Raw genomic sequence first — 67369 nt, forward strand, 5'->3', positions numbered from 1 at the left:
GTGACATGACCCAGCCATGCTATTATTTTGTGGACTGTAGCAACTTTAACCCTTCTTTGTGTGTGTGTGTGTGTGTGTGTGTGTGTGTGTGTGTGTGTGTGTGTGTTTACATTTGAGGAAATATAGTGATGGGTCAAATCAATAGCTTTAAAATTGTGAGCCTTGGAGCCCTTGCAGTCCTTGGAAACCTCAGATCTCAACACTGCTACAGATTTGGCAGACAAGTAGGGCACGTGAGGACTCTGCTCCCTGTACCCCTTTCACTTAGAATTCTTTCACATTTTGAGTTTGGTTTATGACTCTGTACAACTTATGCATTTAACTTCTTGGGAAGCCAGGGTATTATATGGCTTTAAATTTTCCCATTAGCTTTACTGTCCTTGCTGGCCCAGGTTCAGAATTTGTTCATTCTCAGAAGAAACAAAGTCCAGCATTATGAGTATCACATTAGGCTGTAGGGATAAAGGAACGAAAAGATATGATCCCATCCCTCAAGGATATTATGGTCAAATGAAGAGAAGGACAGGCAAATTCATGATTGTGCTACACCAAAGCTATTGACTAAATGGAGGTTGATGCCAAGAAGAGAGAGAACATTGTGGGTAGCTTGCTCAAGTCTGAGAGAGTAAGAGGAAGCTTCAAAGAGGAGACCTCTGAGCTGTGACTTGACAGATAAAGAGAAGTTGTACAAGCAGGTGTGTAGGATTTAAAAGTATAATTCAGATATGTCAGACCTCTGCTTGAAATTCTCCAAGTGCTTTCCATTGGATTGTAAAATCCAAACTCTTTAGTATGGCGTTAAGGCTGTTATGATATGGTCTTCTGTCTTCCTTAGACACCTACTCCTGTTCTCCTCCATGCTCATTATTCTTTCATTTCCATTCCCTAGCACTCCATGCTCATTTTCACCTGTGGCTTTTAACTCAGCTGTTCCCTCTTCATGAAATGATTTTCCTTCAGATTCCTCAGTAGTTACTTCCTCATCACTCTCATGTCAGTATAAATGCAGCAGCCACTTGTGAATGTTTCCAGTTTTCCTCCTTCTGGTTCCAAGGGATTGACCATAACTTAGTGTCCTCTTGAGGTTAGGAAACACTAAGTGACTCTTGGTGAATGTATTGCAAGTGGAAATGCATTCCAGGCTGAAGCATTTACTTTCTAGTGTGAAACTCTGGAGTGCTGCCTTCTGCCATCAGGACGCTGGAAATCTGTGCTGATATGGAGGAACAGTGCTGAGCCATTACATATTGGACAAGTTGCCACACAGTTTTCAAGACGCATAGGAGACTCTACTTACCTGAGAAATAAATGTCTATTGATTTTTTTGCCATTGACATTATAGGTTTTTTTTTTTTTGTTTTTTGTTTTTTGTTTTTTTATCACAGTATAAGCTAGCCCATTCTGACTGATACAGATCCTTTGTAACTACTGGTCTTTAAGTTGCCACTTCCCCTTGACTACAGATTACTTTCTATGTGTATTTGTATTTTGTATTGCACCTATCTGAAAAACTATGCTGCTTGTACATTTGTTTGCTATCTTTCTGTCTCTATGAAAATATAAACCTCATAAGAACAGGTGTCTTATCTGTCTTGTTCTAGATCTCCAGTCATTAGACAAGTTCCCGGTATAAAGAACTCAAGAGTTTTTGGACAAATGGAGAACACAAAGTCTATCAGTGTCACATGGGATGGTGTGGCTAGCCTCTGGAGAAAGGCAGCATATTTAGAAAGGCATGTGTGAGAAAGCTTGAATCAATGCCTCCCCCAACCAAAGAAACTAAGAAAACACGTATAAGGGATATAAGTTATTTATATAGTATTTCTCAATCTGAGTTTTTTAGGTCTTAGACTCCAGATGTAACAATGATGAAAGAAGGTGGGATTTACCCTAAAATATTAATTATTTATTGATAAAGAAGATATAAATTTTGTGCCTCGTTTACAACGTAGAATTCCAATGTTATAGTGAGCTTAGTGCTTTTTGTTGTTTGTTTGGAAAATAAGCCTTATTAAAGTTTACTACTCTGGTGCAGCAGAAAGACTATGATGGCGCCAGGGTCTTATATGATCTTTCTTTAAGAACTGAGAATTGGAAACTGAGTCTTCATTTGTTTCATTCATGTTGAGATTGTTTACCTCTAGTACATTACTTGAAAAATAAATCACATATAAGAACACAAAAATAGAACAGTTGAGAAGTTCAGTTGGGTAAGATAGTGATTATAAATAATTTCAAAACTGAGTAACTTGTAGCAAAAACTTATTTTAAGAAGAGGCATTGAATTGTCTGTATGACAAAGGGATTAAAATTACTTTGAAATAAAGTATTCCATTGCAGTGGAATTGAATTGCTAACCTTTCTGAAATTACTGTGGCACTTTGAAGCCTGTGGTGTCTGTTATGATCATTAGAACTTCTAATGCAACACAGAGTGGTTTCCAGAAGAAAGCTCTAGCTTATTTCTCAGTAGTAATGAGATGAAAGATCTTAAGGGTGAAGACCTTAAGGATGACTTTTCGGAAGGTGTACTCGAATTATTGGCTTTGCACTTACCTAGCTTTATAAGCTGAACTCTTTTTAGAGTTAGATCATCGTCCATTTGGGAGCTTAAGGTACTGTCCATTTCCACCTGTATTAAAAAATTTTAGGATGATTAAAACCTTATGGAATCAGTGAAATTAAATCATTTGCATCATTGCCCAGAAAATCTCAGTATTACCAAGATAATTCTCTTAAGAAATCCGGAGTCAAAAAATGATATTATCATACTTTTCATAATTGCAAACACTACCAAGTGGATTCCTTTGTTCCAATACAAACTTTGGGCATCTTTGATATGTCTTTCCCTCATATCATCATTCCAATTTGTCAACAAGGAGCTATACAACATGGTAATATTAGCCAGACCTGCTTTTGCTTGTACCCATAACAGAGATAAACTATGGAAGCCATCTCCACTTTGCTTATCTGATCTTTTGCACTAGTGAGAATTTCAGTCTTTCTTTTCATCAAATGTATAAACTGCTGAAAGGAGTAAAATTATCCTCAGGCAGTATGAAATATGCAAGGGCATGGGGAAGGTCTTTGTGCATATTGGACAGGGATAGACTCAGGGTTTGCTCAGAGCCAGCAGTCTGTTATTATTTTTTCTTTTATAGGATTCTTTATGTGAAGGTGCTGTTTTCTTTTAAGATAATCCTTGCAGTGAAATGGTAGAGAAGAGAAATCCTGCCCAAGGGAACTCACAATATGAGAGATTCACAAGAGAGTACGTAGCCATGCATATGGGTAATTACACTGGCTGTGCAGAGCGTAGGCAGATCATTTCATGAGAATATTGCCTTGTTTGTGAAGGCAGGAATGGATGTTCACTGTGGTAACCTGGCAACCAAAGAGATAAAGTGGGGACAAAACATGGGCTAGTCATGGTGGCAGAGGCTATGTATTCTTAGACATATTTGGAAGTTTTCCTGGGCTTTGTCACCTTCTTTGGAGGTGCCCCAAAGCTGCTCCTGAAGGGAAAGGCCTATGTGGACATGTTCACACCAGATGGCCTTGCTCCAATGGTTAAACTAACATTAATTGGACTAAAAAGGACCTGTGATCCAAGCTGACCAATCATATTCAAATTTGAACTAAGATACACAATACCTAAAAGCAGTAAATATTAGATGCTGTCATGTGCCATCCAAAACCATGGGACCTTACCACTGTAGAGTAGTGTGACTGTATATCCCAAAGCTTGAGAGTTTTTTCTGAGTCAAAGGTGACTTTACCCGTGATCATACCAGGCCAGAAGCACCAGATAATTGATACTCCCTAGGAGGTGCTCTTCAGAAAAGACTTACAGGAGTCGATGCATAAACACCCAGCTTTTTTCTCCTTGGATGGGGCAACCCTGAGGTACATATTTTACACTGATCCCCAGAGTTTCCAGCAAGATTCAGTTCTAGTTACCCACAGTGGTAACTAGCTTGATAATACACATTTAATTGGTTGGCTTCTCTTTCCTGTGTCACTTTCCCACACCTTTATTGATATTTTCTGGGGTCCCCTCTCAAGTAAAATCTTACACCGTGTCAGAGTACACTTCTCAGGAAACCTAAATTAAGACAGAAGCAATAAAGTCAGGGAGATTGAGGTGAGTGTTCAGTTAGAGCAACGCAAAATCACAGATGTTCAAGTTGAAGTCCTGGGGGAAGTAAAATTAAAAAACCCCCAGGGGCGCCTGGGTGGCGCAGTCGGTTAAGCGTCCGACTTCAGCCAGGTCAGGATCTCGCGGTCCGTGAGTTCGAGCCCCGCGTCGAGCTCTGGGCTGATGGCTCAGATCCTGGAGCCTGTTTCCGATTCTGTGTCTCCCTCTCTCTCTACCCCTCGCCCGTTCATGCTCTGTCTCTCTCTGTCCCAAAAATAAATAAACGTTGAAAAAAAAAATTAAAAAAAAACCCCTTAAACTGGTTTGATAGCAGAGAGAATGGCAAAAGGAGCAGAGGGTGGAGATGAGAGACCATACAATACAGGAACCAACCTGTAAGTCAGATAGACTGCCTGATAACCTTCTAGCATTTGGGTTCTGTGACAAGCCTCCTTTTCTTGAGATAGCATGAAACATATGTATTTATTGCTTTTTAAATATCCCTAACTGAGACCAAGGTCAACAGCCAACTATGGGGGAAGATTTAGGATCAAGAAAAAGTGTTTATAAGGAAATGCTAACATGTTGTCCCTATGTTGAATGCAAAGAATATACAAAATACCAGCACCGAGAGCTTAATAGGGAGGAGCGAAGGATCTGAAGGAATTGGTGCAGGAGGTGAGAAAATTAAGTTGAGGTAGGAAATAGGATGACACATATAAAACTTGGAATATAGTAATGGAGAAAATGGCTAAAAGAGCTTTGAGCGTTTGTTGAAAGTGGATGGAAAATGTAGGTGAAAACCTTCATGTCACATGGAGTGTTGTGTTGGGTGTCTTTATAGTTCTTGCTTTTCAGGTTCTACAGGGATGGGATTGTGCAGAGTTCTGAGTTTTGTGTTTTTATTTTTTTTATTAAAATGTTTTTTAATGTTTATTTTTTTTGAGAGAGAGAGAGACAGAGTACCAGTGAGGGGCAGAGAGAGAGGGAGACAAAGAATGCAAAGCAGGCTCCAGGCTCTGAGCTGTCAGCACAGAGACCAATGCAGGGCTGGAACTCATGAACCACGAGATCATGACCTGAGCCAAAGTCAGCTGTTCAACTGACTGAGCCACCCAGGTGCTCCTATTCTTGTTTTTGAAACAGATGCTCACACTGTCAGTTTCAGGAACAGAGAATATTAGGAAGATGGAGTTGGACGATAGGCTTGAGAAGGGCATGCCAATGTTCAGCCAGCACAGGGCTGGAGCACTTCTGAGGGCTAAATGGAAGTTATCAGAGCAATGAGTTTTAAGAATGATGAAGAAGTGATGGGAGTCACTAGATTATGGCTTTTTCAAGATCAGCTATAGGAGGAGAATTTGGAACAAACTTGTCACTACCAGGAGATTCTCCTGAAGCTAACCAGTCTTGAATTAAAGAAGTAAAAATCAAAGGACACCTGGGAAAAGGAAAGGAAAAGGACAGGGATGTGAAAATAGCAAAGAAAAATCAAAGATGGAGATCCTCTATGGTAAAATTCTCTTAATAGATCATTCCTAAACCGGCTGATCATGACAGATTTTTCTCCTTGTCAACTCTTTTATTTCCCTTGTGTTTTTGCTTACTCACACCCCACCCCAACTGTCTTTATTAGAATTTATTAGAATTTAATTTTTTTTCAAAATTTATCCACGGGCAACAACTTTATGAATTATTTCCATTAGAATACACAAATGGATTAAAAACCCCTTCAAAGGGAATTTAAGGGGGTTCTGGTAGATAGTCCTATTGGTTTGTTACTGTAGGAGGGTTAGAAAGAGGAAAAAGAGAGTATCAAGAAATGGTTTGAGCCCCAATATACCTTCTTTATGTATCTAAGAATTGTGATGTAATAAGGAGTTAAAAAGGAAACGTATATCGAGTATTGAATTCATTCAAATTCCAGTGTTTTACTAAAGTGAGGAGTGTCTAGAATTAACTGAATATGCCAGATTGAAAAGTAAATGACTAAAAATAACAATAATGTTGATGAAAACTAGCAATACCTTTTGGAGTGTCTCTTGTAAAAAACATGATTATATGTGAAAAAATAATTCTGCACTATTTGCATTTGTCAGGGATGTATAATTCAGTTTCATTTGTAGTTATCACTGCTGTATTTGGACTAACTTCTTAAACTTCTGATTGGTAGGTTTTCCCCTTACCTCAAATTTTTCTTTTTGTTATTTCCTGATTTGAATCTGGATAACCAAGATTTCTTTATTTTTCTATTAATTCGTTTTATTTTTTCTTCCTTTAATGTGGATATTATACATTATTTTTTGGTTAATTTTGCTGTGGTTACCCTTGTGTTTTGAACATGTTGTTTTGCTCAAGTGACAAATCTAGAGTTAACCAATATTGCAATCCTCCTCCAAAACAATACGAGGAACTAAAGGCGCACATCAACTCACCATCATCCTCCTTGCTTTTGTTTAGTTTTTTCTTGATTTCAAATGCACTTAAATGACTAAGTGCACAATTGTTGTTGTTTGTATTGGTATATGTTCACCAATCTGTATATAATCCTGCTTTTTATCTGAGTCAATTTTCCTTTTTTATCTGTAGAGTTTCCTTTTAATGCTTCTTAAACTCTATTTGTGCTATATTCATATAATCTCTTTTTTCATTATATTTTTATTTCTATATGTAGTTCTTTAACACTTCAAAAAATTTATTTTGTAGACAATTAGATTGCTTTATAATTTCTCCTTTTCACAATGCTGATTGTTCTGTTTGGTACTTCCAGTGACCCCCAGTTAATGGTGAGTGTTTTTCTTATCATTTATAATTTTTTGTGAGCTCACCTTTGAGAGAGACCATGGACCGTGGATGTGTCTCTGTGTCAGCCAGGGGCCCAGCAGCTTCATGGTTTGGACCAATATTATGGATTAGGATTCTACCAATTTGCCTTGGATATAAATCAAAATTTGATACTTACACATGTCCTATATTTGTGGTTTTGATATCATGTTGAGACTTGATTTCCACCAAGAGCCCAAGACAAGCCAAAAGCTTTTATTACCACTTTTCTAGGCTATCAGACAGTATTTTTCTAGTATTCTCTTCATTTAAAAAATTACTAATGAATATCACTTGTTATGGTGTGCTTAAGAGGAAAATAAGTGATAAATATTAATATATTTATACAAAATTTATTTAGTAATCTGTTAGCTCTCCAAGATCAGAGATAAAATCTTATTTTCTTTATGTATCAATAATTATCAACAACTGAGAAAATAATTTGTTGCAGATATTGTTCTGGGTTCATTAAATATATCGATGCTTACCTTTATACCGTATACTCAGTGTGGTTGTTATTCTCCCCATTTAACAGATTAAAAAATTAAAACTCAGAAGGATATGTATGATGTCTGTGTTCACATTCTTTGCTAACTTCTCACAGAAGAGGAACTGAGCGGGTTAAGGGAAACAACATACCACAGAATTTTAAGTAACAACTTGTCATACATTATTTTACTTCAGTATTATTCAATGGGATTTCTACAGAATAGGGAATTCTGTAAAATGCTGTATCAAAAAAATAAAAAGATTACCTGTTCAAAAAAGTGCAGGAAGGCTGGAGCTACCATTATTTGAGCTGTATCTCCATCCCTTCTTTTTAGATTTTTAACATACTGCAGGTGGGTGAACAGACCCATAATTTCCTATTTTTTGTTAAACATAACACCTGTACTGGTGCCTGGGTGGTTCAGTCAGTTAAGTGTCCGACTTCGGCTTACGACATGGTCTCATAGTTTGTGGGTTCGAGCCCCACATCGGGCTCTGTGCTAACAGCTCAGAGCCTGGAGCCTGCTTCAGATTCAGTCTCCCTGTCTCTGTCCTTCCCCTGCTCGTGCTCTGTCTCTCTCCCTCAAAAATAAATAAACATTTAAGAAATTAAAAAAAATAAAAAATAAACATAATACCTGTAAACATCACTGAAGCTAGCATTTTGAAGAATTAATTTTTGGAAATGCTATGTTTCCCCTATTCTTCCACTCTCAAACTCTCCTGTGATATTGAAAGGACAAGTTGATATTTGGCAGACATTATAAAACTGAGGGTGAAAGATGCAAGATTATATAATGATTGTTCTCAAATGAAAATTCAGAACTCCATACAGCCAACTCAGTACTACTTCAGCTACCTAATGGTTATCAACAGTATTAAGTGATATCTGACATAAATTATCAGCTTATTTAAAAATGTGCAACTGTATTTTTTATATATATTGTGAAGATTTAGGATAGTGGTAGGGAATTGCAGAGTCTACAGAGATGTGGGCTGATTGTATTTCCAAATATGGCCAGTATATCTCTTGTTCTATGTACTATTCTTAAAATGTAACTTACTTACTCTTCCTGTTGAGCTCTGGGGGTCTTTTTCCTCCCCTTGAATCTGTGAGCATGTGACTATGGCAAAAGTGATAATCCGTGATTTGTAAGTCCATATCATAAAAGGAGATAGAACTTTCTCCTGGTTGCAGTGGGATTCTTGCTCTTGAATTCCAGCTTCCATGCTGTGAGGATGCCCAAGAGACATGGAGAGGCCATGTGTAGATTTCTGGCCAATAACTTCCAGTTAATAGCCAGCATCAACTGCCAGACATGTGAGTGAGGGATCCTTGGAGATAAGTCCACCAGCCGCTATCTAACTGCAACAGCATGAGAAACCATGAATAAGAACTTCTTGCTGAAAATGGCCAACCCTCAGAACTGGGGAAAGATAACAAATTGATCTTTGTTGTTTTCTGCTATTGGGTTTAGGTTTGTTATGCAGTAAGATAACTAATACAGAGTTTAAATCTTCAATATAGATATTTGCCTAGATCAACTGAGAGGCTATTCTAATAAGACCCTCATACCATTTAAGATCTTAGAAATAGGGAGCATGTAAGTAGATTCTAGAAAAGAGACATTTTGAATTTAATTGATTTTAAAATGGTACATATTTAGTAGACATGAAAAATTCAGGAATGTACACAAAGGAATTTTTAAAAACTTAAATTTGGACAGTATTACAGATATCAGTTTATATTGTGATTTTCTCTATTATTATTTCTGTGGTCTTCAGTAATGTAAAATATCATATTTAATGGCTATTCATGTTTATGTAGTTCCTATAATGGCAATACCATGTTTAATGCTCTTGTTTTGTAGATTTATTCTTCCAGTAAACATTTTCTGAGCCCTTTTTAAAATATTTTTGAAAAATTTTTTCAACGTTTATTTATTTTTGAGACACAGAGACAGAGCACCAACAGGGGAGGGGCAGAGAGAAAGGGAGACGCAGAATCCAAAGCAGGCTTCAGGCTCTGAGCTATCAGCACAGAGCCCGATGCAGGGCTTGAACCCATGAACTGTAAGATCATGACCTGAGCTGAAGTCAGACACTTAATCAACTGAGCCACCAGGCATCCCTTCTGAGCCTTTTGTATGGGACAGATGATAGTGTGGACATAAGACATATTCTAGTGGATGTGGCCCTGGCCATCATGGAGGTGTCAGCTATTAGGTAGAATTGGTCAATAGACACTCAAACAAAAGCATAGATGTGCACTTAGAATGAGCAAAAATATTGTGAAGTGAGCGTACTTAACACTGGGTTGGATAATTAATGGGGAAGAAGTAAGAAAGCACGAACCTGAGACTGGAAAGATGAGAAGGAATGGCTACACAGTTATGGGACAGAACATTTGAGGAAGAGGTACTTGGGAGTCCTGAAGCTCCTTAAGGGGACCAGTTAAGTGGATGGAGGTTACTGTGAAGAGAGTAGCTAGCATGAGGGAGGAGGAGTCAGCACAGGCTTATAGCATAGTTCTGTTAACCCTGCTAGTTAGATATCCACGTTGTTTCTAGTTATCACCATTACAAGCAATGCCACAGGAAAGATTATTATCCATAATGTGTGTCTATGTTTTCTACATATTCCTCTTTCTATAGAATAAGTTACTGGAAGTGAAACTGATGAGCCAAAGATTTTGTTTTTTGTATGGCTTTGATACACAGGATCCTTCAGAGCTTTTATTCAAATTTAACTTTAGCTTTATCCCCTCTCTTCCTCCTTCTCTTCCTTCCTTTATTCCTTCCTATCTCTTTCTTCCTCCTCCTTTTCTTTCTTCTCATCTTCATCTCTACTTAGTCTTCATTAGAAGAAATATTAAGATTAAATTTAATAATAAATTTAATGGGAAGAAATGAGCTTTGATTTTTCTGTTATGGCAATATTGACATCATTTAACTCTCCTTTAAAATACCAACCATAGGGGTGCCTGAGTGGCTCAGTGGGTTAAGTGTCTGACTTCGGCTCAGGTCATGATCTCATGGTTTGTGAGTTCGAGCTCTGTGTCAGGCTCTGTGCTGACAGCTCAGAGCCTGGAGCCTGCTTCAGCTTCTGTGTCTCCCTCTCTCTCTGTTCCTCCCCCACTTGCACTCTATCTGTCTGTTTCTCTTTCAAAAATAAATAAAGATTAAAATAAAAGAAAGAAAAGAAAAGAAAACACCAACCATAGGGGCACCTGGGTGGCTTAGTTGGTTGAGCATCCAACTTTGTCCCAGGTCACCATCTCACAGGTCATGAGTTTGAACCCTGTGTTGTGCTCTGTGCAGACAGCTCATAGCCTGGAGTCTGCTTGGGATTCTGTGTCTCCCTCTCTCTCTGTCCCCTCCTCCACTTGTGCTCTGTCTCTTTCTCTCAAAAATAAATAAACATTAATTTTTTAAAAATACCAACCCTATATTTAACATATATGAAACTTACCTACCAATGTCGTGGCCCTTTTTTCTTTTGATCAAGACTTTTTTGGCCTTTGTGTTAATTTTTCTTTCTCCTGATTTATGTCTATGTCCTTTTGACAGTGAAGGGCAGGTGCCTCTCAATACAGAGATCTTGGGGATTTTGGTAGGTTCTCAATGCGACATACATGGACTTTGGTTGATTCCTAGAGGGTAGTGATTTTTTAGGCCATACACACACATTTTTGGAAAAGCACTGGACAATCCTGCTTGTGCACAAGATGTATAAATGCATTTTAGAAACCTCACAAGAATATTTGCTAAAACCCCAGACAGAAACATTTCAGGGAGATGGGCATAAAGAAAGGGAGACTTTTGAGTCACAATTGATCTGTGGGCATGTTTACAAAATTGTCTGCTATCTAGCTAAGCTTCCTCTCAAACAAATAATTGCTTTTCCACAATGAATGGGATAAACATTTTCACATTGGAAATGTTTGCAAGTAAAACAAACCGTTCTTGGAAGGGAATAGACAAACTTAGGGACTGTTTGCTGAAATGTTTTGGAAGCATTTGCCATTGTAGGCAAATTCATTGTCTGACCTGTATTGTTGATTCTTGTGAGCAAACAGGGGAGGAGCAGAGATTTTTGTACTAAGTCAAAGAAACAAAAGGGGAGATATGTAATCTGTTGAGCATTGGACACATGCAATTAATTCCTTCAAAATTAATTATTCTGATGTAAAGTGTTTTTTGTTTTTGTTTTTATTTTTTAAATAAATGTAGGTGTTGTATGTCAGTGTGAAAATTCCTGATGTTTCCTATGATCATATACAGGGATTTATTAATAAATATGTAGTGTTTTCATTTGACCAAAATATGGACCTAATTCTTAAAGAGTGAAAAATCTTAAACTGCATTATGGTCTATTCTTTGCTTAAAATTCAGTCCAGTGAGAAATCAGCCCTGCCCTGGGGCAAATGCATGAATTAGAGATTGGGGCCCTTTTCTCAGGACGCTGTACTGCCATCTGCCAGAAAATCATCATACTAATAAGAATACAAACCAATGATTGTGCCACGGATGGCGCCCACTATGGTTGTACAGTGCGTAACTTGCACGATCATATACAGTGGGCCTGTAGGGCATAAAATGGGCTTCATTAAATCATCTGGTAGAGTTTGACATTTATGAAATAGTCAGTGATGGTAATACGAATTTTGAACTGAGAGGGTTGGATTTCCCCACTGATCCAGGCTGTAGGTAACATTATTCCATTTTGTGGGGTGCTAATGATTTGAGGTGAATTGCTCACAATTTTTCCATATTTAATTATTGACCTATATGAAAACTACTGTGGGAAACAGAGAAGGATTTTCGGGGGTCAGGGAAGGGTCATCTTTGTCAACACCCCTGCAGAAGCCTTGGGTCGTGTTGGCCAGTATCTGTGCTAATAGTATATAAACTGTAGTGTTGGCAGCAGGAGGGGGAGTCTCCAGGAAGACAACTTCTGCTAACCATTTTTTTTTTCCTTTACCAAATGCTAGACTGTAGGTAAATGTATAGATCTGAAAATGGAGCCTGGTTAAATTAGGCAGAACTTTCAGGAAACCAAGTAGCAAATGACAACTTAATTAAATATAATTAAAACATTTTAGACCTTTTTGAGGCCTCTTTTAGCAGGCGATGACTGCAGCATGGGGAAAGACCATGAGGAAAAGAGAGGCAAGGTGCTTTCATTTTCCTCTTTTCTTACTTTTTGGTTTCAGCTCTTTTTTTCTCTTCACTATTAGAAATGCAGCTGGATCCTATTTATAATCCATTTTCACATTTGTTTGAATTAAAATCCCAGATTGTTGTGCTTTCAAGGTTGAATGTGCACGGCAGCCAACGTTTATCCAGCCATTTCTAGAGTTACTGGGTAACTGGGCTCCAGGAAGGGAAACTACGCCACGCGTTTGAGCCACAGGGAGGAGAGAGAGAAAACAGACCCAAACCAAAAACCTCTGACATCACTGTTGTTTGGAGAGAGATTGTTCTGCTCAGAACATGTGCTGCCTACTTAAGACTCTAATTATTCTAAATTACTTAAATTGGCTCTAATACCTAGGTTTTATTATTTGATATTAAAGAACAAACCCTTTTAAAAAGAAATTCATAATGCAATCAAAATATTGGCAACAGATTCTCTCAGTAGTAAGCTTGGGCTTGGAAATACCTATGCTCTGTACTCTACCACCTGAATTCTAATCTGAGGGCTGCCGTGTGCTCTCCCTAAGTCTTTTCCAGTATCCTGTTTATGTCTAAATCCAATAGTCCAGCCATGCCAGCTTGTTACCACATGGAAAACTCCATTGCTCAGAGAAAGTTATGAATCCCTATATTCTTTATGCTTTAAGATCCACCATGACATCGCAAAGTAATTGCCAGGTAAACCTACCAGATGGTTTTTGGGGGACGAGAAATAGACTAATAATTTCCATTAGCATAATATTGTTATTATAAAGATTTAACGACATCAGCGATGTGGTGTCCTGTCCTGGGGGAAAGTTTATGAGCCAGAAATAAAATAATACTTATGGGTACCCCTGAGGCCATTTGAAAGAAGTGCTAGAGAGGTTAATGAGATCTCATGTCTCTTCTGTTCCTAACAGAAATGTTCTTATTTGAGCTAAGTGATCTGGGATGGGACATGGTGGCTACAAGGTGACTAAACAGAGGTAAAGAGCAGTTCATTTCCAATCCCAGCTCTACTGCTGCAGTTCAGGTTACAACTGGGGCTCTGATCCAGTTTCAGACCGTACGGGGTTTCAGTTCTGGCTCCATTCTTCACCAGGCTGGAGTACATTGGGCATGTTGCTTAAGCTTTCTGTGCTCCAGTTTTGTTTTGTTTTTTTATGGATATAATAACACTACCTCAATTAATTAATGGTTGCCATGGGGGATGAGGTAATCTTGACAAAAGTGGTAATAACACTACCAGTAATATAGTAAACACATAGCAAATATTATTATTTTTATTATTAGGATTATAGGGTTTTAAGCAAGTCCTCTAACTGTGCTGGACTTCAGTTTCTTTAACAGTCAAATGAGAGAAGTTGGTATAACTTTGAAATTTTGTGACTCTATGACCTAGAATTCTGATATAATTAAAACCCACTCTGTTTTGAAATTAGAGTGTGGATTTTGTTGAGACCTATCACCACACATTTTAGAAACCAGGTGTGCTACACAGTAGGTGTTAACTGTTGGAACAAGAGTTCAGAAGAAGGATCATTGAGAGGAAGAGACTGCTATGTAGGGGGCAGAAGAGATGGTGGGTATCTGCCTTGTACTCACCTGCTTGGGAGGTTGTTGCCTGGGGGGGTCATGGAGAGGAGAAGAAGTGATTAGTTTTCACAGGGGCCTAAAAATGAATTGTTTAGGTTGGTCATGTTTAGTCAGCAGATATAAGCACACATCATTTTTCTCTAACATGGAAGCAGCATCCTCTGTTTTGCTATTTTGTCTACAGAAAAGGAGAAGACCTTTTGGAAATAAGGGAAATTAATCAAGTGGCTGCTATTCCTGGGCTTGATAACTCTGTCTTTTGAGTTCTGCCAGTTGTTTGTGTCTTATAGTACAAGTAACATATGCCCCTTGTTTTTACAAGGATTATTTTGGTTTCTAGTTGTCTGACCATAATCAATCTATGTAGTTGATTATACTCTGGGGATACAATTGAACAATCCATTAAGCCATTGACTCCTCTGCCTTCTACCCACAGAGCAATTGTTCTTTTTCCCATGAGGAAGAGAAAGTGCCCTTTGCCTCCCATGTGGCTTCAATATGCAAGTTCTCTGTCCTGTTATCTGTAGCTATCCTGGTGAAGAACATAAGTGTTTTTGTCTTTGGATTAGCGTATTCATCTTAAGGAGGACTGAGCTTCGAACCTCTGCACTGGTGGGATAGATGGAACCACACTCCTTTGGCAAAATAGTCTCTCTTGTTTTGGGGCAAAAACACAAGTTGGTATCTATTTTCTCTGTCAAAAATACCCTTCTCTTGCCCTATGGCCTGAGTCTGTGGGGATGTGCATGTACACAGCAAACACAGAATTTCTCTCCAAAACCCAAATTTCCCGGAAAGCCACACATTAATAAATGAATGCAAGGGTCATTAAAATTTCTCTAAATCACACTGCCTGATTTCCTTAAGAAGCAGTGCTAATTTTTTTTATTATTTTATTTATAAGCTACGTGTAATTCATGTGGATAACTTACATACCTTTAAACCAGCTGATTTGGAATAAATAGTACCAAGTCTTTAGCTATAAGAGTAGGACTCAAGAATCTCCTCTTTTAAGTCAACATCAGCATTTCAGCATTTGCAGTTTAGTCTGTGTGGTTCTGTTCAAGTTAAACACTCAGCCCCATGAAATTGGAGCAGTTCACTTCCTATTCAAACAAGCTAAATATGAGAGATACAAGAGACAGAATAATGATAAATTCCTCAGTAGACCAAGCAGGATAAACTGGTTGGTAAGGGGAAAGATAATTAGTCTCAAGCCAGTTCTGATTCTTTCAGGTTTTATCTTTGTGGCTCTTCGGTTCTTCAAGATGGACCTTCTATCTCTAAAGTTGCGTGATTTCTGTCTTTCTCTCACACCTGGGGCATTTCAGTAACAAGGTCATTGGTAGCTGTAAATTCCCCCCAATAATCTCTTCATTGTGTGCATGTCCTGGGTATATTAGGAGTCAGGAAGAGGTGTAGAAGGGATGGCCTTAGAGGGAAGCAGGGTGAGGGTTCTTTTTGTGAGAAAACACTAACAACATGAAGAATTTCTTACTGAAGTGCTTACTGGGAAACAATTAAAACTAGTGCCTCTAGTATGCTTCATATGAGGGGATTGGTATGTAGGTTTGGAAGAATACTAGTAAATCAGCCCCTCTTTTTCAGATGTATAAATGTAAATCAAAAACCAATGTGAAGTTTTTATATTTACTTCTGTTCTCCTGAGTGGCCTGTTCCACTTATCTCCCATGTTTTTTACTCTATTCTCTTTTCTCATCTCACATACTATTCTCATCCTATCTGACTGATAAAGACCAGCAAGGACTACTCTGGTCTACAGGCATTCCTGAAAGGTCAACTGACACCTTGTTAAGCAAACTGCAGACCTACAGCATTGACATCACCTTCTGGGAGCTTGTTAGAAATGCAGAATCTCTGGACCTCTTGAATCAGAATCCTCTTTCTTTCTTTCTTTCTTTCTTTCTTTCTTTCTTTCTTTCTTTCTATTCTACAGGATCTCTGCATGATCTGTAGGCAGACTGAATTTTCATTATCCTTGCATCATCATTGGTTGATGGTTGCAGTATTTGACATTTGATAGACCTCAGATCCTTAATGTCAGATTCTGGCATTTAAAGAAATAGTGGACTATAATAAGTAGATAAGTTAACAGAAATATATGGAATGTAGATTTAGGGAAAAGTAATTTCTTTTCCCCTCTCTGCCTCCAATCAGCTGGGTGGCCTTGAGAAAGTCACTTCTCTCTAGATCTTAGGATATTGGTAGATGACTTCTAATGATTCTGACCATAACATTGGGTGGTTGTGTGAATATAGGACTTGGTATTTATGGAGCAAGAAAAGTTCACTTAAGAATTCGTTGTACATCATACAGTTAAAATAATAATAAACCAACGGAGTGAGGACTCTTCCTGTCAGTAAACTTTAATTTCATGGCTTCCAATTTTCATGGCGCACAACCAAAACTTTAAGTGTAGAGTGACTACTTGGTTGAATTGCAAAAATGATCCAAATGATTTCAGAAATAAAAATTGCAGCCAGAGTCTATAAAGAAGTGACTCAGGGGGCGCCTGGGTGGCGCAGTCGGTTAAGCGTCCGACTTCAACCAGGTCACGATCTCGCGATCCGTGAGTTTGAGCCCCGCGTCAGGCTCTGGGCTGATGGCTCAGAGCCTGGAGCCTGTTTCCGATTCTGTGTCTCCCTCTCTCTGCCCCTCCCCCGTTCATGCTCTGTCTCTCTCTGTCCCAAAAATAAATAAACGTTGAAAAAAAATATTAAAAAAAAAAAAAGTGACTCAGGACTAGAGGATTACAAATGTTTTTGTTTCCAGGAGGGCTCTTAAAATGTGCAGGTATACATGGTAAAATGTGGCTGAAATTTGAAATATTTAGGTCTGGATAATCAAGTGCTTTAAAGAACCTGAGGCTTGAACCTTTCAGCTGAATCTTTCACATGTTTTGTGTAATGTAAATTGTGATAAGGCATAATAAAGTCCTATGCGTCCAGATACAGAAAGGTAAGCAAGTTTTATATGTTTATATAGTTTTGAATATATAGTTATGAATATATGTATATATATATTTATACATGAACTACATTTTTTCAAATTTCAAAAACCTGTTTTATTCACATGATCTTCAGAAGAATCTTTGGTTTGTTAAGATGCATATTATTTTATAGCCCAACTTAATGATATTTCATCTATGAAAACTTTCCCAAACCTATTGAGACATGGTCTCTGTTTTCTTCTAACAAAGTGTTCCTTTTATTCCGACTAGCATCATAATGATTCATTTCTCAGTTATCTCGTTCACTGTGTTGTAAAATACATAGGGAAATTTCTTCTTTAATCTTTGCATTACAAGTGTCTGGTGTAGTCCCTGAACCATTGGGAGTATGTGGCAAACATTTATTAAATTGAATGGGACTAGTATTCCGTGATCTCTGGCCCTTATTGTTGCTTTAGTTAATTTTTAAATGGTCCCAGATTTTCAATGATGAAACTAAGACTAAACTACATTTAGGGATAATGGAAATGGGATAGGATCTAGAAGATTCAGAACTAGTGCAAACCTCTGAAAATTATCTCCTGCATGTACAGAAAAAAAATTTCAGGAAATTTTAATCCTCTGTAGAATCTAAGAAGACATGATTTCCATGAAGCTTGCATATAGCCTGATTATGAAAGGCAACTGGTATAAGGAGAAGGAGGCATGATAAAGTAGGATTAACAAAACAAACATACAAAATCTTCAACATCAGAAACAAATGTTAACTTGTGCAATGCAAGTGGTGTTAAGAATTATCTCTGGATTAGCAAATACATACATTTGCAGAGCTTCCTTAGAAATTAGAGGAAAAAGGGGCGCCTGGGTGGCGCAGTCGGTTAAGCATCCGACTTCAGCCAGGTCACGATCTCACGGTTTGTGAGTTCGAGCCCCGCGTCAGGCTCTGGGCTGATGGCTCAGAGCCTGGAGCCTGTTTCCGATTCTATGTCTCCCTCTCTCTGCCCCTCCCCTGTTCATGCTCTGTCTCTCTCTGTCCCCAAAATAAATAAATAAACGTTGAAAAAAAAATTAAAAAAAAAAAAAGAAATTAGAGAAAAAAGGCACAATATGAAAATTATGAGAAAACAGGTAGATCAATAAGGGTAGTGAATTGAAAGATGTCTTCTGGAAGATGGGAGTTCTTGAATGAGCCACTGGGGGATATAGATCAGAAGCATTAATCAAAGGAAAAGGAGTTGAGGATCGAAGTTTGCAGAGTTATAGAAACCACTGTTTTCCTTCTCATGAAGAACAATCATGTTCTGGGCAAAACCATTGCAAAGAGGTCCCACACCTTGTTTCATCTGGGCAAAAGTGAAAGAACTTTAAAGAATTCTGCAAGCATCCAGACATTGAAAGAGGACAACGGATGAGATTATAAAATTCAAGGTGGTCTCAGGCACTTTACTGATAATCACACTAAATGTTAGAAGATAATTGTGAACAATAGATAGCTTATAAAAGAAGAAAGTCAAATTATGAAAATAGATCAATTATTAGTGATAATAAAAAACTTTAAAATAAGTAAATGTAGTATAGTCATGTGAAAAGTATTATGTAGCATGGAAAAGAGAAAAACAATGTGGAGAGTTTTAAAGCTTGTTGCAACATAGAAACAGTTATGCAAAAATTGAAAACAATACAGCGTGTAGCTTTGAATTCATATACACAAGGTAAAAATAGAAAAAAAAATAGGAAAGCATACAACAGACACCACTCATTACAACTATGCTTGCACCTGGGAAGGAGGGAAGGAGGATTGCACCTGGGAAGGAGGGAAAGGGAAAGAGGGACTATAAAGGACTTTATTTTCTAATGCAATATTTTATTTTAAAAATATCTAAAGCACATGTGACCCAATTTCTTTCATTTTTGAATGGCAGATAAACAGCATTTGTTATACTATCTTTATTAACATTCTAATTGTCTTAATTTTATTTAAATTTTTTAAAAAGTATTTGTTTATTTTAGAGAGAGACAGAGACAGAGTGCTAGCAGGGGAGGGGCAGAGAGAGAGAGGGAGACACAGAATCTGAAACAGGCTCTAGGCTCTGAGCTGTCAGCACAGAGCCTGGTGCAGGACTCAAAATCAGGAATAGTGAGATCATGACCTGAACCAAAGTCAGACGCTTAACCGACTGAGTCACCCAAGTGCCCCCTAATTGTGTTAATCTTAAAAAGAAAAGAAATTGTGGCCAAATTGAGATATTAGTTATCACATTACAAGTTAACAGTACGTGTGTGTGTGTGTGTGTATACACATACATATATATATATACACATACACACATACACACACACATATATATATATACACACACACACACATATATATACATATATATATATGGGTGTGGTGTGTGAATGTATAAACATGTATGTGTAATATATATACATATTATTCATATATATGTTGCTGTATACATATATATGGATTATATGTGTGTGTGTATATATATATATACATATACATATATATACATATATATACATATACATATATATACATGCCTTTACAACTTTATCCTAAAGAAATAAATATTTAGCAGAAACATAATTTTTCATTGTATTTAATACTTTTTATTCATTTAGCGAATCTTTATTGAGCTGTATTTTTATGAAATATGTTTATGGAGTTGTCTCAATGTGCAGAGTTTTAGATCTCAGAAAGTATCATATTTATAGAAAGGAAAAGCTTGAATTAGAAATCATGAAAATGCTGAACAATAATTGGTTGGTTTATTCACTGTGTATCTATACATTTGAGAGAACAATTTTGCTATTTAAAATAATATCATAAATATAAAATTTAAAATATGTTTATAACGACTTTCCAGTAAATTCTACAAAAACACAAAATAGCTACAAACCACGTTATGGTAAAATTAGTATGTCTACTAATATGTTTACTAGTATGTTTGCTAAGTATGTGTTAGAAAAAAGATATTATTGGGGCCCCTGGGTGGCTCAGTTGGTTGAGTGTCTGACTTTGGCTCAGGTCATGATCTCACTATTCCTGAATTTGAGCCCTGTGTCAGGCTCTGTGCTGACAGCTCAGAGCCTGGAGCCTGCTTCAGATTCTTTTTCCTTCTCTCTCTGTCCCTCCCCCACTCATGCTCTGTCTCTCTCTCAAAAATAAATAAACTTTCAAAACTAAAAAAAAAAAAGAAAAATATTTTATTGGTGGTTCTTTGGTGGGATGTTGTAAAATTTCAGGTCTTTATCTAACTATATTTTCTAGTTTTTTCAATAATTACAAATATTGTAATAGTAGATATAGTGTTTTCAAAATTAAGTATGAAAAACATAGCACATGATTTTTAAGTGGGAAAAATCAGTTCATTCTATACTTGGGCAATAAGCATAAGAGTTTTAAATTGCACACATCATTTGACCCAGGAATTGTGTCTCTTTTGAGCAACTCCTTAGAGATATTTGTATGTGCACACAAATAATCTTCACTTCAGCATTTGTTACCAAGTTAGACATTATTTTTGATACAAGTTTTATGAAGTTAAATAGGAGTTTTTTTTTTATTTCTAGATTTAAGTGTAAGAGCTGTAATTTTATTTAAATTTTATTTTCTTTCATAAAAATGGTATATATTAAAAATATTTTTTTAATGTTTATTTTTGAGAGAGAGACACAGAGCATAAGCGCGGGAGGAGCAGAGAGAGAGAGGGAGACACAGAATCTGAAGCAGGTTCCAGGCTCTGAGCTGTCGGCACAGAACCTGACATGGGGCTCAAACCCATAAACTGTGAGATGGTGACCTGAGCCGAAGTTGGCGCTTAACCAATTAAGCCACCCAGGCACCCATGTACATTAGCTTTCAAGACTTAGGCATCCTACATAACTGTAACTTTGCATTTGCATTTGACCAAAACCTCCTCATGTCTCCCACCCTTGGTAGCCACTGTTCTCCCCTCTGCTTCTATGTGTACTTGACTTTTTTAGATTCCACATATAAGATCATGTGTTGTTTTTCTTTCTGGCTGGTTTATTTTACTTAATACATGTCTTTCTGGTTCATCTATGTTGTAAAAGGTAGGATATCCTTTTTTAAGGCTGAATAATACTCCATTATTATTATTTTTTTTTTTCCATTTTGGCGTTACAGTAAAACCTTGGATTGGGAGTAACTTGTTCTGCAAGACAAGCAAACATTTCTAATAAATTTTAACTTGATAAACGAGGGATGCTTTGTAATATGAGTAGTACATGACACTGAATGTCACATGATCACAGCTGAGCCAATGGTTCTTCTCTCTCTCTCTCTCTCTCTGTTGCTGAGGGCTCGTAGGCGATCGTCTCCTATGGTCAGATGCTCGGTTTCAGGCCATAGTGTTTGGCAGAAATCAGTGATTTTTTTTCAGAGTGTTGGAAGGTTCCCACAACTGGCACTAGTGTATTTTTTGTCACTTTAAAGCACCTATGGACAGTCTTTGCTTTTCCATACAAGAGTAAGATTGGGAATGCTTTGCTTCATTCTAGGTCAGGCTGTCTGCAGATATAGACCCTTTCCTCTGCTGCCTTATTGCCAGTTACATTACAGTATATAACAAGAGTTTATTAATACTGCACTTAGGTCAACATCCGTGTGAGCACATACAATGGGCCCCATGTAGAAAATGATTGAAAAGAAAGGCATTAAGAAGAAGGATATGATTACAGTGGGAGTTAAGAAGGGAATCATTGCGAAGTACAAATGAGGTATGCGAGTGGCCGAAATTGCAAGATTTTATAAGAAGTCTACATCTGCATCTTGTCTGCAGAGGAGGAAGAGAAAAAGGCAGAGGAATCCCTCACTTCAAATGAGATTAGGAGATGTGTAAAATGTGAGAAACATGGGAAAATTTTATAGGAAAGTACCACCCAAATTAGGCTATAACAGTGTGAGCAATGTATCTATTTAAAGACAATGCAATGTCACGTTTCTGTGAAATCCTCAAAAGGAGGCAAAATCAAGTGTCATTGGATAGGGTCCTTGTTAAAGTTTCATGAAAAGAAAAAGATTCCACTGAGCCAGTAGATAGCAGTGATTTCGTTAGTGAGAGTGAAATTCATCCTACACAATAACCCTCCTCTCTCTTGTCTCCCTCACACCAGCCACGAAGGTTTTCAAAGTGCAGGTTAACTTATTTTTCTTTATGTTTTATATTTTATTTACTATTTTTTATTATATTTCAGTATTGTAATCATTTTTATATGAATATTTTTAGGTTGTGGAACGAATCATTGTGAGTTTCCATTATTTCTTGTGGGGAAATTTGCTTTGATATAGAAGTATTTTGGATTACAAGCATGTTTCCAGAATGAATTATACTTGCAAGCTAAGGTTTTACTGTATTGCACTGACACAAATTGTATAAAATTAAATGCAAGTTTTTTAATTCTAAATTTTTTAGTGTAAGAGGTGTAACTTTATTTTTTAAAATTTTTTCATGAAATTATAGTATTTAAGGTGTAAAATATGAATTACAAATATATACTATATATAGACATAAGTATATACCCCTCCCTCATAAGGGAGAAGGTGTATACATATGGGAGGTGTATACATAAGGGAGAAGGTAAAGAAGAATAAACAATTTCTTTATTCTGTAGGTGGACACTTAGGTTGTTTATATAGCTTGTTTATTGTGACTAACATTTCAACATTATTTGAAATAGCAAAAACTATAAATAGTATAAATATCCATTGATTAAGGGATTGATTAAACACAATCCACATAATGGAATATTTTGTAGCAATGCAGTGAATGAAGCAGCTCCATATAAACTAATAGGGAAGTGCAAAAAAGTAAGATACAGAAAAATATTTTTATGATGACATATTTTACTAATTTATCTATGCTTATGTATGTATGCATGGAAGGATTCATAAGAATTTGTGCTTTTCATGAGGATAAAGAGATTTTATACTTTTCATTTTATACCATGTGGTATTATTAAATTTATTTATAATGGTTTTTATTTTATTTTTATGGTTTATCATTAAAAGCTTTTCAATATATTTGAGAAGCAATCTGAAATAAAAAATATTATTAGTATTCTCTTTCCATGTGTTCATGGCTTAGGTACATGTACATTTTATTTTATTTTTTATACATTTTATTATATTTTATATAATGTTATATAATTAAATTATAAATAATACTAAAACTCCATTCAAAGTTCTTTTGTAGTTAGTTATTTTCACTTTGTATAATAAACATTTTGAGACAGCAATAGGAAAACAGTCATAAGGATAACTTACCCCTTTTCTTTCTAAAGTATGAGCGCAGGAACTTACACATAATCTATGGACACCTTCCCTTTACTCATCTTTGAGATAAGTGTATGTACCTTTTGAAAAACTTATTTCTTCAATCTTTTGGAGCAAAATGAATCAGAAAGTTGTGTTTACGTTACTCCTTAGTAACTTCTTCTGCATAATAAAGTGTGCAAACTAGAATCTTTGGCCATATGTAGCTTTAATATGGCTCTACTTTTTGGCTAAGCATAGTGCTTAACATAAAACTAAAAAAAAAAAGAAGTAATTCATTGCCAACAAACTAACATCTTAAAATTGGGAGATTTCTGATAAAAACCTGTAATATTGGACCTACATTTCCACTGTGAAACAATTGGGCTGAAGCTGACGAGCAGCTGTTTCCTTTAGTTTGGGCATGCAGAAAACTATTATTTTCCATAGTTTCCACCATTCCCTACTACCTAAGCCCTGTCAGCATCACTCATTTGCGACCATATATGCACCCCAAGTTTATAGGCCATGGATTAAAAGAAGAATCTAGACACAAGGAGAAAGTACCCCTACTAGGAGTTAAGTATAACATAAAGCTCATAAAATTAAAGCAGCATGGTAATAAACCACGGACAGACAAATTAGTTAGTGGGAATAGAGTATTAAGCATGAAATAGACCGAAGTACATGTGGAATGTTAGTACATGATAAAAATGGCATCTCAAACCACTGGGGCAAAACTAAGTTTTTGATGTGTGAGAACAACTGGTCAGCCATTTGAAAAAATGAAAAGTTGTATTCAAATCTCTTACCATACATAAGAGTAAACTCCAAATGGGTTGGATATCTAACCACAAAGTAATGAAATCACATATATACTATAAGAAAGCGTGGATGGATTTCTTCTTAACCTCACCCTAAGGAAAGACTTTCTACCCAAGACTCAGAATCCGTATGTAATAAATGATTGATCAGTTTGACTACATAAAAAATCATGGACTAGTCAACAGACAAGTGAAAAACTAGAAGTGAATACTTGCAGTATATACCCCCAAACAGTTAATATCCTTTAATCAATAAAGGACAGAGGGCTAGAGACTTGATAGAAAAAATGGTTAATAGATACAGACACTTAAAAATGGCAATGAAAATGGTTCTTAAATATATGAAAAATGTTCACACTCCTAGTTAGAAAAATACAAATTAAAATTGTACCTTCTCTCACCTGTTGGATTGATTAAAATTGGTAGAACACATACTGTTGGCAAGTCTGTGGGGAAGCATGCATTCCCTTATGTTGCTGGTAGGAATGCAAACTAGAAGAACCTTCTAGAGGCATCTTGGCAATATGTAACAAAACTACATGTCCCCTTATCTTTTGACCCACAATTCTACCACAAGGAAATCTACCCTAAGGTACACTTTCAACAGTACAAAAATGATTACAAACAGCGTTATTCATCTTGTATTGTTTGTGATTTTAAAATATTAGAACAACCAAATGCCCATCTGTAATAGTTGAATAAACTATGGTACAGCCTCACAGTGGAATACTGTGTAGCTGTAAATAAGAATGAGGAAGATTTCTAAAAACTTACATGCAGTAATTTCCAGGATTTCCATACTGTTAGGTGAAAAAAACAAAGTACCAAAGATACCTGTAGTGTGAACCCTTCATGTAAGAAAGAATAGGATATTAGAAAATATGCATGTAGAAAATATGCTTATTTGTGCCCAAAAGTAATACGGGAAAGATAAACCAGGAGGGAAAAAAAGACCAATTACCTATAATGTGTGTGTGTGTGTGTGTGTGTGTGTGTGTGTGTGTGTGTGTGTACAGAAAGTAGTGAAGAAAATGGGACAGTAGAGATGATAAGTGAGTGACACTTCTCTGGGTTTATCTTGTATAGCTCTGACTCTTTGAACCATGATAATGCTTGCATGACCAAAAAGTAAAAGAATAATTATAGTTATTAATTTGAATTAGTTTGTATGTGTGCATGTACATGCATGTGTGTGTACTGGAATACATATAATGAATTAACCTAACTGTATTTCAGACATAATCTTGCAGAGGGGTGGAAAAGCAAAGAGCTATGTAACTTTAAAAGACAATATTTTGTTTAGGGGCACCTGGGTGGCTCAGTCGGTTAAGCCTCTGACTTGGCCTCAGGTCATGATCTTACAGTTCATGGGTTCCAGCCCTGTGTCAGGCTGTATGCTGACAGCTTAGAGGCTGAGCCTGCTTCAGATTCTGTGTCTTCTTCTCTTTGCCCCTCCCCCACTCATGCTTGTGCGCGCGCTCTCTCTCTCTCTCTCTCAAAAATGAGTAAACATTAAAAAAATAATAAAACAAAAGGTAGTATTTTGTTTTTTATATTTAAGGTGAAAGGAAAAAAGAACTACTCACAAAGGATGTGCTACAGTTAGTGACTTTGTTTTGGACATATGTGTAGGTTAGCAGCTCTGGAACTACTATATGTGTATACTAGGACCAAGCCAGTAAGTAAATAAACTGGTTATTGAGAGCCAGGTTCCTCACTGGCAGAGAAAGAAGCTACAAACCAGGGAAAAGGGAAGGCTAGAATGAACACTGTGGTGGTGGGTTGAACTGAGAGGTATTAGTATAAATTTGTGGTTTTACATACATATAATTAGATGGATAGATAAAAAAATAAATATACATGTTTGTGTAGATGTGGGTTAATATATATTTCTCCTAAGTAGCAATACACGTTACCTTTCATCAAATTTTAGTTTTTAAGTATTCTTCAATAAAGGAAAAAGGGCTCCTTGGTTGATTCCGAGGTTGGGGTAGAGAAAATACAAGATGGATTTGGAATCTCTTTCTGGTGCCAGATGTTAGGAAGTGTTGAAAAAATGATAGCATGTCAGAAATACACAGGATCTACCTTGTAGGAGCTTTTGGCCAAAACTAGGACTAATTTGAACCAAAATATGATACTATTTAATTAGAATCCTAATCCATAGAATCAAATAAATATCTGTGTATCTGATATAAATAAATAATTGAATAATAAAATGGGAGAAGGGACAGCTCTCTTGCAGTAGAATTTCAATCAACAAATAGAGAAAGAATGAGGGAAATAAAAAATCACCTATAGCAATCATGGTAATAATAATTGCAGCCAAGAACCATTGATGGATGCTAAAATTAGGGGACAAAATATGATTTGCATGGTCTCAAGTACCTCCCCACAAGATACTTATTAATTACAAAGAGAAAGATAGTGAGTTTATAATGGAGAAATTTGGCAGACACCATGGTAACCAAAAGATCAAGGTTTACATGATCAATTATAAGACCTATTGGCATCATGTACCTCCTGGTGTGATGCACTGAGAAGGGTGCAGTACCACTGCTGTGGTATTCTTGCAAAAAATGCATAAAATCAACCTAATCATGAGAAAACATCAGATAGATTGATGTTATAGAGACATTCCATGAAAAAAACCTGATTTAAAAAAAGTCAGAGTCATAAAAGATAAGGAACAGTGAAGGAACTGTCATAAACCTGAGATGAGAAGGGATAAGTCACCTAAAAATGCAATATGGGATCTTTGGATCCTGGACAGAAGGAAAAAAAAACAGTGGAAAAATTGGTAAAATTTGAATAAATTTTATAGATTAGGTAATTGTATTAAGAATATTAATTTCTTTGTTTTGATAGTTATACTATAATGAAATAAGTTGTTAATATTTGGGAAAGCTGTGTGAAGGGTATGCAAGAACTGTCTGTGCTATTTTTGCAGCTTTTTAAAAACCTAAATGTATTTCAAAAGTTGAAAATCAGTTCTCAGTTGATCAGACTCAGACGTTGGTTTCCTAGAGTAGGTCTAAAACATTCAAGAAGGGAATTATTGAGGGGAAATGATAATAATATAAAATCAGAAAGAATGCATTGTTAATATTTTAAAGAAGGGGTAGGTTGAAACTATCTTTCAAATCATAAGGGAAAATAACTTATATTTAAATGAAAACAGGTGGAAAGGGAGAGCAAGAGAAAAGAGTAAAATACTAAGTTCTCAAGTTGAAAAGGGATATAAAATAGGTGTAAATGTGACCGATTTGAAGGATTTATTTTGAAAGGTAAAGTTCAGCTGGCCTGAAGAAATTGGTTTCTATATTTTTAAACATACTGTCTTGTCATCTCTCTTATTGAAGTGGACAACACTAAATAAAAATAAAGACCAGTGTTTGTTTGATAAAATTCCAAAGATGGCTGCTGGATCCTAGAAACCACATGATGTTTTAAAGATGTCAAAGTTTGGCCTTTATTCATGGCAGTGGGCTGTGAATGTTCACCTTTAGCTCTGGGTCTGTAATTAGATCACAGAGTTCATTTTTATTGTTCAAATTTCATTTCTCTGTTACCACCCAATTGTGTAGGTAAAGCAGGTTTTATCACACTTTGCAAGTTCCTCACTTTTAATTCTATTCCTACCACGCTAGATTAAATTTAAGGGTCACCCAAGTCAGGAGCCACTGACCTTTGCCTTCTTAATGGTTCTCACCATTAATACTTGACCCTAAAAGCTATGTATACAATAAACTATATTTATAGGTGTGGAGGGAAGGGAAAAGCAGAAACAGAATGAGCCGGGTGATTATTTATTTTGCCATGCTCTTCTGAGGTTAGGAATGTTCACACAGTCTACACTTGAGCTGATGAACTTGGACTGGCTGCCTTTTATGGTGTCTGAACAGAATGTTAGGATGGAATTACATTTGAGGGTTAATATTCAAAATGACACCCTTAGCTTGTTTCAACCACTCAGAGATTGCTCATACTTTACCTTCATTAGGTTCGAACTTGAGATCTCTCTTTGTTTTGTTTTTGGTTTTGTTTTGCATATGGAAGAAGGAAAATAAAGGACACATATTACATGTAAGATTATCCTCTCAGAACAAAAGGTTGAAATGGTTTATTTTCAAAGATTAGAATTGTGGAAACTGAGAACATTATGTAGGAATTTTGTGAAATATCTGTCATTATTCTGTCTGATGGAAGAGAACAAAAATGAAAAGTTTTTATGGATTGAAATCCCTAGGATTTTGTTCTCATAAACTTTCCCCACCTAGTAGTTTCTAGAGTTATTTTTTTTTCTTACATTTTGGGTGAATTAAGTGATTTTGTTTGCTGCTTTTGCTTTGTTTTCTTCTTCTTAACATATCTACATATCTAGTTTCCAGGACATTTGTTATTTGTATGATCAATTAGAAGCCGTTAACTTTTTTTTTTTTTTTTTTTTTTGGTGAGCACAGCATCTGAGCTGGGCAAGGGGATTCAATTCCTAGGAACAGAACTTTTAGAGCATCCAGGCTGACTATATCATTTTTAGATTTACAGAAAACCTGGCTTTCAATGGCCTGTGTGAGGTTGTGTGTGCACACATGTACACTTGAAATAGTGCATTATTAGGAGTTGCTTAAAAATACACACATGCAAATATTGTGAGAAGGGACAAAGTTCATTATTGATTTACACACAGGAGAATACTACTTCCCAACTGTTAAAACCTTTTGGGGAATGACTAGACAAAATCTTTTCTTAAGCCTGGGATAATTATTTTGGTAATATACTAGCTATCTGAAAGGAATGTATGGTGATTAAGGCAAAGAATTTCTCTTTGCCTCAGATTGACAGAGAGACCTGGACTTATAAAATACTCTATTTCCTCCATTAATTGTGTCCGTGTGGAGTTGTAACCAAGTAGCTGAAACAAATAAAACTTAAGTAATATTGTTTCCTTTTAAAATATTTCACTTAATTTGTGGAAGAGGTTTGAACTCATTAAACGTGCACAATTTCCCACCCCCTCTCCAGCAAGTTCCTCCCTCCCCAACCTTATCCTTCTTTTGAAACATTCCAGCAATGCCCATAGCAACACCATCCCTCTTCCCAGTGGAGGAGGCTCCTTTAGCCACCTCTAATTGGGGACTATAGGTGGAAAGGAAAGCAGAGTGCACAGTTAGCTTGGGGCCCTTACAAACCTCTCTTCTTTTACCTGGAACTGAAGGTAATAGTTGATTCTTTCTTACTGTAGTCTTCATGATAATTCTTATCTTGTAGTCTTCATAATAATTCTCATCTTTATATGCTTCTGAATAATTCACTTTGGTGAGAATTCCTAATGCTTTGAGTAGGATTCTTTATACAAAAGGATGAGGTGGTTTTATGAGGATATATTTCCCTACACAGTAAAGTAGGAAATCAGTGGATTAGTATAGAAAAGCTTTGAGACAGGCAGAGGAAAAACTAGAAAGTTTGTGTGTTTGTTTGCGTGTGTGTGTTTAAGTGGAGGGTTTGGACATTGCCTTATGCTGGTTTATTGTCTCTGTCCATTCCCTAGAGTTGAAAGCACACCAGAGTTAACATATATAGAAGCCTACTCAGAAGCAAATCCCCTCATATCACATATACATGGAGCAAAAGCTTTCCACTTCCTTCTTTTTCTTTCCCATTTTGTGAGAGAAGCCACAGAAATGGGTAATTACTGCCGCTCTTATTGTGGACACAAAAGTATACTGTCAGATGAAATGGTAAAGGCCAGTTTTAGCAATTATTTTCCTTCCATCTTTTGTCTACTGTGTACAGTCAAACTAAGTGATGAGACATGCACTTATTTAGGAACTTTGGGCAGTGTCATTTAGACAAAAGCAAGCTAAGAAACCTTCATGTGGATGGAATTACCTTTGGGTTTTATAAATTTAGTTGGAGATTATTTAATAATATATTTCTTAAATATCAATATAAATATATTTTCAGCTCCATAAAATATCAATATTATGATGCATTCATCTTTTCCTTTCATGGAATTTCCTTAATAATTGAATTCATTTCATCATTTTGATTCACTGACATGTGAGATCAGTTCTTCATTTATTCTCTTCTAAGGATCAGCATCAAGAATTTGCCCCAAACACCTCCTGGAGGAGTCAGGACTTTGAACTTAATGAGTCAGGTTTTTCCTGTCAAGGTGAGTCAAACTTTATTTTTGTCCATCACCACTAGGAAGTGTAGATCTATGGTACAGTCCTATGGGCTTAGGATGGGTTTATGGATGCATGGAAAATAATAAATACTATTAACTTTCAATGTGATTCACTTCTAAATTTGAAATTTTTTTCTCTCTAATCTCTCCAATGTGAGGGAACAACATAGCTATAAATGTATTATAGACACTGCATACTGAATGAATCTATTTTAAGTGTATAATTGTCCCTCTTTGTGGTAACATTATAATTTAAATGCACAGAGAACAAGCAAGTAGACTGTGTTAGATAGTTCAAGATTTCTTTATTCAGTGAACAGCTGAATTTCTCAACTGGAAGTATTTTAGCCGTCTATATGGCCAGAATTTAAGAAAATATAAGATTTTGAATTAGAGGATATTATTTTAATTATTTCAAAAGGAATCTTTGCAAGAATATTCACCATTATTTCATTTTATTGTGGTAAAATATAAAAGATTTATTGCATTAACCATTTTTATGTGTACAATTCAGTAGGATTAAGGTACATTCACAGTGTTGTATAATCAACACCACTATCCATTCCCAGAACTTTTAAAGGACGCTCTGTACCATTAGGCAATAACTCCTTATACCTGTACTCCCCACTTGCTGGTAACCACCATACTTTTTCTGCCTATGAATTTTCCCATTCTAGGTATCTCATATAAGTGGAATCATACAGTATTTGTCCCTTTATGTCTGGACTGTTTGCTTGTCATACTATTTGCAAAGCTCATTCATGTTTTACTTTGTATCAGAACTTTATTAATTTTATGGCTATATAATATTCTATTCCATAATATTCCATTATATATGATATAATGATCCATATATATGATATATGAATGGATATGTGTATATGTATATGTACTTTATATATTTCCTATATAAATATTTTATATATATATATATATATATATATATATATATATATGTATATCTCCATGCATCCCACATTCTTTAATCTGTCTGTAGATAGGCATTTGGGTTGTTTTTACCTTTTGGCTGTGCTGATATGTGCATTGATGTTTGAATCCCTGTGTTCAATTCTTTTGAGTATACCCAAAAGTGGAATTTCTGTATCATATTGATACTTCTACATTTAATTTTTTTGCAGAACCACCAAACTGTTTTCCACAAAAGCTATGTCAATTTATATCCCCAACAATAAGTGTCCCAATTTCTCCACATCCTCTCCAACACTTACTATTTTCTGTTTATGTTTTCATAATAGCCATTTTAATGGATGTGAAATGGTATCCCATTGTGGTTTTGATTTGCGTTTCCCTAATGACTAGAAATGTTGAGCATCATTTTTTTTTTCTTTTGACTTTGATTTTATTAAAGGCATGGGATACAGGAAACAAATATCTATTCTATGGAACAATTTTCAGAATTCACATGAATTTTTCAGATAGGTCTTGAAGAAAATTTACACTGGGACATGGCTTCCAAAATCTTCTCTTAGAGACCCAAACTATTTCTCTCTATTCCTTTGCCCTAGATGTATTCAGATGAAAAATTTTATAAGTCCTTCCCTGTATTTTGAAAGTCATTTAATTTCTATTTTTTCTTTTCTTTTCTTTCTTTCTTTCTTTCTTTCTTTCTTTCTTTCTTTCTTTCTTTCTTTCTTATCCCCCCCCCCCCCCAACTCACCTCCCCTCTAGTAACCATCAGTTTGTTCTCTATAGTTAAGAGTCTGTTTCTTGGTATGTCTCTCTTTCTTTCCTTTGATCATTTGTTTTGCTTCTTAAATTCCACATATGAGTGAAATAATATGGTATTTGTCCTCTTTGACTGACTTATTTCACTTAGCACTGTACTCTCTAGTTCTACCCATGTTGTTGCAAATGGCAAGACTTTATTCTCTTTATGGCTGAATAGTGTTCCTCTGTGTGTGTGTGTGTGTGTGTGTGTGTGTGTATGTGTGTGTGTACCACATCTTTATCCATTCATCTATGGATGGACACTTGTGTTGCTTCCATAGTTTGACTATTGTAAATAATGTTGCAGTAAACCTAGGGGTGAATGTATCCCTTTGTATTAGTGTTTTTGTATTTTGGGGGTAAATAGCTGTAGTGTGATTCCTGGACCATAGGAGAGTTTTAATTTTTAATTTTTTGAGGAACTGTTTTCCACAGTGGTTGTACCAGTTTGAATTCTCATCAAAGTGCACGAGCGTTCCTTTTTCTCCACATGCTCACCAACACTTGTTGTTTCTTGTGTTTTTGAATTTAGCCACTCTGTGTGAGGTGGTATCTCATTGTAGTTTTGGTTTGATTTCCCTAATCATGAGTGACATTGAGCATCTTTTCATGTGTCTGTTGGCTATCTAGATGTCTTCTTTGGAGACATGTCTGTTCATGTGTTCTGCCCATTTTTTAATTATAATAATTGTTTTTTGGGTACTGAGTTGTATCAGTTCTTTCTTTTTGGATACCAGCCCAAAATATAATCTGAAAATATATTTGCAGATATATTTTCCCATTCAGTAGATTGCTTTTTAGTTTTATTGATTGTCTTTCACTGTGCAGAAACTTTTTATTTTGATGTAGACCCAATAATTTATTTTTGCTTTTATTTCCCCTGCCTCAGGTGACATATATAGAAAAATGTTGCTGCAACTGATGTTGGAGAGATTACTGTCTGTGCTCTCTTCTAGGATTTTTATGGTTTCATGTCTCACATATAGTTCTTTAATCCATTTTGAGTTTATTTTTGCATGGGACTGTCCAGTTTTCCCAACACCATTTGTTGAAGAGACTGTCTTTTTTCTGTTAAGTATTCATTGCTCCTTTGTCAAATATTAATTGACTATATAATTGTGGATTTATTTCAGTGTTTTCTGTTCAATTCTTTTGATCTATGTGTCTCTTTTTAACTCAGTATTATACTGTTTTAATTAACTACTGCTTTGTAATATATCTTGAAACCTAGAATTGTGACACCTCTGGTTTTATTTTTCATTTTTAAGATTGCTTTGGCTGTTTGAGGTCTTTTGTGGTTCTAAACAAATTTTTAGGATTCTTTGTTCTGTGAGAAATGCTGTTGATATTTTGATAGGAATTACATTAAATCTGTAGATTTTGGGGGGTAGTGTACACATTTTAACAATACTTGTTCTTCTGACCCATGAGCATGGAATGTCTTTCCGTTTTTTTTTTTTTTTTTTTTTTTTTTTTTGCATTGTCTTAAGTTTCTTTCATTTGTTTTTTATAGATTCTAGAGTACAGGTCTTTCACCTCTTTGGTTAAGTTCATTCCTAGATATTTTACTGTTTTTGCTGCAACTGTATATGGGATTGTTTTCTTAATTTTACTTTCTGCTGTTTCATTATTAGCATATAGGATTGCAGTAGATTTCTGTACATTGATTTTGCATCCTGTGACTTTAGTGAATTCATTTATCAATTCTAGTAGTTTTTTGGTGGAGTATTTAGTATTTTCTATATACAGTATCATGTCATCTGCAAATAGTGAAAATTTTACTTCTTCCTTAGGATGCCCTTTATTCCTTTTTCTTGTCTGATTGCTGTGGCTAGGACTTCCAGTACTATGTTGAATAAAAGTGGTGAAAGTGGACATCTTTGTCTTGTTTTTGACTTTAGGGGAAAAGCTCTCAGTTTTTCCCCATTGAGTATGATGTTGGTTGTCCGTTTTTCATATAAGTCCTTTATTATGTTGTGATATGTTCTCTCTAGACCTACTTTGTTTTGGGTTTTTATTATGACTTGATGTTGTGCTTTGTCAAATGCTTTTTCTGCATCTTTTGGAATGATTCATATAGTTTTTTTATCCTTTCTCTTATTGATGTGATGTATCACGCTGTTTTGCAAATAATGAACCACCCTTGCATCCCAGGAATAAATCCCACTGGATCATGTTGTATGATTTTTTAAATTTATTGTTGGATTTAGTTTGATAATATTTTTGTTGAGGATTTTTGCATCTATATTCATGAAAGATACTTGCTTGTAGTTCTTATTTTGTGGTGTCTTTATATAGTTTTGGTATCAGGGTGATGATACTGGCCTCAAAGTGAATTTGGAGGTTTTTTTTCCTCTTGTATTTTTTGGAATAGTTTGAGAAGAATGGGTATTAACTCTTTTTAAAAAAATTTGGTAGAATTTGCCTGTGAAGCCATATGATCCTGGACTTGTTTTTGGGGAATTTTTTGATTACTAATATAATTTCATTGCTGCTAACTGATCTGTTCAAATTTTCTATTTCTTCCTGTTTCGGTTTTGGTAGGTTTTATGTTTCTAGGTATTTATCCATTTCTGCTAAGTTGTCCAATTTGGTGGCATACAGGTTTTCATAATATTCTGTTATGTTGGTGGTTATTTCTCTTATTTCAACAGTAATTTTATTTGGATATCTTCTCATTAAAAAAAATTCTTGGGGCGCCTGGGTGGCGCAGTCGGTTAAGCGTCCGACTTCAGCCAGGTCACGATCTCGCTGTCCGTGAGTTCAAGCCCCGCGTCAGGCTCTGGGCTGATGGCTCGGAGCCTGGAGCCTGTTTCCGATTCTGTGTCTTCCTCTCTCTCTGCCCCTCCCCCGTTCATGCTCTATCTCTCTCTGTCCCAAAAATAAATAAAAACGTTGAGAAAAAAAAAATTAAAAAAAAAATTCTTAATGTTTATTTTTGAGAGAGAGAGAGAGACAGAGAGAGAGAGAGAGAGAGAGCAGTTAGGGAGGGGCAGAGAGAGAGGGAGACACAGGATCTGAAGCAGGCCCCAGGCTCTGAACTGTCAACACAGAGCCCGATGCAGGGCTCGAACCCATGAACTGTAAGATCATGACCTGAGCCGAAGTTTAATCAGTTTGGCTTGTTTAATCTCTCTAAATCTCACCTTTCTCATCTGAAAATTGGGATGACAATAGATAACAACAGGCTGTTCTAAAGATTAAATGAATAAACCTAGTGAAGTGATGTGTACAGTTTTCAGCCCCTAAGAAGAATTATTTCATTAGTTAAGGAAGTTAACAATACTTAGGGATGATTGCCAGAATATTGCTGGGTGAAGATCACAACCCCTCAGAGGTCAAGAAATGGGTAGTCAGTTTCTATGGTTTAAGACTCCTGACATAATTGAAAATGAGGCGGTGCCAATTCAGGATCACAGCAGTTATGGGATGTTTAAATGTTTGTGTTTAACAAATTAACACTTAACACACATAGACATGGACACACACAAACACAACAGTTACATGTGACTTCACTTGCTGATAACATTAAAAGCTTAAACTTACAGACTTTAATGAATGGGAGACGTAAGCCAAGGGCACGCCTTTTGCTCACTACCACTATCCCATGATAATCCCTGGTAATCATATAAAAATAAAAGATGATGGGAGTTTAAAGCTCAAAGAAACATGGGCATTATTTAGTTCAGTGATTTTCTACTCTGATACCCAAATTAGAAAACAGATATAAGTAGATTTTCTGTGGTTGAGGTAGGAGAGGATGTGGAGATTTGACCCACTAGCCTCATCTCTCATCTAGGAAGCTTTGGAGACCCAAGAATAATACATGGCTTCTTAGAACAAGATTAGAAACCTTTGCTTTAGTCTGATTTTATTTTATATGTATTTTCCTCTATCCCATACTCTAAAAAATAGGATTTAGAAAGGAGTAGTGCAGAAAAGTAGAAATTGTGAATTAATGACCATATACATAACATGTGGCCCTAGAGAATAAATTAAAATCAACATTAAAACCCTAAATCACAGAGAATGATCAGTTCTATTGGCTTATGTAAATTTAATTGTAAAGCATGTCTAAAGTCAAGAAAGTCTTAAAGAATCAACACAAAAATACAGAAACACAAGTAGATCTGTATTAGCACAATTATTTTAAATAGTTTTAAATTGTTCTTTTTTATTTTCTTCTCTTCTCCTTAGCTTCCCTCTCCTTTCTTAATTTCCTCTTCCTCCTCTTTCTGAAAATATTTTTTTTTACAAAACTATACAGGTCAGGTTAGATTTTATTAGTTTTAGCTAAAGGTGGTTGTAAGAATAAGGAGCAAAGAGCAAGTAGACTTACCTTCATGCTGTGTAACAGCGTATGTAAATATATAGGATATCATAAGAAATTTTAGAGATCGAGTTATCATAGCAATGACAAACTATACAGATGATGCTCTCCTTAGGCATTTATTCATTTTTGTATGATGAATGGATGCAAGAAGTCATCATTAGAGAACATAATAGTCTCTGATGATGTATTTATGACATGGAAAGATGTCATGTGATGAAGTGTTTACAACATGTAATGAGGTTGTGTAACAGTCTCTTTACAGCTTGCAATTACATTGACTAATTCCTTATAAAAATACTCAACAATATGCTCTCCCTGTGCACGTGTTTGATATCACTACAATTTAGTAACTGACGCCTCTAAACTGCAAAATAAAGCAGCTTGGATGACTCAATACTGTTTCCTATCCAAGGCATATAAAAGATCCTGGGTGTTTAGTTAGTACAGTCCACGAATTGCCTTTTATTGGAGGTGACTAAGGTAACTAATATAATGCATATGTGTCACATGTTCTTATGGGTTGGAGAACTTGAGGGGCACCTTTACACCTGAAATAACCAGTCTTAATATAAGTACTCTTTCATTGTAGCAAAATAAAAAGTATGTACACCTACTCTCTGACATCCAGGGTAGTGTTCACATCTGACCCTCCACTCAGCCCTTAATTTCTCCCTTGTTTTATTTCACTAATTAGTGAGGAACATTACTTAAATGAGGTCCTCCAGATGTTAAATTGGGACAGGAAGTACCTTCTGTATGAAGTTTAGGATAATCTATATTATTAGGCAACTGGGGAGCAAGCGCTGTTCAAAGGCTAAGGGTTTGAGGTACAGAACCTGAAATGAGACCTTAAATCTCTTGGTGGGAAATGAGCTCCAAGATGTAAGTGAGAAAATTCTAGATCCATCCTTCATATGTGTGAGAATATGAATGAAAATGAGGGAATAGGATGATGAATAAAGTGAAATACAATTTAGAAATATCTACTGAACTTTGATCAGAATATGAATGAGCGGGTGAAAAGGATTCTACTTTGAAGGAAATGAATGGTATGCTAGACTGATAGAAATATTAGTCTCAGTGCATTGAACAGAAAGAAGGACAAAGCAGGGTTGAAATGTTTAATTTGTAGAAATTCAAAAAGGTATGTTGTAAAGGCTGATTTTAGAGTAATTTTAGTTGAAATTTCATCATGTCAAAAATACTTGCTTCTTTCATATAGTGAATCCTAACAGGATTTTAACATTACATAGAATATGGCTAATCCTTTTTGTAATAAGACTAAATAATATAACATTGACAGGAAGTCAATATGACCAAGTGATATATTCATATCTTGCATTTACATAAGTCTTTATAATTTCCGAAACATTTTCTGTAACTCAGCCAAGCTTCAGAACAATTCAGCACATGGGCTGGAAGAAATGTATTTGTTTGCAATTTCTCAGATAGAAAATAGAAATTAAGACCATAAGAAGTTAAATGATCAAGGTCTTGGAATGAATTAACGGGAGGTCATGGGCTCTTCTTTCCTCATCCAGAGCTGTTTCTGAGAAAAATCACCATTTCCTCAGGCATGGTAGAGGTACCAAGTGGCCTATGGCCAATGTAACATACCAACTAGAAGCAGTTAACTCCACACAGAGATGCCACTACATGGACTGTTTCGGCTTTTGTTTTTCTCAGCTTGTTCTATGGACAACAATTAATGTGGAAGCAAAACAGAACTGAAAGAGAATGTCTGCCACCAGAATGGTGTGGAAGCTGAGTACTAGGGTTAAGGGCCTGCTAGCTAGGCATGTCCTTTAACATGATTTCACAGAACAGAAACATCTTATTTGCTTCATCACTTCACATAAAGTTTTTTAAGTCTTCACCAGGAAAGAATTTACTTCAGTAATTCCAGAGATGTAATTGTATTTAGAGAGTTATTACCCTGCTCCTCTGAGTCCTGCTGTTTCCTCTAGTTCCCGACCTCCAACGAACTTCAAAAAGAACTCTACATAAAGAGTAGCAAAGGGATTTGAACAGATAAATTGGATTTGAAGACGAACAAGCTTTGTCAGTGATACATTAGGGAAATTTAGTTGAAATGCTGTGGCTATTATTTTGTTTCTGTTATGAAAGTTTTATTAAATCATTTTACTTTGGTTAGTTCCAGGAAACTAGGATTCACACAGAAAGGACCATAGAGTGGTCACTGATGGCTTAGTGACACAGTTACCATGATAGATTTTAGTCCGGGTTGTGTGCTATATTCATTTCTGGGTTATAATAATCAGTGGGTGAATTTTGATGGCATCTAGTGGTGAGGTGGGACAATGTCTTAGGTAGGGATGGAAGGGATGCTGGTACTCCAGACTTAGATGTGCAAACCTGATATTCCAGATCACAATAAGGTCAACCATTGGTTTGCTGAGAGGGAATTTTCAATTAGTTTCTTTTCTTCTGTCAACAAGCAATGAGGAGCAATAAGATTTGCTGCTTGACCAGTTATCCCAGCAGTAAGAAAAATGTGGTGGTAGAGAAAACATAATAGGGAGAAGAGAGAGATAAAATTCAAATAGCATTAACAGTATCTGTGATTAGCAAGGCAATCTAGGGAAAAGATGCACTGATAGGTATGTTGACAAAGCCACATTCTAGAAAATAATTTCTTTCTGGCAGAGAATTGGGCAGATTCTTCCTGATTTTAAATGTCATCTCAAAGATGTGTTTTATCTTCCATATGAATATGGAAACTGGTGGAAGCTGTTTTCCATTTATATTGGAGTAGAAGTAATTTAAAAAAAATGACATTGACTTTTGACTGTCACCCTCATCTTAAACTTCAGAGGGACATTTAATTTCCTCTTCAAAGTGAACATTCAGTTATGACAACTACAGAGTATCTCACTAACACTGTACCATATCCAGTAAGCATTCTGGAATTCTGAGTTATGAAGATAATATTTTTTTTATAGTTATGCTTATAGCACCTTGAAAAGGAATAAACGTAGCACAACTTTTAACCTGTGGGAGTTATGAGAGTCTCAAAAACAATCCTGCTTAAGATGGTGAAAAGTGGAAAAGAGAGAAAAAGATGACTTGAATTAATAGAAATGACTATTTAAAAAACACAAGATATTTATGATTGGGTATTAATCTGTCCAAAATATTTATTAAGAATCCTTTTACATACCATATGATAGATGCTAATTAAAAATAATTTAAAAACAGGGGTGCCTGGGTGGCTTAGTCAGTTGAGTGTCCCAACTCTTGATTTCAGCTTAGGTCATGATCCCAGGGTCGTGGAATCTATCACTGGGGTGGGCTCCATGCTGAGTGTGGAGTCTGCTTAAGATATTTCTCTCTCTCCCTCTGCCCCTCTCCCTTGCTTGTGCTCTCTGTCTCTAAGATAATAATAATAATAATAAAAAGACACAGGTAAAGTGAGGTTTAAAAATAAATTTCATTGGGGCATCTTGGTGGCTCAGTCACTTAAGTCTTAAGAGTCTTGATTTCAACTCAGGTCATGATCTCACAGTTCGTGAGATCGAGCCCCATGTCAGGCTCTGCGCTTATAGCATAGAGCCTGCTTGGGATTCTCTGTCTCCCTCTCTCTCTGCCCCTCCCCAACTCTCACACATGCATTCCTTTTCTCTCTCTCTTTCAAAATAAATAAACATTAAAAAATAAAAATGATCAAAAACAGTGTTTGAGACTTGCAGCCTATATTGCCATTACATAAGGAGATATGAGTACTTCATTTATTTTTCATTTAACTAGAATGATATTTACCAAGATCCATTTCTTTACCTCTATGATCCCTCCAAAATAAAATTGAATATTGAATGACTTCTATAATTTCTTTGAAGAATACAACCCATAAGTCAGTATTTTTATAATAAACACAAGAAGAGTCTGTTTTGTCTTGACTTGGGAGATTGAAGTGTGCCTCCATGGGTGTAGGTGCTGTTGTGTCATTTTAAATTATTCTCCATTGTCAGGTCCTTTTTCTAAAAACTTTATTTATTTTGGGGCACCTGGGTGTCTCAATCAATTAAGCATCCGACTTCAGCACAGGTCATGATCTCACAGTTGGGTTTGAGCCCCACATCGGGCTCTGTGCTGACAGCTCAGAGCCAGGAGCCTGCTTCAAGATTCTGTGTCTCCCTCTCTCTCTGCCAATCTTTCTCTCAAAGGTAAAGCATTAAAGAAAAAAAAGAAAAAAAAATTATTTTGAGAGAAAGAACAAGTGGGGGAGGGACAGAGAGAGGGAGACACAGAATCTGAAGCAGGCTCCAGGCTCTGCACTGAGAGCAGAGAGCCCAGCATGGGGTTCCAACCCACAAATTGTGATATCATGACCTGAGCTGAAGTCAGACGCTTAACTGACTGAACCACCCAGGGGCCCTCCATTGTCAGGTCTTTTGTTCATAACACACTTTATAGTTCCAACAGATAACACCCGTATACTCCTTTACAACAGTGTAAAAAATACAAAGTGCTTTTCTCATTACTTTATACTCATGTGTGTTATTATTGTCTTCCCACGGATGAGTAAACTGAGGTTTGAGAAACCTAACTTTCTTAAAGATTAACAATTAGTAAGTTGTTGACCCAGGAATCTATTTATGGTTTTGGAGTCTTTACTACACCTTATTGCATGCATGTAATACAAATGTATTCTACACCTCACATTTTGCTTCAGCTTGCTCTTATTTCTTATTATTCACCCTTTGAAAAATACATCTTTAAGAAATAGATAAAAGCAACATTGGGGTAGAAAGTTTGAGGGACTGAAGAAATAAGTGTCAGAGTTATTTTAACTGAATCTTGAATCAGTGACCTGTACTATGTAGATATTTGCCTTGGAAGAAATTTCAGTTAAAAATTTATTTTTGACTTTCCATGTCTAGGTATCGAGAATAGGTTGGAGGGTTTTCTTGCTTGCTTTAGTTGTCATAGAATCAATAAAATTGACTTTCATTGTGTTTTTTTTTCTTTTATTCTGGAAGAAAAAAAAGAGGAAAGAAAAAAAATTATTTGTTTTTCAAAGATAAGAACTTGGGTCTTAGAGCAAATTAAACCTCCAACACTGGTGAAGGAAAGGGGTCTCCTCACCTCTGGTGGAACCTGCTTGTTAGGCTTATTTCCCAACCTCGGGGCATGGCCTCTTGATGTGACCTGTGGGAAGATGAGGGACAGTGGGAGAGACACAGGCCAGAGGGCAGAGAAATTACACTCTGGCCAGTCCCAGGACAAGAAGTGAAATGAAGCTGTCTAAGTCCAAAGGTCTGACTTTTTACAGGTCACTGAGCCCAGCCAGAGCTATTGCAACAAAGAAAATAAGATTCACATTAGGCATGACTTATATATTTTTAATTAAAAAAAAAGGTAAAAGAAAAAAGAGGCCAGAATCCAGAGTTCTAAGTAGCATAAATTGTGTGATTTGATTTTTCCTTATAGTTTAAAATGTTCATGCATTATATTTTAATAAAAGTTTAATGCTCAGTTGAGAACTTAAAAGTGTTATTGTCATATTTGGTATCCATCAGTCCACAAAAATAGTTAAAATATCATTAAGATTTTTGCAGGACAACTGAGGCAAACGTAGTTTAGAATGATTCCTTGATTTATTTATTGCTTTTGAGGAAGTAGATTCTAATCAGGTAGGTATTACCCTAATAGAAAGGAATATATATATCACTGGAGCATGAAAATATATTTTTTGGTTTTCCCGGGATTTATTGCAATAATTAGATTTATCATAATCAATAAAATGTGTGAGCCAAGTTTACTGAAGTGTCAATTTCCCATTGCATGATTTCCCCTGGGAACTTTAATTTTTAATTCAAAAAGAAAAGTTGAAGATTTGTCTTACAGATGCCAGTGAATGTGTGAGGTTAAGGAAAGCACAAGGGTCCTTACAGAGATCAAAGTTGGGCTTAAAACAATTATTTTCCCATTCCTTCTCACATCCCTTGGCTGACCATTAATTTTCTAGGAGAATGAGATCTTGAAATGGCCCAGTTACAGATCTCTTTCCTTAGATTGCAGAAAGATGTATTGGACAGTGAGATTTGATGATTTTTACTTCATCATCCCCAACAGTCAAGAGCACTCAGGGGTGGAGAATGCTATGATTGGCTTACACTGAACAATACAAGGAAATGAGTTCATGTGTTAGGCTATTGGCATAATTTACAACCATGCATATACTAGTATTTGGAATGAAATGTTAGTCCTTCTGGATTAAAAAAAAATGAGGTTGGAAGCTCCACTAATGAAGATGAAGACATTTCTTGGCAGTATGTAGATTTTTTGTAATGGTTATATAATGCATGGATTAGATTGATTGTAGAAATAAATATCCCTGATTCTCCACCCTTCCCTGTATCCAAGCTCTTTACAGTATGTACTGGTATCTCCACTCATCAAGAGAGGAATCTGTTTTCTTACCTCTTAAGTCTGGGTTGACTTTGTGACTTGTTTTGGCCAAAAGAATGCAGTGGAGGTGATGATGGACCAATTGGCCCAACTGGCCAAGCCTAAAGCTTCCAAAGACCTTATGCATTTTCACAAAATAAAGCATTACTTTATTCACGGGGCTTAAGGACCAGAGAGAATTGTAGAGATGTCAAAATAGGGTCATTATGACGTTTCATTGGAGTGCTCATGGAGTCCTATCTTTAAGAACCACATGCACCTTTCCCCACATGCTCACTTCCTGTTCTGGGAACACTCAGTTGATATATCATTAGAACTCGAAGAGATTATAAAGGTTATCTAATCTAATCTAACACCCTCATTTTACAGATTAGGAAATAGATGGAGAACATTTTTAAGGTTTTCTTAAGTCATATGGAAAGTGTTATTTTATTTTGTCTATGTTAGTGCACGTGCGCATTGCACATATGCGTGTGTGTGTGTGTGATATGAAGTATGGGATGTTGCTAGATTAAAACAAATATAAAACAAATTGCTAATTCTCTGAGAGTTGATGATCTTGTCTTTCCTAAATTTTGTTGAACATCAGGTGGTATCTTATCTAGAATGCCAAGTCTTAGATACTGGGTCCAACGTCCTTCTGTAGCAGTAATGGAAATGGAGAAATATTTTCAAAGGTGTCTTGGTTGCTAATGTCATAGCCCTATCATGCTACTGCGCAGAAGAGTCTAGCGCATAGATTGTACATTCACAGCAGATATGAGTCCAGTAGTACCAGTTTCCATCCACTTCCACTGTGATAAATTATTTTTTTTTATTTCTAATTGTGTTTCCCACTTCCTTTTCCATGGAGAACAGGATCAACTGCTTGCCAATCACTATAGGACAGCTCTTCAGATCATAAAACCTTTTTATTTTCCTTTGAATAATCCCTTTTTCAAGTTAAAAAGGATAAGCTGGTCATGTTTTTGTTTTTGTTTTTGTTTCCTTTTGAAGTCACATTCTTGGTAGCATCTCTCTAATGTTGATCTGGGTGGGAATAGCAAGAATTGGGTAAGAATCTGACTTACACCAAGTATACTCAAACAGCTATTTTGCAATTACCATAAGTGCCTTCTAATATGCTTACTTTTTCTTTTTAAAGACCAGAAACATGGCTGAAAAACATTTCACTTATAGAAATATCTTTTAGTTTTATACCTAAAAGATAGATCCAGGACTTTAAGGTGTCATTGAGGGGTGCCTGGGTGGCTCAGTCATTAAGCCTCTGACTTCATCTCAGGTCCTGATCTCGTGGTTCATGGGTTCAAGCCCTGTGTTGGGCTCTGTGCTGACAGTTCAGAACACGGAGCCTACTTCAGATTCTGTGTCTCCCTTTCTTTCTGCCCCTCCCTTGCTCTCTCTCTCTCTTAAAAATAAATAAAAATTTAAATTTAAAAAATTAAAAAAAATAAAGATGTCATTGAAATTTTTGTCTAGAATTTCTTCCTCTGTTCTTTTCCCTACCACTATACCTCTTATTTATTGTTAAAATTAAACTTATAAGCTTCTGATGCTTGCCATCAATTCAAACTCAATGTAAAAGTCATTTTAATTTTTTTGTGCACATAATATTGTAACCAGAGCAGAAAATTCTAAATAGAGCAGTTACCACTTTAATAAACACATTGATTCATTTTTTTCACATCTTGTACTAAAAGCATGCATATTTTTTGCGATCATGCTTTCATTTAAAAACCTGATGGGGGGTGGGCGCCTTGGTGGCTCAGTTGGTTAAGTATCTGACTCTTGATTTCAGCTCAGATGATGATCTCAGGGTTGTGGGATTGAGCCCTGTGTCATACTCTGCACTGAGTGTGAAGCCTGCTTGGAATTCTCTCTTGCTCTCTCTCTGCTCTTCTCCCACTCATGCTTTTTCTGTCTCTCTCAAAATAAATAAATGTTAAAAAATAAAATCTGATAGAAGAAGAGATGTTTTCCCATTCTGGTGGGGAGTGGGGAGCTAATTATGTTAAATGCCCAATATCCTCAAGTGAAGCAGAATGAGGTTCTTTTTCCAAGAGCCTTTCTCTCAAGGCTCTTACATTGTGTACAGGCCAAGTAGCAAGCTGGCCTCTGTCAAGGGGTTCTAATTTGGCATCCATGAAAAGTTCAGGAGGACTAGGTATTGGTGAGAGGCACCACTCAGAAATTTGCTGCAGCACAGACCATGGATCCATGGACCCTGATTGACCTCTCCCATAGATCCTAGAATCTTGAACAATGTTATATCATTGATGTTTTACTAAGAAATATGTGAAATAATTTTTTAATGTTTATTTTTGAGAGACAGAGCATGAGCGGGGCGAGGGGCAGAGAGAGAGAGAGAGAGAGAGAGAGAGAGAGAGAGATACAGAATCTGAAGCAGGCTCTAGGCTCTAAGCTGTCAGTGCAGAGCCCAACATGGAGCCCAAACCCACAAACTATGAGATCATGACCTGAGCTGAAGTCAGATGCTTAACTTACTGAGCCACCCAGGCACCCCTGAAACAATTTTTAACAATATATGCAAGTGAGAGGCAGGATCAGAATGTAAACTGGTAATAATTGAGAAAGAAAAGAAAAGACATGTTGAAAAATCAATGATATGTGTATAATGTAGATTGAAGAATGAGTCCTTTTTAATAAAATGTAACTATTTTTCTCCCAAGTGCAAAGCAATTGATCAACAAAGGACAATTCTTCCTGATAAATGTCCAAAAAGAACTATCTGAAGAGCTCTCAAAAACCCAATTTTAGGAATAACATAATCACATATGGATGCTTGTTGCCCAAGTGCTTCTTGTATCAACATCACTGGCCTCACCTGGGAGCTTGTTAAAAATTCAGAATCTGCAACCCTTTTGAACCAGAATCAGAACTTTAACAAGATTCTCCTGGGGATTTGTGCACATCACATTAAAGTGTCAGATGGCCTGGACCAGAGCATCCCTAAATTAGACACACTTCTTCCTGACACTTGATTCTCTCAGAGCAATATGGTGATGGATCCTTGATGAAAACCACATATGAACTTTGTTGGTATGGCTTAATTCATAGGTAGATGTCAAAGATTATCCATTTACATGAATGGTCTACCTATTCTTCATATAATCTCCACAAGTGTAGCTTCTTACAAGATTTTTTATAATGAATAACAGTGATTTTCTACTTGTATTTTCAGTTAAGGTCCTAGGTTATGCTTAGACTTCTTAGGGTCCTGAACATAATGAGGTTCCTGACAGGGACATAAGTGTGTATGGAAGGCCTTTCCTCCCCCATCAGAGAGTTAGCCAGGGCCCAGATTTTTCTTAGAGAAGTGTTTTGCAAACTCTGGGTGGGGAACCATGGATGGTTCATAAAATTAATATTGTGGGTCATATCCAGAATGCAAAAGTAAAACAGAATAACTGATAGCACAAATAAATGGAGTGAAGAACCGGGGAGTTTTACTTTGTCAAACTTATGTTTCATTTATACATATACATGTGTGTGTGTACCCAGTTCCAAAGTAAAATGCAGGGTTGTTTTTTTGGGGGGAGGGAGTTGGTTGGCCACCAGTCAAAAGTTTGAAAAGTAATGCCTTAGAGCGTATTTCTGAACACATGCTTATGGAAAAACATACAAGGGAGGTTCGCTTTCTACAAAAGGTCAAGAGGAAAAATATCTTAATTTCCAGTAATCATAAGCTATATTGTATAATAAATCTTTGAGATGAAAATCCATAATATTATGTGTTACGAATTCTACACAAAAACCAATATTTACAATTTATATAAAGATCATAAAAAGAAATCCACCATTAGCACAATGTTTCTTTAGGTACATGGGTTTAGTTTTTGGAAATAATGGGATTTTGTGTATGCTGTAGAATTGTACAAATGTTGCTAGTCATAACTCCTGACTTGCCATAGCCATCCATTATTTGGACATTCTTCTGACACAAGTATGTCTAATTTGTACAAAGAAAGTCAGACCTAAGACTTTACCTGTAAAACTTATTGAGCATAAAATCTCTCCTACAAATCAGCAAATCAACATTTTATTAAATTCATGTAGAAGGATTGGCAACATACTTACTTGATCGATCATCACATTCACATGGACTTGCTGCATTTAACATCAAGAAGTATTTTTTTTCCAAACCAAAATATGAAGAGAACAGTACAGAGAATTCTCTTTTACTGTAGTCAGGTTCTTCCTCAGAAAAATAAAGTGGAATAATTTATGCCTATTGCTTTGAATTAATATGCCAGAATATTTTAAGTTATGCAATTTATTCAGATTTTCATTCCATTTTCCTTAGAAGAGCAGTTTTACAGAAATATATATGGACTTATTTATGGACTTAATTAAGGACTTAAAGCCCTTACGGTATCATGTTTATAACGAGAACTTGTACATAAAAAGTTGTTTTAAAAATAGAGTAATAATTTATTATATATTATCAGAATCAGTTATTATGATGTGACTACATGAATTAAGATTCACTGGGTGTTCCCTAAGCTATAATATTTGTAGTAATCATTTTCTTTTGTTTTTCTAAAAGTTCATTCCTTTTTGTGAACAGTCTATTTTAATATATATGAGTTCATTTTATGTATCCCTTTATATATATCTAAAGTCATTCCTAAAACAATTTGTGCATACTTTCAGTTGGTCAAAATCAGTAAAGATGTTGTATACACTTGATTTTTTTAAGCAGTTAATAACTTTAGAAAAGTTTCCAGAGGATAGATACTACAGTCAAGTGTTTGTTGTTGTTGTTTTGTTTTTGCATTATATGTGTCAAGGTGACATCAGAGAGATTTCTATGCAATATGCAGACAAATAATATTTGAATAAATTTCATTCATATTGGCTGGTTAAATGCTACCAGAAATGACCTTCCGTATGGCACATGGAAAGGAACAATTCAGCTGATTAATGATGCAGAAATATAACCAGTTAAGAAGAGGTATGTTAAAACAATCTGATTTGGGATTTGCATAATAGAGAAACTCTAAGAGAGCAAAAGTGTAATTGCACACCTCAGAATAGAGGAGATCATCTGATTATCTAGTCACTGTTTAAAATAATTTAAGGTACTTAATAAAACACATAATTTAGAACTTTACCATCTAGGCACAAACACAAACACTTTTGTCCTTTGGCAAGGCAAAAAAAGTTCTGGTACTACACAACTCTGTGACATCTGAGGCCTAAAATAGCCAACTGTAATCCTTTCTGTTAGATTTACAAATAAATTATGTTTACTATATTAGAAGAAAGATTGCCTTTCTGATTAGAAGTGAAAGGAGTGTTATGTAATAAGTATGAAGAGTTGATTCTTGAAGATAAATGCCAGTTGTTTTTAAATGTAGGGTGTGTGTGTGTGTGTGTGTGTGCATGCGTGCACGTGCATGCGTGCCTGCATGCATGCATGCGTTATATACGACCAGATGCTTTTCTGGGTTTCCCCAAAAGAGCAGTTTAATTTTTTTAAGTGCTTAAGTTAAACTGGGCTCCTGTACTTCATGGAGCTGTGGAGACATAATTGTGCCTGTGCCATGATGTGTAATTTTTAGGTTTAAGTCTCCTTTGAGTGTTTGGATGCATTGGTGATTATAATTGCTGCTCACAGCTGAAAGGTTGAAAAGTTCCAATGAACAATTCATTCATTGTCTTGTTCACATCTGGGTTAATGTTTCCTTCTTGGAGAACTCTGTACCACTCTGTTCTTTGCTTCTTGCCACAAGATAGCAATGCCAACTTCCCTCTGTTTACTTGGAAGCTCTTAAGGCTGATGTATCAGTGCTAGCCACAAATTAATGGAATTCTTTCCAGCTGCAATGCTTTAAGATATTCAAACAATAAGCCAAAAACACTGAACTACTTTGGCTGTATTTCTCTGAACTACGTGCCATTCTCAGAGATGATGTAAAAACACAATTACTGGTTGAAATAGCCATAGCATTTACGATATTTCAAAGAAATAGATAAAACTTAGAGAAACAGTGGGTCAAAAAAAAAAAGGTGGTTTTTTGTGTGTGTGTGTGATATGAAGCCAGAAGGCATATTGTCTCAGAAGAAGGAGCATTACAAAATGCAAAATACAAGGGTTTACATTGAGTAGAATGGTACAGAGGTCAAGATCTGAAGTTGAGAGCCCAGTTTCTTTCTTGGGTTTGTTTCTGGCCTGTGTTGTTAGAGTTAGCAGTATTGTTTCAGCTCTGCTATGATTTTAACCTTTGGAAAAGGACTGTAGGTTGAGGAGATGCTTTGGCAGGCTACCAGTGTGCATCTTGACATGGAGAGTGAGTCTGATGCCAGATCACCTGGTTAATCTGAGAACAGAACATCTGGTGAATTCAGCCATTTTGTTTAAATTTAAAAGAATCAGACAACTGGGGAAGTCTGGGTGCTATGGCCTTAAATTGAGAGAACAAGTGGACTGATAATGGCTATAGAGAGAGACTTTTCGGAATGATAATTTGAAATCTTGGTCTTAAAGTTCCTGTTGACTCACTCTGTAACTTGGCAATCTCAACATATTTGTTGGATGTGTCAATACAAAAATTAATTTAAATACCAGTTTATTTTATTTGAATAAGTTAAAATCTTTTAAAAAATTTTGTTTGGTAGAAGGCTAATTCAGTAATTTTGACTGATCCTACAATTGCCTTTTAGAATTACCTTAGGAGATTTGTAAAATATTCGTGCTGGGGCTTCCTTGCATATATTTAGATTCAGTTGTTTGGGGCGAGGCTTGAGTATAGGTATTTTTTTTTAATTTTTAAATGTTTATTTATTAAAATTTTTTTAACATTTATTCATTTTTGAGAGTGAGAAAGAGCATGAGCGGGGGAGGAGCAGAGAGAGTGGGAGACACAGAATCCGAAGCAGGCTCCAGGCTCTGAGCTATCAGCACAGAGCCCAACGTGGGGCTCGAACTCACCGACCACGAGATCATGACCTGAGCTGAAGTTGGATGCTTAACCCACTGAGCCACCCAGGCACCCCAATGTTTATTTAAAAAAATTTTTTTTCAATATTTATTTTTGAGAGACAGAGACTGAGCATGAGTGGGGGAGGGGCAGAAAGAGAGGGAGACACAGAATCCGAAGCAGGCTCCAGGCTCCAAGCTGTTGGCACAGGGCCCGACGTGGGGCTCAAACCCATGAACCGTGAGATCATGACCTGAGCTGAAATCTGACACTTAACTGACTGAGCCACCCAGGCGCCCCAATGTTTATTTATTTTTGAGAGAGAGAGAGAATGTGAGCAGAGGAGGGGCAGAGACAGAGGGAGACACAGAATCTGAAGCAGGCTCCAGGCTCTGAGCTGTCAGCAGAGAGTCCAACTTGGGGCTCAAACCCACAAGCTGTCAGATCATGACCTGATCCAAAGTCGGATGCTCAACTGACTGAGCCACCCAGGTGCCCCTGAGTATGGGTACTTTTTAATAGCATCTCAAATGATTCCCATGTCCAGCAAAGATTAGAAACTACTGCAGTAAAGAAAATAAAAAACAAGTGAAATACAGAAGTAATTAAAAAGCCATTTAAAGAAAGAACTTTAAATTACTTGGCATGCACATTACTTTGTGTGTGTGCCCCTTTATTTTATTTTATTTTATTTTATTTTATTTTATTTTATTTTATTTCATCCTCTTTTTACATAATTCCCTCCAAAGTCATCTTTCTGTCAAGGAAGATAATTAGTTTTAGATGCAAATGTACCTGGAAACTGATATTTTTTAATGGGAATTGAAGTTAAAAACTTTATTAAGAAGTTGAAAATGTTGGGAAATTCAAATCAAAACCACAATGAGATGTAACCTCACACCTGTCAGAATGGCTAAAATCAACAACACAAGAAATGAGGTGTTGGCTAGGTGTGGAGAAAGAGGAACACTCATGTACTGTTGGTGGGAATGCAAACTGGTGCAGCCTCTCTGGAAAACTGTATGGAGGTTTCTCAAAAAGTTCAAAATAGAACTATCCTATCATCCAGCAATTGCACTACTGGTTATTTACCCAAAAACTACAAAATCACTAATTCAAAGTGATACATCGGTCCCTATGTTTTTATTACAGCATTATTTACCTTAGCCAAACTATGTAAGTAGCTCAAGTGTCCACTGATAGATGAGTGGATGAAGAAGATGTGATGTGTACACACACACACACACACACACACACACAGAGGAATATTATTCAGCCATAAAAAAAGAATGAAATCTTTCCATTTGCAATGATATGGATGGAGCTAGAGAGTCTAGTGCTAAGTGAACTATGTTAGACAAAGAAAAAAATATATATACACCACATCTTCTTTATTCATCAGTCAATGGACATTTGGGCTCTTTACATAATTTGGCTATTGTTGATAGTGTTGCTATAAACTTTAGGGTATAGGTACCCCTTCGAAACAGCATTTTTGTATCCTTTGGATAAATACATAGTAGTGTAATTTCTAGATCATAGGGTAGTTCTAGTTTTAATTTTTTTCTTAAATATTTATTTATTTTTGGAACAGTGCACATGGGGGAGCAGAAGATAGAGGAGGCAGAGGATCTGAAGCAGGCTCTCTGCTGACAAACTGACAGCAGTGAGTCCAATGTGAGGCTCGAGCTCATAAACTGCGAGATCATGACTTGAGACGAAGTCGGCCGCTCAACCAACTGAGCCACCCAGGTGCCACTATGTTTAATTTCTTTGAAGAACCTCCATACTGTTTTCCAGAGTGGCTGCACCAGTTTTTATTCCCACCAACAGTGCAAAGGGTTCCCCTTCCTCCACATCCTCACAAACATCTGTTGTTTGGTGAGTTGTTAATTTTAGCTAGTAAATGATGAATCTTTTGCAAGTGGGAGGTAAGATATATACAGGAAATAATTAGAAATCAAATATAAATTACCTAGAATTAAGATGATTTGTGTCAAAATTTACAGCATAATCTCAACTTTGCCTTTCAGATCACATTCTTTCTATTAATGTTATTGATTGAGGAGAGAAGCAAAATGTGCTTGAGTTTATGAAACATTGGATGTCTAAAAAATTCAAATTTATGTACTAACACAAGAAAATAATCACCTACAAAAGTTCTAGGAGAAGAAAGAAAAAAAAAACAATGAGTACATGAAAAGTGTGGATGAATAGGATAGTTGCTGGAAGATGTAACAATACTGAAATTTGATGATATATGGCAATCTGGTCTGGTCTAAAATATCTGCCTGGAAGAAATTCTTCTCTCAGGCTTGAATTTGATGAAATCATATGGTTATAAATCAAATCCAGAAATGGAAATCGTAAATGGACCATATCCTCCCAATGGTTTTGAAAAACTCTATCCTTTCTTTCCCAAGAAGAAACGTCTTGATTATAAGTGACCTGTCACTTTCAAATCTAAAACGTTAAATCAGCAGTCTTTTCAGTAGCTACCTAACATTTTCAGTGCTGAATCAAACATTTAATTAAGGACCACAAGAATGTGAACACTTGATTTACAATTATTTCTTCAGTAGCATAAATCTATGATACTCAACTCTCACTTAGTAAAACATGCTGTCTTTTCCTTCATTGGTACCTCCTCTATTACAAAATGCATTGATTTTGGTCAAGATTTTGGTAGTGAGAATTTCATAAATGTGTTCAAGTCTTCTTTGGTCCCTTAGTCTCACTAACGGTTTTTGAATAATGATGGCAATTCTTTTCTAAAACCTTAACTGCTCATTATTTCTACAAAGTATTCCCTTCTACCAGCAATACACAGTCTCACTGCCCTTTCTTTTCCTGGGAGGCTTCTGTACATCCTTCCAGATTTAGATCTAATAGAATTTTCACTGTAAGGATTTTGTAGGATTGACCCATTCCAGATAGTTTCTTTATATTTGGGGTATAGCAAACTGTTATGAACCAAAGTACACTGTTTTATTTATTTCCTTATGTGTTATTGGCATACTTAATTGTTTCAGTTCATTTTTTAAAGTTTATTTATTTTGAGAGAGACAGAGAGAGTGAGTGGGGGAGGGGCAGAGAGATGAAGGCGGGAGAGAGAGAGAGAATCCCATGTAGGCTTGAGTGTGCAGAGCCCATCGCAGGGCTTGAAATCATGAATGGTGGGATCATGATCTGAGCCGAAACCAATATTCGGTTGCTTAACCAACTGAACCATCCAGGTGCCCCAATGTTTTAGTTCTAAACAAACTATAATTCAAGTTCTGTTTCTTTAGTCATATTTTAAAATTTATTTTTATGTAAGTTCTTCCTGTTCATTGTAGACAAAATAGACACAAAACAGAAACAAGAAGAAAACTATTGTTTATGTTTCTGTCTTACCTGAAGGACAGGGAACAGTGTATTAATTTTGCATTTCCAATGCCTATAGTATTGTTTGACCTTATAGTCTCTTAAGATTTGTTAGAAGGGTGGATAAACAGATGGATAAATGGAATGAAGAAAGGTGAGTTTACTTTACTGTCAAAGCAGTGTACCTGATCTCTTATTTTTAAATCAAAGTATACTTAGAAAACAACATTTTAGAAAGAAGAATAAATTGCTGGCTCTATTTCTTCACCTCTCCTGCATCTTCACCTAGTAATTGCCTCTTTGAGGACATAGTACATTTTTCCCTTTGATTTGGGACTCAGCTCTGGCTTTGTCCAATGTCATGTAGGTGGAAGTAGCAATGTGCCATTTCTAGACTTTTCCTTAAAGCTCATGAATTTTTATTTCCCTTCTTATGTCTCTGTCATTGTCATGAGAAGCACATCCAAGTCATAGTTGCCCCTTTAGCCTGAACTGCAGAATAAAACAGGGAAAAACTTTGAGCAAGCTGGACTTTCACCCTGCAGCTGAATTGCCTCAGGTGACCTGTCCCATAAAGCAGAATCTCCTAAGATACTAAAAGCATTTCTGCCCTGAGACCAGCCTAGATTAGCCAAGCCCCAGCTGACCTGAAGTCATGTATGAGCTGTAATAAGGTATTGTTCCTTTAAACTACTGAGTTTTGGGGTGACTTGTTACACAGTATTGTAGCTTTCCTGATGTAATTCTCCCCATGGCTATAGAAATCTCTCAAACCTGTTTCCCTTTTGAGTTAATCCAACTATAAAAAAATGACATAGACAGCAGTGGTGACATTTTCAGCTCTGTTATTTGGATTCATGGACTCATGACATGATTCAGATGTCAAGGTTCATGGACTGCACAGTGGGAAGAGGAGTGAAGTTCTTGAAAGATACTGTTTCAAATCTTGAATCTGCTCGTTGTAGTTATGTGACACATTTCACTTAATATGTCTGAATTTTAGTTTCCTCTGCTCTAAAGTGAGGATAATGAGACCTGTCTCATGGTGCTAGAGTTAAAATCAAAATATATCATACACAAGTATTCTTGAATGCTAGTCAATTCATCTCTATGTGCTTTCCTTGAAATTTGATATTCAGTAATGTGTACTTAGGGCATTTACACATTTGCATAATAGGTTAAATAATTTCTCACTCTCTATTTTTTTTTCGGACTCTTCCCATGACTCTCTTAGATCTTAGATGTTTCCTTGGTTTCATCCTCGAATATTCATCAATTAAAATATTGGTCAAATATCGGCTATCTGACTTTAATGACAAAGCTTAAATAATATAAAAGACAGTAAATTATTGTGATTCTTGCTTTGTATACTGCTGAGAAGTGTGAATTATTAGTTTGAGAAGTCTTTTAAGTGTTGAATGTTCTTAAGGTTTTCGAAAGTATATATGACCACAACAATAAGAGACATCTGCAAAAAACATTTTTAAATGTCATTTTTCATGAAATCCTGCAATTAAAAAAATAGCTAGAAATACAAAAGTATTTTTTAGACTTGAGATAAGATGGAGAAGAAAAATCTTAAAGTCAAAATGTGGCTTAAAAAGAATAGAATATATTTAAAAATTTTTAGATGTCTAAGGGATCTTAATTTATAGATGAATTGGTATTAGGGAAAGTGGCTGTTAAAAACCAGCCTAGAGCCAGGGTGAAGGGTGCTTCAGGCTAAGGTTTCTATAGCTTGTGGTAATTCCATAGGCTAGGGAACAGGAGGAACGTGTGTTTAGGAATCTGTAGATAGCCCAACAGGAATTGAGCATAGAGATTGGGTTGGAGCAAGACAGGAAGTACAGAAGCAGTTAAGGAGTTGGGATTCATCCTGGGAGGAATGGGGCACCATCTAAGGAAGTTAAGTAGATGAGAGGCAGAGACCATTGTGGCTGTGATGTGGAGCATGGACTAGGGAAGCAAGTACAGAGGTGTGAGCTGTGTGCAAGCTTTCATAATCTGTCATGTCACAGGTGATGGTACTGTGATGAAGCAAGTGGTTCAGAGGAATCTATTCAGGCTGAAAGGAGACCTCTGCTGACTGTCTGAGAAATCTATCAAGAAAAAAATACCTCATCCAAAAGAGGACCTCAGCTAGTGCAAGGAGTGGGAACTCATCTCCAAGAAAATGGGGCTGAGGGGAGCTGGTTGGGATAATCAGTGCCCTCATTAAGCTCCAGAGAGGGAGTCCAGCACCAGAGCAGAGACCCTAACTGAGTGTGAGTCCAGGGAAAAGGCTGCACCAAAGACAGTTCCAGGTTGTACCCACTGGTGGGGGAAGAGACTCCTGGTATACCAAGAGGGCCATGGAGTCTTGCTGGCTTTGGACCAGAGAAGGGCTGAGTAAAACAGGTTGTAGTCTTTGAGTCTCAGACTTGGGCAGGCAGGCATGAAGGTATGTGATTGATCTTCCGCATCTTCTCTGTAAGAATCTTTCTGAGGCAACACGGTTGTTCCACATTTCTGGCAGCATGCTGGGGTTGGCGTCACTGTGTGGCTGTTAGGTTTAGAGAGAGATGGTTTATGGTACAATCAAGAACTACCCATACTGAAAGAATAATCATTTCCATTGTAACACAACTCCTTTATAATTTGAAAATATTATTCTTCCTCTCTTCTTCACATTGAATTTTTAGTTCTCTATATTTTCTTTACTAAGTTTCAATTCAGAGCTTTAATAGTAGACCACATTTTCCAAAAATCTGATCCAAATTCTGGCTCGTGCAGGCAATTGAATGATTTTGAATCCAGTGATTTTCATTCAGCTATGAAGTTCATGGTATAGTCTTACATTCAAGAAATTATTCTTTGGATTTTAATCATTAAAATTGTAAGTGTTCTTTAAAATAGACACACAATTAAAGCAAAATACATGATGAGGCTGTGTTTTAATGTGTAACCAAATTTAATTATATTTGCCCCAGCAATGTAATACTTTCAAAGAGTATGAACACATAACATTTTAAACTATCAGAAATTTTTGCAATTAAAATGCTTTAATTAAAATATATTTAATGTTCTAGGGTGGGAATTACAGATGTCAGGAAATAGACATCTGGCTTAATGTGAAAAATACCTTGGAGTTTTAAACTCAACAGTGCTATGAAGAATATATTATATGGAAGAATCATGTGGCTGATAAACAAGAGGTTAAGACAAGCCCAGATTATTCTTAATTCTTCTGTTTTATTTTTCTCAAGTATATTTTTAAAAAAAACATACTTTATTATCTCATGCCTCAGTTTGTCCATTCAAAAACTAGAATGACCGCAGTGGTATTCTGAAGGGCTAATTATAAATCTGTGAAGTAATGAAAGCAACTGTCAGAACTATTTAATAACATGGAATATATTTTAATTGATTTTTTTATTACTGACACTGTGGAACTTATAATTTGCCTTGTACAGTTTCCAAAGCAATGGATAAAATGCATAATTGTGATGGATGGAAGTGAAGTCTATTTTTATTGTTAAACTTATCCCAGAAACTTGTACTCAGACCAGTTGAGTCCTGCTTGGTTTGTTACAATTCATTGAGCATACATACTGTGATGCTCCATTAGGTATTTCTAAAGGTTTAAAACACCAAGGAAGATTTTGTGGGAATTAGTTTAATGTTTAATGAGTGGCTGGTAGACCTGGATATATATAGTAATCTCTTTTTTTCTCCCCTTCCTTTGAGTATTTTGCTGTGAGTAGTGTTTAGTTAATCTATTTTGAATGTTGTATTATTGAAAGTTATTTATCCCCAAAGGAATAGGCATAATTTTAAAAGTAGGGGAGAGATAAGAGGCAATTTGGAGCAGATGGATAAAATTCAACTTAATCCTATTTGAGGAAATAAGAAACTGAATATTATTTCAGCATGAGAAATACAGGTCAAAGGGGATTTTAGGGGGAAAAAATGGGCCTCTAAAAGTTTGGGGATGATAATGGGAAAGGCTATCTTTTTAGAAGAAATAAAATAAAACATTTGTCTTAAAAGATCAGAGAGATCTTAAAAATCTTAAGATCTTTTAAGATCGATTCAGGACTGAATAGATAAGGGTTTTTATTTCCAAATGGTGGAGTAAATAAGGCATTATCTGACATCTTCTTTTCTAGAGTTTCTAAAAAAGAAAAAAATAATAGTAAGAAACTCAATCTTTGAGTAAACTGGTAGACTTCTGGAATACTAGAGATGTAGTAGGCAAAGAAAATAACAAATATTTGTAAGTGGTAGACAGTAAGTGCATGAAGTAGGTAGAAATGACTTAGAAAGATAGACCAAAATAACTTTGGGGCCAGGGCTGGGAGATGGTGGTATTGAAATAGATGCCACCCAATGCAGTTTGTTTGCAAATGAGAAAATGGCTAAGTAATTGGCAGGAACGAAGAGGGTAGTGGCAAACTTTGGAGCTGAAAATAGATTTGTTTGAAAATAAGTCAAAGGAACAGGCAACTTCTTGGTTCTCCCACCATTTACAGTAAAAAGACAAAATTCTCCCAACTCTTCATGCTTGCAAGAGCCTGGAAGTTTATTCTTGAGAGAAATTGAACCAGATAAATCTCAGAGATTAGGGATAAGGGCCCAGAGGAAGATGAGCTTGGGGTGTTATATTGATCATAATAGGATTAGGTAGAAGTCTATAAACCAAAAGGTGAGAAACAACCTTCCTACCTCTAGTCTGGCTTTAGATATACCCTTACTTAGGCATAACATTGGAAATTCTCTTTGCGGAGAACCAAAACAATCCCCAGAAAGAAGACCAGCAGATAAGTTTGTTTGGCCTGAGATGTATTTGGCCTTGTAGAAACTCTATAAAAACACGTAAAACTTCTATTCACGTATTTAGTTTTTTTCTGTAAAATGTAAATGATAACCAAGCAACATCAGCCATTTGAGGAAATCCTATTAAATACCAAAAGAAATGGGAGAAAAGAAATCAGAGGAATAAGAGGCAATAGATATGAGAGAGGAAAACTTGAAGAAATTATTATTAATCATCTCGAAAAGATACATGGAGATATTATAACCATTGCATCTTAAGTTTATTCCTAAAAATGGAATAGGCTGAGAATAAGAGCTTGTAGAAGTTAAAAAGAGGATGACTGAAATTTCAAAAACAGTAGAACTGTTAGAAGAAAATTCTGAGGAAAGTATCCAGAATATAGAAATAAAAAGACAAGGAGATGAGTGATAGCACCGAGGTTATTAAGAATGTTATCAGATTATTCCGGGTCATCTAACATCTAACTTATAGGTGTTTGAGAAAATAAGAACAGAAAACATAGGACATTATTCACCAAATAATATAAGAAAAATTTTTAGAACTAAGGATGTTGAACTGTCCTACCAAGCATTCAGTATAATGAATACAAAAAAACTCATACCAAAGCAACATCATCATGATATTTTAATAAACCAGGCATAAAGAAAAAAATGCAAAAGCTTCATAAGATAAAAAAATGAGATCATGTAAAATAATTAAGGATAAAAATGGTATCAGATAGCAATAATGGAGCATATAATGCAATTCAAGAGGCCTTTAAAATTATGACTGAAAATGATTTTCAGACCATACTAGTATACCCAGCAAACCTATCCTTCACATGTTATGAGGGAATAAAGTCATTTTTAGATGTGTTAGTGTGGAGACAGCAAAGAGAGGTGCAGCCACAAGCCAAGGAATAGTGGCTTCTCCACTGAAACCACCAGGGGGGAGTGTGGCTTTACTAACACCTTGATTTTGTATTTCTGGCCTCCAGAACTGTGAGAGAATACATTTCTGTTGTTTTAAGCAACAAAGGTGGTGTTAATTCATTATGGCAGTCCTAGGAAACCGATATACATGATATACAAAATACTTCATATTTAAAACCAAATAAGGATTCATTCATTCTCCCTGGACCAGGTAGGGAGACTCGGGAAATATTTCACAAAGGTAGTGATGTTTGAATTGAATTTTGAAGGATTTCACCAATTAGAAAGTAAATAAGAATACATTCAAGAAGAAGAAACTGTGCAAATAAAGGCACAGGAGAGTGAAATGCAGTGGCTTCAGGGAATAGAAGGTAGTTTGGTATACCTGTATTGAAGACATGGAAAGGAATTGTGATAAATGGGCCTGGAAAGTGAGAAGATGTGAAGAGGCCTCGAATGCTGTGCTGAAACCTTTCATGTGGTCTGATAGGTGGTATCAATTAACCAAGGCTCTCTAAGATAGAGATGAGTGGTGGAATACAATCATAGAGGGGCCCTGTAGGGATGGGTACTAGGAGGTCAGTTAAAACAATGTTGAAGTGGTCTGGCAAGACATAAGAGAGGATGAGTGGTCTCCATGGATGTAGAATAGACTACATGTAAGAGACTTTGGTTAGATGTTGGTAGTGAAGGAGAAGAAGGTCAAGAATGACTTGGAAGACTCCAGTTCCTGACCTTGGGTGGAGAGAGGGTGATGTTGCAAAGGCATATTGCAAGTGTAGGAGAAGAAACTATTTTTGAAGAGATAAAAAGGCCTCCCTGTCATACACTGGGATGAGTAAGAAACTGGGATGCTGAATAGTGGACATGTTTGCAATTTATCAACTTAGTGACCTTGAGCACTTCACCTTTATGTGTCTCAGCTTCCTTAGCTGCAGGATAGGGAAACACTATTATCTCATAAGGATGTTGTGAAGATTTAAAGAGATAATATCTATGAGAACATTTTCTAAAGAATTGTTTATGAAAGCTATGTGAAGATCAGGTATTTTTACCATTGGCTCTGTTTGGGAAATGAGAATCTTCTGGTTGTGCAGGTGGCTAGTGTCACACAGATCTGGACCCAGGAGGGGCTGCAGGTCCAGATTTGGGAGTCCTTAGATGCCAGAGCAACAAGGGCAAAGACGTCCTCTGAAATCCTGCAGGGAAGGGAAAGAGAGAGGGCTAATAATGCAGAGCCCCTGAGGGATACCAGCTCTTTAGGTGCACTCAAAAAATGCAAGGAAATGAAAAAAGCTGCACATTGTGGGGAGACAGAGTCTGGTGGAAAGATCTTCAAGAAGGGAGAGGGATGGTCATTGAATCTTTATGTAGTTCTGTTAATAGAGACAGATGCATGAGGTCTAAATAGGAGTAGGCAATTTTGATTACATAATTAAATGTAAGAAATTGTTGGAAGTCCTGTGTTTCTTTCAGAAAATAGGCTCTGGGGTTCATTTTTAGGGCGGCTCAGTATCACATATAGACTTGACCTGAGTGGAGCTTGCAAGCCACATGTGCAGTAAGCCCATGATGATGATCCAGTTTTCTCCCTTTTTAATCGAAGTGATGTTCGTACACATGACATTAACCATTATACATAAGATGCATAATACAGTGGCATTTATTTAGTACATTCACAGTATTGTACATCCATCATCTCTGTCTAGTTCCAAAACATTTTCATCACCACAGAAGGAAACCTCATTCCCATTAAGCACTCACGCTTTGCCCCCAGCACCTGGCAACCACCAATCTGTTTTCTAGCTCTATAGATTTATTTAGATTATGTACCCAAAAGAATTGAAAACAGGTATTCAAACAAATGCTAGTACATAAATGAAGATGCAGTTTTGAATGGGCATCTTTGATTAAGGGCAGTCTCTAGGCAATTTACCTTAGAAAGTGAGTCCTGTAAAAATAAAGGCCACATGGTGACAATGCCAATTGAGTAATTGAGTTTATTAAGACTGTGTGTGTGTATACTTTAGTTCAGACTGCTCAGTGCCAAAAGCAGAATCAATGGATGACAATGGTTTTGGTAAATTAGGTGAATTAATGTGAAAGGTGAGTTCTGGGTTAGCCATATAAGAACTTTGAATAATAGAGGCACAGAATCTAAGCTTCATTGTTTTCAGGGATTTTTTAATGGTTTTATAATTGGGGAAATTTTGTCCCTAAATGAATACTATTTGTAAATAATCCTCTGTAATTGTAGGCTTAAAATGTCTGGGCAAACCCAAAAATGACTCCCTGCTCAAGGTTTAGTAACAGTTAAGGTATTTAAACAGGAGCAGCCTGAAGAATCGTAGTGGGGTTTGATCTTAGTAAACCTGCAATTACTCATCTCCCCAGATAGACTTTTCCTGAGCAAAGTGAAGGGCAACCAAAGTGCATTAATTGTTCACCGATGACTCAAGATAAACAAAAACCTTATAATCTTTGTTTCAAATAGTGTGGGTTGTAGATAGAAAAAAAAAAAAAAAAAAAAAAAGAAGTCCCTCTTTAGTGGTGAGTAACAGTTTGCCCATCAGATTTTCTCCAAGCCCAAGTTCTACTGCCTGTGTCAGGCTTTTGAAAACTGCATATAAAACAAATGAAGCTTTACAAACGTAGTGGAATATTATGAAATACTAATTTTACAGGTGCATAAGAGCAAACTGCAGTTCCAAATACCAGAATGCCATTAAATATAATGCACTCCGTATGCAGGGGCAGTTAATTTAATATTAAACCAATAAAACATTTACCAGTGCCAGTGAAGATTTTGGTTGTTGACAGCAAGCTAGGTGTCCCACAGCCATGCCGTCTTTCTGTTTGTAGGCCAATTTTACACAGCTGCTTTCTTCTGGAAATCATGCCTCATTTAAAGCCTTTGCAAGTATGACAAATAGCCTCTCTAAGCCTTAGCGACGGTGGGGAAGCTTGAAAATATTTAGGAGCATTTATTAGCTAGGATATGAAACAAGATTTAGTTCAACTACAACCTTTGACTGTGTGGAAGCCTCATTATTAGAGGAAACGCTATCTGCTCTGGTATGTATATCTTTTGTAGGGCACTGTATAAAATTATCACCCTGAGGGCAATCCTAAATTCAAACTGCATAGAAATTCTAATGCCAATCCATTAAATGGACAAAATTAGAATAAAATCTTTACTTTGAAACTCAGCTGTCTGGTGACATTGCTGATCTATGACTGGCTGCCATTCTAGGCAAAGCAGATGTAAGATAGAGCTCCTTTTACAGTGAACTTTGAGTCTGTGCAAGAATAATAGGATTTATAGGAAAAAGGTAAATAGCAATACAAGGAAAGGAAAGCTAAGGGCTACATTGTTCAAACGAAACTTCAGGTATGCAAAGCATACAGGGGCAAAAGTAGTCAGGGAAGTCTACCCAGAAGTTGGACTTTTGGATGAACAGTGGAGGAGGGTAGGGCATAGGAAACTGGCAGCATACAGGAATGAGGTGGGGTGGCATTGTGTACAGAGGATGGCATACTTTGAGAAAAAGTGGACCAGCATGACTGAGGAGTTCATGGAGGTGGGTAGAAGGAGGGAAGTTTGAATAGATTGAATAGTTGTGATTACAAAGTCTCTTGAACAGGATTAGAGATTATTATTGCTGTAGGAAATGGTATGATGAAGGCTTTGGGAACATGAGGGTGACATAAGAAGGAGGGGTTTTGGGAAATTCCATTACAGTAGCTTCTTGGATTAATTGACATGGAGAGAATTAAAAAATCTTCTATGCTTAGAAGATTAAGTAATAAGACTGGGTTGGAATTGGCAGTGATAAAAAGGAATGGAATGTTTAGAGAAACATTTTGAAGGAAGTATTTATGGGGTCTGAGAACTTATTGGGTGTACAGAGTGACATGTGGTCAGGTCCAGGCTGATTCCAGGACCTTGAGCCTAGGTAACTTGAAGAACAAAATAAGAAACCCAAAGAGGAAACTGACTTAGGTGAGGAACGGATGAGATCAGCTTTAGGACTGTTGAGAAAACTCATGTGGAGATGCCTAGTAGGCTTTTGGGAAAGTAGGACTGAAACTTAAACGGGAAATAGATTTGAGTGTCATCACTCACAAGAGAAGTGTTTGCTGAAGCAAGGTAACTCGAGATATCTGAGGAAGACTGGAGAGAGAAAGCTGTAGGGTACTAGAGACAAAACTCCTCTTTGGGTTCTAGATATTTAGTGGTAGAAGGAGAAGCAAAACCAAAGATATAAATGAGGAGTGGGCCAGGAGCCAGTGGAAAGTAAAACCTTTTGTTTCCAAGCATCTAATCAATAGTAATTACTGCACTGAGAACTGAGAAAAAGTCATTGAATTTCCTGAATAAATACCTGTGACACATCATTGCTAGAGTGGTGGGTAAGGAAACCGATTTCTTGAGGTTAAGAATGAATGGCTTCTTTGAATATGGAAGCCCTGAATACAGACTCCATTTTGGGGGGTGGGGGGTGGGTAAAAGTCAAAGCAAAGAGAAACAAGACAGTAATTTTGATGTAATGGCACATCAAGAGTACTGGTTTTTGAGATAAGAGATATAAACTTATTTCAGATAAGGGAGAAATAAAATATCAAAGACATTAAGTAGGGTATGTATTCTCTTAGAAGGTAAAAATCTTAATAAAGCAGAATATGACTCAGAGACAAGAAATAACGAGAGATGATGGTTGAAAAATAGAGGAATAAATGGGTTTATCAGAATTCACAAGGTTACTTGGAAGAAGGAATTGAGTAGCCATATGAACTGAATATTCTCAGGGTATATAGAAAGCCTGATTATCTATTTGCATTAAAGAACAGGAAAAGTTTAATTTCTGGTGAAGTTTAGTGTAACCATTTTGGGAGATTTATTTGTACAAAGAGAGACAGCCAGTTTGGTTTCAACTCTGCTGGGATTTGTTAGTGGCTGCCTGCCATAGGTGCTCTGAAAAGCTTTGAGGCTACATTCAGACTTCAGGATTGCCATGATGATATCACTGATGTCCACCTTGAGTGTGGAGTAGGGGGATGGTAGCTCTGATGCTAACTAGTAGGAAGAACTCTTAGGCAACAATTAGTGTGGAGAGTCCAGTTCCTTAGCAGATCTTAGGAAACCTTCTTAGAATGACACAGGATTGAAAATAAGTAAGGGGGAAATTAAGGCAAAGAAGTCTAGGGTGGTATTACCCAGAGTGTGGAGTGTGTCACCTAGGATGGTTATTAGAAATGCAGATTATCAAGCTGTACTCCAGGCTCACTGATTACAACTACTCATGTGAACAATATCCCAATAATTCACATGCACACTAGATTTTATAAAGGGCATTGCTGGCATCTATGCTGAAGTAACCAACCATGGGGTTCGGGTAGGTGGATTAGGAATCCAAGAAACCAAGAAGAGTTCTTAAAGTCTAGGTTAGTGGTTCTCAAAATGTGGTGGCCCAGCAAGCTGCATCTTCAGCACCTGGGAACTTGTTAGAAATGCAGATTCTCTGACTTCACCCTGACCTACTGGGCCAGAAACTCTGGGGTTAGGACCCAGGAATCTGTGTTTAACAAGCCTTCCAGGTAATGATTCCCATGTGCCTTTAAGTTTGAGAACCTTTCTTCTAGATAATATGCTGAAGTTGTACCTACATAGGTCAACAACAGGTGTAAGAAATAGGTAAAGAAAACTTTTCAAGGTTGGAATCAAGGTGGGGAGGCACTTGGGTGGCTTGGTCAGTTAAGCATCTGACTCTTGATTTTGGCTCAGATCAAGATCTCACAGTTCGTGAGTTCGAGCCCCATGTTGGTCTGTGCGCTGACAGTGCAGAGCCTGCTTGGGATTTCCTTTCTCCCTCTCTCCTTGCCCCTCTCCCTCTTGTGCTTGTACTCTCTCTCTCTCTCAAAATAAATAAATATTTTTTTAAAGGTTGGAATCAAGGAAGTTGCTACAAGTTCAAGAAGCAAAAACATGCAAAAGCGAAAGTCATCAACAATACTATATATACCATTAGGAACTTAACTTAATCAACCAAGAAAAGATCATGGCTGTTTGGTGTTAAAGACAAAGCAAGCTGTATTTGTGGAAATTAGTGGACATAACCTTCACTTCAAGAGATGCATAGTATAAGAGAAACTGGATTATGAGAAGATAAAAGTACCATAAAACAATTTACAGGTAGACAGTGAAACTGCAAAGTAAGCAAGTCAAGTCCAGTTGGGGTGTTTAAAAAGCTAATTGCAAATGACAATGCTTCTGTTATCAAAAGTGCAGAATTGGACCTTTAGTAAACTCGCCACTCTTGTGGCAGTTATCATATATATCTGAAAGTAGTGTGGATTACATTCTTTTAGAAAATATATTGCAATTCTAACTTCTTTTTCATTGACTGCTGGAAAGCCCTTCCAAACTAATCCAAAAGTATTTAAAATGGGACTGATGGGCATTGATATCTTTGGAGTTGCCACTATCAAGGAAAGCCAACTGGTGTTCTCTGTACTGTTGCAGTCCCATGTAGTAGCCTCTAGCTATGTGTGGTTGTTTAAATTTCAATTAATTCTGGGGCGCCTGGGTGGCGCAGTCGGTTAAGCGTCCGACTTCAGCCAGGTCACGATCTCGCGGTCCATGAGTTCGAGCCTCGCGTCGGGCTCTGGGCTGATGGCTCAGAGCCTGGAGCCTGTTTCCGATTCTCTGTCTCCCTCTCTCTCTGCCCCTCCCCCGTTCATGCTCTGTCTCTCTGTGTCCCAAAAATAAATAAACGTTGAAAAAAAAATTAAAAAAAAAATAAATTTCAATTAATTAAATAACATTAAGAATTTTTCAGAGAAGCCACATGTACTCGCTTCATAATTTTATTTGCACAGTTCTGTTTTTGCCAAGACCTTTCATCAAGAAGGTGGCTATACCCAGTTATTTTGTCTGTGTCTATCTATCTTTTTTTTTTTTTGCTGGAGCCCTAGAAAGACAAATGAATTTTGAACAGTGACTCTGGTGAGTAGTCAACAGAGTCGGATGCCTGGCTGAGGCTGGCTTTACAGGTTAGGTTAGAGGGCCTTGTAAATTTTCAGTAATTTTTAACCTGCCTTTCTTGAAAGCAGGCTAGAAAGAGAATTGTTTTCATCCAGTCTTGCTACATAAATCTCTTTTGGGGGATTTGTTAGGTGCCTTTTCCTTTGACTGAATCAAACATGCCAGAAAAGGTGGGGGAAGGACAGCAAATTATTGATTTGAAGCTAGAAAAAAGTGTTATCACCTGAAGCTGAGGGAGTCAGACCTAAGGTAAAGAAATCTGAACTGACAGGAGGGCCTCTGGAGATTTTCATCCCTCTTGGTAAGATGAAGTTTTATATAAACCTCAGGGCTAATGTTCTGATTTTATAATAACTCACTTGGTATCTAACGAAATAAATTTTCTCAGCCAATACAGTGCCACATTTATATAAAGTACATAGATATAAATCTGTGAATATTCTGAAGTTTGGTAAGTGACTTTTGCCATGACAAATGTATGTACACACACACACACACACACACACACACACACACACACACACACACAGGAACTCTAAGGTTAGAAAAAGGATGGTGCCTTGGGAGACATATGAGCTGTCGATGGAGTTTAACTTAAGGGTTTATGGCAGTATTTCTTGTTTATCCTTTGGTGCCACTTGGGTAAACATACATACCTCTGTGCCTCCTTGTGCTTATGTTCCCGGGCAAAATTTTTTCTCACCCTTGTCCTAGGAAGATAAATGTTCTAAGCCTTTCTGATGAGGCTTCCAAAATCTTCCCAATGAATCTCTGTGAAAAGCTAAGAGGTCTTTTCCGGGCAATTAGCCACATATAATTTTCCAAATTACATGTTGGGCTCTGACGTGTGTCTCTCCAAAGCTGGTGTGCTATTTGTTTATTTGGTTCTGAACCCAGGGTAGAAAGGAGTCTCTCCTGTTGCAGGTGACCTCCTGTGAGTCACATTGTGAGCAAATGTAGCCCAGAGAAGAGCTGCTTTGCTGGCAGGTCCTCTGTAGGCATTTTCTAAAACCTTTATGGAAGTGGAAAGCTAGCTTTCTTCTTAATTCTCATTGTCGTTTCTTTTTAAAAATATAAATACGATGGGGTGTCTGAGTCCCTCAATAGATTGAGTGTCCAGCCTTTGATTTCAGCTCAGGTCATGATCCCAGGGTCATGGGATTGAGCCCCACTATGAGTATGGAGCCTGCTTAAGATTCTGTCTCCCTCTGCCCCTCTTCCCCGCTGGTGCTGTCTCTCTCTCTTAAAACACACACACACACACACACACACACACACACACACACACACACACA

General features: G+C 36.6%; 1 long non-coding RNA gene across 1 annotated transcript; it reads right to left on the reverse strand.

Annotated features, from left to right (window-relative positions):
* Window positions 1–41429: 41429 nt before the first annotated feature.
* On the reverse strand, window positions 41430–43133 carry LOC121012008 (uncharacterized). Its single transcript, XR_005781910.1, has 3 exons — window positions 43005–43133; window positions 41667–41729; window positions 41430–41553 (listed from the first exon to the last, which is right to left on the reverse strand). It is a non-coding gene; the product is annotated as an uncharacterized LOC121012008 (long non-coding RNA).
* Window positions 43134–67369: the final 24236 nt, after the last annotated feature.

The sequence above is a fragment of the Herpailurus yagouaroundi genome, unplaced genomic scaffold (assembly GCF_014898765.1).
Source record: "Herpailurus yagouaroundi ecotype Mexico unplaced genomic scaffold, PumYag 196, whole genome shotgun sequence".
NCBI classification, from domain to species: Eukaryota; Metazoa; Chordata; class Mammalia; order Carnivora; family Felidae; genus Herpailurus; species Herpailurus yagouaroundi.